At 33.3% G+C, this 72,089-nt stretch overlaps 8 protein-coding genes and 1 long non-coding RNA gene across 11 annotated transcripts; 4 read left to right on the top strand and 5 right to left on the bottom strand.

The window, feature by feature from the left end:
* Positions 1-2,178: 2,178 nt before the first annotated feature.
* Positions 2,179-4,828, bottom strand: LOC105769675 (protein NUCLEAR FUSION DEFECTIVE 4). 2 transcript variants are annotated; one of them, XM_012590457.2, is made up of 3 exons: positions 4,237-4,828; positions 3,010-3,938; positions 2,179-2,933 (listed from the first exon to the last, which is right to left on the bottom strand). In XM_012590457.2, exons 1-3 carry the CDS (start codon positions 4,573-4,575, stop codon positions 2,426-2,428), a joined length of 1,776 nt encoding a protein of 591 aa, XP_012445911.1. In that variant the 5' UTR covers positions 4,576-4,828; the 3' UTR covers positions 2,179-2,425. The 2 variants fall into 2 exon arrangements, with proteins under 2 accessions (XP_012445911.1, XP_012445920.1); XM_012590466.2 differs by having other exon boundaries at positions 3,010-3,945; positions 4,237-4,385.
* A 6,874-nt stretch (positions 4,829-11,702) lies between these two features.
* Positions 11,703-13,538, top strand: LOC105769704 (uncharacterized). 2 transcript variants are annotated; one of them, XR_001126067.2, is made up of 4 exons: positions 11,703-12,341; positions 12,490-12,560; positions 12,643-13,005; positions 13,145-13,538. It is a non-coding gene; the product is annotated as an uncharacterized LOC105769704 (long non-coding RNA). The 2 variants fall into 2 exon arrangements; XR_001126066.2 differs by having other exon boundaries at positions 12,437-12,560.
* A 17,393-nt stretch (positions 13,539-30,931) lies between these two features.
* Positions 30,932-32,095, top strand: LOC105769718 (uncharacterized). The gene is made up of 3 exons (XM_052633452.1): positions 30,932-31,095; positions 31,807-31,930; positions 32,034-32,095. Exons 1-3 carry the CDS (start codon positions 30,955-30,957, stop codon positions 32,093-32,095), a joined length of 327 nt encoding a protein of 108 aa, XP_052489412.1. The 5' UTR covers positions 30,932-30,954.
* A 9,143-nt stretch (positions 32,096-41,238) lies between these two features.
* LOC105769736 (nudix hydrolase 15, mitochondrial) lies at positions 41,239-44,199 on the bottom strand. Its single transcript, XM_012590574.2, has 2 exons — positions 42,306-44,199; positions 41,239-42,224 (listed from the first exon to the last, which is right to left on the bottom strand). Exons 1-2 carry the CDS (start codon positions 42,429-42,431, stop codon positions 42,015-42,017), a joined length of 336 nt encoding a protein of 111 aa, XP_012446028.1. The 5' UTR covers positions 42,432-44,199; the 3' UTR covers positions 41,239-42,014.
* Positions 44,200-44,335: 136 nt separating this feature from the next.
* LOC105769726 (3'-N-debenzoyl-2'-deoxytaxol N-benzoyltransferase) lies at positions 44,336-46,211 on the bottom strand. The gene is made up of 2 exons (XM_012590554.2): positions 45,117-46,211; positions 44,336-45,024 (listed from the first exon to the last, which is right to left on the bottom strand). The coding sequence occupies exons 1-2, from the start codon at positions 45,914-45,916 to the stop codon at positions 44,490-44,492; spliced, it is 1,335 nt and encodes a 444-aa protein (XP_012446008.1). The 5' UTR covers positions 45,917-46,211; the 3' UTR covers positions 44,336-44,489.
* Positions 46,212-58,757: 12,546 nt separating this feature from the next.
* LOC105771852 (uncharacterized) lies at positions 58,758-59,211 on the top strand. The gene has a single exon (XM_012593241.2). It carries the CDS (start codon positions 58,858-58,860, stop codon positions 59,068-59,070), a length of 213 nt encoding a protein of 70 aa, XP_012448695.1. The 5' UTR covers positions 58,758-58,857; the 3' UTR covers positions 59,071-59,211.
* A 1,438-nt stretch (positions 59,212-60,649) lies between these two features.
* On the top strand, positions 60,650-61,334 carry LOC105769744 (hypothetical protein). Its single transcript, XM_012590586.2, has one exon. It carries the CDS (start codon positions 60,868-60,870, stop codon positions 61,078-61,080), a length of 213 nt encoding a protein of 70 aa, XP_012446040.1. The 5' UTR covers positions 60,650-60,867; the 3' UTR covers positions 61,081-61,334.
* A 1,165-nt stretch (positions 61,335-62,499) lies between these two features.
* LOC105769766 (uncharacterized) lies at positions 62,500-63,048 on the bottom strand. The gene has a single exon (XM_012590624.2). The coding sequence runs from the start codon at positions 62,883-62,885 to the stop codon at positions 62,679-62,681; it is 207 nt and encodes a 68-aa protein (XP_012446078.1). The 5' UTR covers positions 62,886-63,048; the 3' UTR covers positions 62,500-62,678.
* Positions 63,049-64,642: 1,594 nt separating this feature from the next.
* On the bottom strand, positions 64,643-65,574 carry LOC105769751 (hypothetical protein). Its single transcript, XM_012590598.2, has one exon. The coding sequence runs from the start codon at positions 65,106-65,108 to the stop codon at positions 64,896-64,898; it is 213 nt and encodes a 70-aa protein (XP_012446052.1). The 5' UTR covers positions 65,109-65,574; the 3' UTR covers positions 64,643-64,895.
* Between the last annotated feature and the right edge of the window lie 6,515 nt (positions 65,575-72,089).

Below are 72,089 nucleotides of genomic sequence, written 5' to 3'. Positions count from 1 at the left end.
CCAGGCTTGTGGTGAAGGGCTACAGTCAGCAATATGGTGTGGACTTCTTGGAGACATTTGCATCAGTAGCAAGACTGGATACAATCAAGCTACTGTTTGCTTTAGCAGCTCAGAAACAGTGGAAAGTTCATCAATTGGATGTGAAGTCAGCATTCCTAAATGGCTTTCTCAAGGAGGAGATCTTCATCGAGCAACCTGAAGGTTTTGAAGTTGCTGGACATGAATACAAAGTGTACAAGTTGAGAAAGGCCCTTTATGGCCTGAAACAGGCACCAAAGGCCTGGTATGACAGAGTTGATGCTTACCTGACCAAGCTTGGATTTGTGAAGAGTCTTAGTGAGCCTACTCTGTATGTTAAAAGGTCAGAATTTGAAACCTTGCTAATTGTCTCCTTGTATGTGGATGATTTGTTAGTGACAGGGAGCAAAGTTGAGCTCATTGATGAGTTCAAGGTTCAAATGCAGCAAGTATTTGAGATGACAGACTTGGGAATCATGACATACTTCCTTGGTATGGAAGTGCACCAATCTGATCAAGGCATCTTCATCAGCCAACACACATTTGCCTTGAAGATCCTTGATAAATTTTGTATGCATAACTGTAAAGCAGTTAGCACACCAGTGGCTCAAGGAGAAAAGTTGACAAGCAGTGGTGATCAGCAAAGGGTGGATGAGAGACACTATCGAAGCCTAGTAGGTTACCTGTTATATTTGACAGCAACCAGGCCAGACATCATGTTTGGTGTTAGTCTGCTATCGAGGTTCATGCACTGCTGTAATGAGACACATTTGAAGGTTGCAAAAAGGGTTCTTAGATACATCAAAGGGACAACTAACCTTGGGGTAATGTTTGAAAGTGGAAAAAAACTGAAATTGGAATGTTATTCTGACAGTGACTGGGCAGGATCCCTTGATGACATGAAGAGTACCTCTGGATACTTCTTCACACTTGGATCGGGTATGTTTTGCTGGAGTTCAAAGAAGCAACAAACTGTTGCTCAGTCCACAGCTGAAGCAGAGTACATTGCTGCAGCAGCAGCAGTCAATTAGGCCATTTGGCTTAGAAAATTACTTCATGATCTCAATGAAATACAAGCTGATGCAACTGAACTTTGGGTGGACAACCAGTCAGCAGTTGCCATAGCCAAGAACCCTGTGTTCCATGGTAAAACTAAACATTTTAAAATAAAGTTGCATTCTGTTCAAGAGGCTGAACAAGCAAAGGAAGTCAGCCTTGTGCATTGTGGCTCGGGGGCACAATTGGCTGACATACTGACCAAGCCCTTAGGAGCTGCTCGATTTGAATTATTGAGAAATGCAATTGGATTGTGTTGCATACAGTCCAAGGAGGAGTGTTGAGAGCTGGAGTGCAATGCAACATGAAGCCGTGATAAGCTACTTGTCGAGACCAAAGACACCCTCTGAGCTCGACTCATTTTGCTTGGTGCGCAAGAATGATTTTTGGACCGAATGAAGCAACCAACATTGCTGTTTTGTTTTGATGTAATTTGGTCTGGTTCAATCTTAGTTTGCTTGTAATGTTAGTAGAAGTTAAGATCTTTTGATGTAATGGCTGATTGGTCAGCTATATTTGATTAATTTTAGCTAGTGACTAGGTTTGTATTAGTTGGGGCAGTTAAATACATTAGGTAACTGTCAATGTACATTGTAACTTCTTATATATTTCAAATTTGAATGAAAAATTAGTAATGTTCAGTTACGATTTTTCCTGAGTATTCAAACTTTGTTCACTGCTTTTGTTTTGCTTTTCTTTTTGCTTCGATTCTTCTTGCTTCTGTTTACAAATCTGTTTGGTGTTTGCTGCCATTGTTCCAACATTTGTTTTATCAGTTAACAGCTTCTAGCTTTTTTGTATTTTAATTTCCTTCCCATCTTTATCTTCTGAGTTTGAAATTATTATTGTTTGCTACTCTCTTGATTGTTATTTTCATGTTTAGAGGATTGCTTGTTGAGATGTAGCTCTATGTTTCATTCAATAATGTGATTGATTCACACTGTACATTCCAATTCTTTAACTCTCACAAAGGACAGTATATATGAAGTTCTCCCAAAGGAAGAGGTTCTTTATTTGGTAGCTTGGTGCTTAACTTATTGTTGTTGTTGTGCATCTTCATATCGAACACTGATGGAGTGGACTCGGACACAAAATATCAGAAAATGAAAAACAAAAGTATCACTTGCATTCCTCACGGTCTCCATAAACAAGACTACAGTGGATAGTGTCAAAAACTTCAGCATCATAGCCAGAGTCAATGTACACCAGATGAACACTCAAACCAGAATCTTTCACAAATGAATAGACTCACTCAACTAGATTATATGGAAATATTAATATCACAAACTCCCGTGCAAAAACACTATCGTAAAACGGATAAAATGTTCATAAAAGACCCTCCTATATCTCATCAAGTACGAGATTTTCCGTAAATGTTGGCATAAACAGTCTTGGTACGATAAACAAGTATTAAACTTAAAACACCTGCAATGATGCAGAATCCTGACATAATCATTGAAGTCAGAAAGAAGCATATAGAACCTTCACATTTAAGCGGTTCATCCACGGCAAACATCCCTGAGAATATTGAACCCGAAATCTGAGGTGGGATATGATGTTGATGAGCTTGCTTCTCTGCTTCACGGTCATAAATACTGCTAGCAATTACACCTGAGAAGATGAGTGACCCTGCAGGATTTGCCAGTGTGAGGAAGTTGTAGAGAGCCCCGAACTTTTTCAAACCAAACAACTCGGAGGCTGCAGCTGGCACAATTGCCCAGTGGGCGCCATAGCCAAGTCCTATCAACAGAGTACCAATATACATTGCTCCAGGCCATCCCATAGCAAAGAAAACATGGCCTACTGCCATAACAAGCTGGGAAACAGCCATAGCTATTGGCCTCGGATAAGCATAATCCCTAAATCACAGTGACAAGGTAAGAAAAATGAATCAAAATCCATTACTAAAGTTAGTCTAATAATATCGGTAAGTACCTCACAATGATCTCTGAGAAGTAACCACCACCAACACGACCGAGGAAGTTCCAAATGCTAATCATGGATACGAAAATATGAGTATTATCATACCCGAGAGACTGGCTCATCTGACCAAGATTATCTATCACGGTCAATCCCGAACCCGAAGCTAATAGCAGAGAGAAAAAGATAAGCCACAAATCTGCTTTGATCAAAGCTTGCATCAACGTAAAGTCCTCCCCTCGATGAGGACCCCTCCTTCTTTTCACCCTTACAGCTCCTTCAGCAGCGGCTTGACATAGTTTTGCTTGCAACTGAGCAATTCGTTTATGCCTTTCCGTTGCTGGAAGCAAGTCTACTTCCTTCGGTTTCTCATCTTCAACCTCACTGAATATTACTTCGTCCTGTTCGGATTTGCCTGCTTCTTGTTGCTCGGGCTTTGGTAAAAGAACCTCTTCAACAGCCAGATCTTTAGGTTCGTCGGAGAAACTCAATTTAACCGGAATAACTACCGGAGCAACAAGAAGCAAGAACAAAATCACTGTAAAAATTATGATTAAAGTGTGGCTTACATCAACAAGATCTTCCAAAAGCATCACCCCCATCAAGTAAGCTGCCAGTAGGAGGCATACACTATAAATAAACGTAAAACTAAAACCATCAGATGGCCTCACTTGTCTATGACCTCCAACAGGTCTAATTATGAACATTAGAGCAACAACAACCATCGCCGGTCCGACCGCAACCATGAATATCAAAGCCGCTTGATCTGGGAAGTTAATCATAGTGTATATCTGAGTCAAAATCGCGCCGCTCAAACCAGCAAAGCCTTTGAGTATTCCGACGACCGGACCTCGGCTTTTTGGAAAGTTTTGCACACAAGAAACCAAAGCAGCCGTATTGAAGTAGGTTTCTCCATTGTTTCCCACAAATATCAAGATGCACATCTGCATACTGAGGTGGGTTAACAGTCTAACTATAGTGAGATGTTACTTTTGCAAACACTTGTGAAGATACAATAACTTTTGGACATAGTTGAAAGGGTTAGCTTGAAATCATTTTAGAAATAAAATAACAAAATCAATCACCTTAATTTTCCACCTCAAATCCACTTACATAATAACTTCTGGTTTTAGCAACAAATTTGGAGATTGAAAAGAGCAAAATTTACCAGTTAACACATTAGTATATAAAAGAATGGCCAAAAAAGAAGAAGAAGAAACAGAGGATCAAATCGATACTTACAGCCCACAAAGGCAAAACAGGAGCTCTTCCAGTAACAATCAACCAAACCCAACCATAACCAATAAGATTCTGCAAAGCACCAACGAGCAAAGCACCCCATAAAGGCAATATCTCAGATAAGCTTCCAGCTAAGAACCCAACACTATCACCAAGATCTTTAGCCACACCCAACTTTGAAAGCTGTCTTTGATTATAATTCAATGATCTCTTTATTACAGGTGATAAGCTACCAAATACATATCCAATACCAGCACAAGATTGTATCCATATTGCAGCCACAAAAACCAGCCATCTATTATTCACAAAAGCTTGAATCCTTTCTTTCAATTTCCCCATCATGTAGCAACAAAGAAGAAGAAGATATTGGGTTCAGCACAATGTCATCAACCCAAAGCTATGAAAAAAATATGGGCTTTTAATAAAAAGACGGATCTTTTTAAAGACGAAAACTTTGTGGGGTAAGTATATGTTTATAACAAAACAACATCAAAGAGAAAAAGTTGAAAGATAATTATGATAAATTTGGTTACATTTTGGGTCATCGGTCATGGGGTTGCAAGAGATAGGTTTTGGCTGGTCTGTCCAGTGCTGGCATTTTTTCTTTACTTTTATGTTGGAATCCCGTTAATTCCGGACTCTTGTTCTATATATTTACAGGAAATGCCACTGCGATCAGCTTAAAGGAATACAAATTGACATTGATGCCTCACTGTTACCAAAATATATAGAGAGACAAACGTCTGAAACTGTTTTCTATATACTTTTCTCTTCTTTTGCTTTGAGGTTCTGGGGGTTTGACACGTGGTATTTTAAAGAAATTTCAAGTTTCAATCAGGCCCTCGCCTATGAATTTAAGATGGGTTTGGATGAACGGTGCGCTTACCTACGATTAGTTTAAAAATAGCGATGGCGATGAAATTAAATACTGTAGCGATACTATATTTCTCTTACACAGTATATCTAAATCCACCCTTAGTTTAACTACATTTCTCTTACACCAATCTTGATCTCAACAATTGGGACTGGATTTTTCTCCCTACATTATAATCAAATTCGAATTCTAGATTTAATCCTTTCGACTCTTTCAAATTATAAAACGGATAAAAACACTTACAATCATGACAAGAAAAATTCATTGACGCACAGAAGTTCATTATAATCTTTTCTTAATTTTACTCATTTGATTTAAAATTTAAAATTCAATTTAACTTATTTTTGTTAAATTTAAATATTCATATCAACCGAACTTTATATTTTAAATTAAATATTTAAATACTAAAATGCCACGTGTTTAAATTAACGAAAATTAATTAATAATGTTATTGATTGGACTAATTTTCATATAATATAAGTAGTAAATCCCGGACTAAATTTAAAAGATGGAAAGAGTATAAGGACAAGGGCATAATTAAACCATCATCCACGATCATAAGAAATTTAATAAACAAATAAAGTAGTGATGGTTGACATATGAATAATTGGTGTCATTAATGAGAAAACAGTTGTTCTTGCAATTAATCACATTTCTAAACCTTATCTTACAAGATAAACACCTTATTAAGAAAACTATATTGTATTTATTGAGTAACTTTTGGATAAACATTGCTTCTTCATAACGACTTTTAATCATTTTCTTTCCTCAATAAACTATTACTGAATTTATGTTTTGGATGTTTAATTTCAAAACGTTATAAAATTATCATTGAATTATTTAAATTTTTTTATTTAAGTTACTGGACTGTTAAAATTATTGTTGTATGGAATTTTTTATTCGAATCATCTGCACTAATCGAAAACTCTCATTTATTTTATCTTTTACAGTTCAATTTTTTTTATAAAACAATCTTGAATGTTATGAATTTGCAAACCAAAATCTAAATAACTTTCTTCTCTGATCTTCGACACTGACCATCGATTGATTTGGATTTAAAGTACTACTAATTGATGGACACTAATCCATTTTATCGATTGTCAAACCGTTGCTTTGAGCTCGCTAATATGACTTTTTCTTTAAAAAAAACAAAGAACTTAACAACCCAATGATTCAAATAATTTTTTTGAATAATTCAATAATCATTTTATAACTTTTTTAAAATTTAGTGATCAAAACATAAATTTACTAATAATTTAATGATGTTAAGCGTAATTTTACCCTACAATTTGAGAAATAAAATTCCAGCTTTGGACGCTTTAATCTAATCAAATTATGTAACCTTCCATTTCCTTTTTTTTCTTATTGATTTGATGGCTTTTCAAGAAATATGCTCATACTCACATAAGGTACAAAGAAAAAGAGGGAAATAATCTTTTCATATTTTTAAGAGATAAATTGTAAAAATATACATGAATTTTAATAAAATATACAAATAAATTTTAATTTTATGTAAATTGTCGAAACCATTTTTATTTTTGGAAAAAACAAAAATTAGTTGTCGATGAAAAATTGGGAGTCGCCACCAATCTTTTATTGAGGTGTGATTGGATCACCTAAAAAAACAGCTTTGGTCTACGAGTTTTAGAAAAATGGATCCGGGAGTCGGTTACGTATGAGGAAGGATTAGCACCCTCATAACGCCCAAAATTGGTACCTAGTTAATTAATTAATGTCTTAATGTCAAAAATTTGAAAAATATAATCCTTAGCAAAAACTTAAAAACGTTACGTATTAAGACCTTTATCATTTCAAAGAAAGAAAATGCCACACCCAATGCGTTAGGGCACAACATTTTATTTTCTCAAGAATGAATTGGGCCAGAATACTCGTGTAATAAAAATTTAAAAGGAATATCCATTTATTCAAGATTTAAGAAATCGCGGCCCAATACGTTAGGGCACAATTCCTCCAAAATCCCAAACTCGGAATATTTTCTTTATTATTTTTTAGAAAAAATCCCCATTTCGAGAAATCAATGCGTCACATCCAATACGTTAGGACACAACGTGTTGAATTCCCAATAATGAGTTCTTATTTTTTGATTAAAGAGAAATGCTCGATTGTAGATTTAACGAAGAAAATCAGAACTCAATATGTTAGGGCTCAATTCCCTTGAAAATCCTAAATACGAGCATTATCTCAATTTAGAAATTTTTTATTTTATAAAAATCGAGTAAAAATGATGTAATGTTATATTGAATGCATGTATAAATATCGCAATAACAAATAACAATAATAAATATGACAATTGTATAGAAATAAGATAAACAAATAAATAAATAAAATTAAAAAAAACCAATGACATGCAAATTATCAAATAAATGAGCAAAATAAAAAAATGAAAACATAAATCAACAAACAAATAAATAAACAAAAAAATATAAAAAGGTGCATAATATATACATTAAAATTATGAACGAAAACTATAAAATTTATATAAAAATATTTATATATATAATACATTTATGAGAATAAAGAAAAATATACATATAGAAATTATAAAAATATGGATAGAAAGTATAATATATATATACGTACATATTTATATAAGGTAATAAATATATAAATCATAAAAATAATAATTACACATATAAACTTAAAAAAGAAAGAAAGAAAATATTTTGAAATTAATTAATTCTAAAAAAGTGACTAATTTTAAACTGTGATAAAAAACTAGGGCAAATTCGTAAATAAATAAAGTCTGGAGGACTAAATTGAACGCGCGAATTACATAGAGGGGCTGGAAGGGCAATTTTCCCTTCTCCTCTAAAACGGCGCCGTTCAAAAGGGTTAAATTGAAATTTAAAATAAATTAAAGGACGAAATTAAAAAAACAAAAGAACCTAATTGAAAATATATTAAAAGGCGGAGGGGCCAAAAGTGCAATTTGCCCCTCCACATAAAAACACGCAGACCCTAAAGCGGATTGGGTCAGATTCGGGTTGGGTACTCAAAACGACGTCGTTTTGGGCGTCTGAGGGTTCCCCAAAACGGTACCGTTTTGGTACCCTGTAAAAGCCCCTAACCTAAAAAAAAAATCATTTCAAAACTGATTTTTAAAAAAAAACTTAAAAAAACTCTCCCTCCCCCAGTCCGTCCGGCCAGGGGTCCGACCATCGACCGGTCGTCGGCCACCGCGTCAGCCACTGATCTCCGGCACTTGCACCGTCGTCTACGGTGGCCGGAAAAGGGAAAATCCCCTTTTTATCATTTTTGCACCCCTCTAGGCCCAAATCTGGGCTAAAAATTTCCAAAATCAGCGAAAAAACTAGAAAACCCCCAGAAACCTTTCGGCATCTAGTCGTCTGTCATTGGAGACGATCCTAGGCCTTCCTTTCAGCATTTCAGAAGCCAAAAAGGTAGTTTCCTTCACTTCTATTATTTTTGTTTATTCGTACGTAAAATAAAAATATAAAAATAAATATAACAACAAAGAAACAAGTATCAACATTTTTTTTGACCGATTTATTCTTTGTATTGCGAAAGTAGAAGTCTTTTTTCTATTTGATTTTTTTTCGATCCCCCCTTACAGTATGTTAAAGGCCTTTTTATAGCCATTAATTAAAAACAAAGAAACAAATCATGCTTGATATCTTCTTGATCTGCAAATCCTTTGATTTAGTTTCCTTTTTTGTGCTTATTTCTTGCAGGTGAAGGTGCGGAGATCCGACTTGTACAAGCTAAGTGGCTGCGGCGTGAGGCTCCCTCTGAAACCCTAGGGTTTCTGAAATTGTTTTGGGCCTGGGTCTAATTTTGGGCCTCTGTTTGTTTCAGTCTGTTTGTAATTTGGGCCTTTTACCCTGGCCAAAATCGGGTGTTACACAAATATATATATTTCAATTTGTTTTAAATTTCACATACTATTAATATTATTTTAAATTTATATTTATTAGATTAGGATACATATCCATAATGTGGATAAAAGAAGATATACTAATTTTATAATAAAAAATATAAAACTAAATTTGGTTTTAGTTGATATGATAAAGTCAAGATAGTATGATGTTTTTTGTTCAAATCTCATAATTCTCATCATGTGTATTTTTTTAGATTTATCAAAAATAAAAGACATAAATACCCTCAAAACAAATTTTTTATTCAGTAAAAGCAATTGGTTTTAGTAATTTTATAACTGAGTTGAGATCGGGTTAATAGGCAACACCAATTCAGTCAAACACATTCTAAAATATAGATTACATACATAAATAATTATATTTACCATATATAAATTAAAATAATTAAAATTATTTATTTTAAATGTATCACTAAAATTTCATTTATACAATGGAATTAAAATCAAAATTTCATATAGAATTATGTCATATCAAAGTTCAATATCGTATTACGTATTAAACCAGAATCCATGTGTGTGTTTTAGAATTAATGTAAAGTTTGTCCATAACCATGATTTCCAATTTTTTAAATCTTAATTCTACTTTAGTCCTTAACCTTTCAATTGTTCCATTTGCATCCTCAAGGGTTTTGTTTTGATCCTTCCCTAATGGCCAAATCAAGACAATTAAGTCTAAAGATATGTTGGTGATAATACAAGGATTTAAGCTACATTTGAAAGATTAAAAAAACACAAAGAAATCATAGGAAAATCTTAACCCATAAAGACATAATTAATTACAAGATCAAAGTCTATATTTGGTAGATATGCCAAATGGAAATCAATTTCAAAGATGGAAGGTTGGATTAGTCAAACATTTTTTATAATAAAATTAGCCCGTAAAATATATTAATTTATTTCTTATCTGTCACTCTCAAATGATGAAAAATATGGAAAACTAAATACCAATCTTTTGTGTACATGTGAAGAAACGAATGACATGATATTTCTTTGTTTTGATTTAAAATAATAATATTAAAATTTACAGAGGAAAAAGGGATAAAGCCACCAACCTCTTACTAATAATTGAAAATAAAAATTGGGCATGTGATTGTCGAGTTTAATTAATTAAATACCATTTTGTAAAGCTTTTGAAAAGTAAGGTGGAAAATGTTATTGAAAAGTCTTTTATTTTAAAATTTTAGGTGGCTATTAGAAAGTGATTTTAAAAAATAAAATATTTATTTTAAATATAATTGTTCTTGAGAGCATTTACTCAAATACTTGATGTGTGTTGTTTTTGTGTGACATTTACTATTGATATTTCTAATGTTTACGAAAATTTTAATTGCTAACACTTCAGTAACAATTTGTAGCGCACAATAAAATTTCTTTTAATTTAATTTTAAAATATTTTCAACCATAAAATCCACATTTAAGTCAACTTTTTTTAAGAATAAGATAGATTAAGAGTTCATTTTCTACACATGATCGATAAGATAATTAGAACTTAAATATTTACTATAAATTAATAATAATAATTCTTCCTTAGTGCATCGATACAAATTACTGATATTTGAGGTATGAAAATTAGCTGTGTAAGTACATTGTTAAACCTTTTCTTACAACATAATAACATATTAAGAAAGGTATTGCATCTTTTTTAATAACTTGTTAGATAATTTATGGAATTTGTTGCGTGGGATTAGCCCTTTTCTTTTATCATAGCCTTTGACAAATTCAATTAACAAATTCCAACTTCAACCTTCCATTTCTTTTTGTTAGGATCATCCCGATTAAGCAACGAATAAGTAAAAAATGGTAGAAGAAATTGAGAAGTTGAACACACAAATTTAACGTGGAAAAACCCTTCCAAAGAGGATAAAAAACCACGGGCAAAGATAATTTTACTGTAATGGCAAAAGAGCGAAGAGTACAAAAGAGGGAGATAAAAAACTAAACTCCGAAAACCCGAAAACAAAGAACCCTCAAAATGTAAACACAAAATTCTCTAAATGTGTTATGAGTTCTAATCTAATGGGTGTATTTTTCTAATATTGTAAAAGAGACTATTTATAGGCTAAATTAGTAAGCCAAATAAACTATGCTAATAAATGCTAAATATATTATACTAATAAATACTAAATCTTCTAGAAAGAAAATATATTTTTGTTTAACTTGACTTGCAAGCAATCTCTTAGAATTTGGGTCACACAACTCTAACACTTTTGTTATTTGATAGCTTTCAAGAAATTTCATAAAGTAATTTTATATTTCGAAATTTTATTTTAAGTTGTGCTCTTCATTGTGATTACATGTTTCTGGGAAGCTATTCAATATTTGAGGTCTAATTGTGGGGCATATTGGATGGTTTAAAAACCCTATTTGATCGTGGTTTGGATAATGTGATGATTCAGATTGATAGTCTTGAAGTGGTGATGGCCATCCAAGAGAGTTTTACAGGAGGGACCAATTCGACTCTGATAAGGAGGATTCTTCAGCTGTTGTCTAAGATTTCTCACTGGAATATTTTTTTTGAAGCAAAGACTGGGGTTTTATTAATAAATAAATTGAAAACAGACAGCCCAAAAAGTGGTCCAAACAAAGAAACCAGAAAACAACAATAAAAACTTCTAAAAAACTATCAGACTTCTGTCTTACAAAAGAAACATAAAATCAATAAAAGAAAATAAAGCAAATTAAAAAACCTAACCCAGTCAAATCAATAAGCAGCTGGCAACCAATAACGTCTGACGATTTGTTATTTCCAAAGCTCCTAACTTTTAATTAATAGCAGTCCCCTAGGCATTCAATCTTCACTCTGCTGTCTATTTCGGTCACATTTCCTCTGAAGCAGTTCCTCAATCTGGATTTCTTGACCGATATCCTACCGAAGCCAAATTCTGACTATCCAGTTCCTCACCCCTCAGGTAAATCGTCTCTCCTTTCTCGAATGCGATCTTTGCTATTCTGTGAGCATCTAAGTTTTCTGACCTGTGAATATACTGGAAAATAAGATCTTGAAAGTCAGATTTCTTCTGTTGAATATCTCTGATGATGGCTCCAATAACTGATTTGTTTGTGGAAGTCTCTTGACATTTCTTTATTACAGTTTTTGAATCCCCCATAAGTTTCATTGAATGGATTCGTAATGAAATCCCTAACTTTACTCCTTCTAAACATGTATGAGCCTCTGCTGCTAAAGGAGAAGAAACATTTCTGTGAATAACTATTTTTAACGCTATTAAGACTCCCCTCGAGTCCCAACCTACAAGGCCAGACGCTGAACTGGAGGTATTACTATCGTACGCTGCATCAAAATGGATCCTGGCTGTCGGTGTAAGCTCTTGTACTCTATAGCTTCTGCATGTGACCTCATTAGTTTTTAAGACTTTTAATCATTTCTGTTCTAACTCATATCTTTGTATGTTAAGTACTAAAGCCCTTCCTGGAATGATATTTCTCTCATGAATAAGTTGATTTCTAGAAAACCATATCCACCATAGCGCATAGCAAAAGGAAAAGCATTGGTCATTGTTTCCCCTCTTGAAAACCCAAGTTAACCACTCCCACATAGTATGGCTCCTATTGTTCATAACCCATGCGAAATTTAACAAATGCCAAACTTCTACTGTTATAGGGCAATCTCGAAAGATGTGGAGGCTGTTTTCGACCTGAGAGCTGCACCGGGGACATCTATCGTTTGAAACCACTCTCCTTATTCTGAGATTAACAAAGTTTGGAATAAAGTCCCAAGAGATCCGCCAGATTGTAAACGCAATTTTAGATGGTAGCTGAAGGCTCCATAGTTTTTTTATAAAAATCCTTTGTTTTGGTTTGTAATAAATAGTCACTAGGATCCATATTTACATTTTGTAATAGTTTATAGGCACTACGAACAGAGAACTCACCAGATAATTCCCCTTTCCAAGCCTGAAAATCATCACACGCAATCTCTGCAAGGGGAATTTGAAGGATTTTCCGAACTATGTCCCCAGGAAAGGTATTCTGAATTAACTCCAAGTTCCATTTTCTGTTTGAATGATCAAGAAGATCCGCAACTAACTTAATTTCCCTCCTGGTTATTCTGTTGTTTACGTCGATTTTGTCAACCCCCTGAATCCAACAATCGTCCCAAACAGAGATGCTATCTCCTCTGCCCACTCTCCAGCACATCCCTTTTTGGAGTAGACCTTTAGCAGCCCAAATGCTCTTCCAGGTAAAAGAAGGTAAATTTCCCAGCTTCGCTGTTAAGAAACTAGAATCCAGATAATACTTTGCTTTTAAAGTTCTGGCTAAAAGCGAATTTGGAAAATTAATGAGACGCCAACCTTGTTTCGCTAATAATGCAATATTGAACTGACCGAAATTGTGAAACCCAATTCCACCATTTTCTTTCAAAAAACAAAGATTCTTCCAAGTGCACCAATGGATTCCTCTTTTTCCCTTCCCTTTCTGCCACCAGAATTTGGCAACAATATGTTCCAGTTCATCACAAAAGTGTTCTAGGAAATAAGAAGCATGCCATCGAATAGGTAGGGGTAGCTTGTAAAATGACTTTAATAAAAACTTCTTTACCTCATTATGAAAGAAATCTAATACTCCAATTATCAATGCATTTTTTAAACCTATCCTTCAGATTTTGGAAAGCTTCCCTCTTTCTTTGACCCACCATATTAGGCAATCCCAAATATCTCTCTGGTTCATTCGACCTTCGAACCCCAGCGAGTTAACAACTTGTCTTCTATCCTCTTCGGAAGTATTTTTGCTAAAGAAAACAGATGATTTTTCAAAATTTACACACTGTCCCGATTGAGATTTATATTCATCCAAAATGCCCTTGAAGATACTTGCACCCCTGCTTGTTGCTTCACCAAACAAAACACAATCATCAGCGAATAAAAGATGGAAAATTTGTGGCCCACTTCTACTAACCTTTACACCATTTAACGTGCCTCTTTTTACTGCCTGCCTCAATAAGCTCGATAAACCTTTGCCACAAAAGAGAAATAAAAATGGACTAAGTGGGTCGCCTTGTCTCAATCCTCTAAGAGGTGAAAATGTGTCCCCTTTATGTCCATTAAAAACAACTGAGTAGGAAACGGTAGAGACACAATTCATAATGGCCTTCACCCATTCCGAATCAAATCCCATCCTTATCATAATTTCTTCAATAAAACTCCACTCCACCCTATCATAAGCCTTAGTCATATCAAGTTTAACGGCCATAAACCCTTTTTCCCCAGCCTCTTTTGTTTTAACTTATTCATTACTTTGTATGCTAGTATCACATTATCAGAGATTAATCGACCAGGAACAAAAGCGCTCTGGGTTTCATCAATACATTTCCCGATCACCTTTCTAAGCCTGCTAGCTATCACCTTAGCAATAATTTTGTAAATAACATTACAGAGACTAATCGACCTGAATTGCGTCATTATTAGAGGATTATTAACTTTGGGTATGAGAACAATGTTTGTGGAATTTATTGAACTAACCTCTATGCCTCCATTCAAAATTCGAGAGCAGTAAGCAATGACTTCTTCTCCCATGATCTGCCAACACTTCTGGTAAAAAACTGCTGGAAGACCATCTTCCCCTGGTGCCTTCGTTGGCCCCATATCGAAAACTGCTTTCGTGATTTCCTCCCTAGTATATGGAGCTATAAGGATCTGGTTGTCCTCCTCTTAAATGCATCTCTCAATACCTGCTAAAATCTGATTATTGTTCCTTCTTCGTTCAGTCGTGAACAGTTTCTGGAAATAAAATCTCGCATTTTCTTTAATTTCCTGTAAAATCTTCAGCTCTCTTCCTTTTTCGTTCATCAATCTGTTAATAGAATTTTTCCTCTTCCTTTGTGTAACTTGACTATGAAAGAATTTTGTGTTTTTGTCTCTAAATGTCAACCAATTAATTCTAGCTTTTTGTTCCCAATGGCATTCATCTTTTTCAATCTCAAAATTCAAGTTTAGTCTAGTGTCAATTAGCTCAGCTAAAGTATTTTCATCCCGTTCGGCTCCAGCAAGTTCCTCAAGTTTTTTGTGAAGCTCCTGTTTAGATTTCTTCCTACTCATTTTCACCTCTCATGCCCACTCTTTTAATCCTGTTTTCAAAATCTCCAATCTCTGCAGCAAGTCACCTGTCGAACTCTCCCATATGCCTTTAACCACCTTAATAAAAGATTCCTCCAATAACCACCAGGCTTCAAATTTAAAATTGTTATTCCATACCTTTACTCATTTTTCTGTAGTATCAATGAGAAGAGGATAGTGATCTGAAAATGAATGGGAAAGATGTTGAACCTTCACCTCTGGAAACATCGTAACCCAACCCATGTTGGCAACTCCTCTATCAAGGCGTTCTCGTATATTTGTCTCAGGCAAATTACCTCTTTCCCAAGTAAACCAACTACCCTCGAAGCCCACATCGTTCAATTGACAATCAACAAGTGTTTTCCGAAAACACTCCATTCTTCTCTCGTCTCTGGGAATCCCTCCTTTCTTTTCGAAACCATACATGATTTCATTAAAGTCTCCACAAACTAACCATGGAATTTCCACTCCTGTGGTCAATCTTTTAAAAGTATCCCATGAAACATTCCTGTCCTGGACATATGGGGAACCATAGAATCCTGTGAATCTCCATTGTGGCCAATCTTTTCAAAGTATCCCATGAAACGTTCCTGTCCTGGACATATGGGGAACCATAAAATCCTGTGAATCTCCATTTCACACCTTGCTCATTATCTTCGATTAACACGTCAATATGCCTTTTAGAAAAACTACGAAGACTAACATCAATATCTGCTCTCCATGCCAAACATAACCCTCCCCTTGTACCTTCAGAATCAACTTTAATGCCATTATGAAACCCACATCTCCTGCGAACTACTTCCATCTGTTTTCTGTTAAGTTTTGTCTCCATGAAGAAGATAATTTGGGGATTTTTTAACTTCAGTACATACCGAAGTCTTCGAACCGTCTGATGTCCCCTCAAGCCTCGGACGTTCCACCATAATATTTTCATTGCGACCGGTCGGCTAACCTCTTGGTAGCCACCGATGATAAAAGTATCTGTCCTTCCATCTCACCCCTATTCCGCTTCTTCCCCTCTTCCCCCATTAAAACTTCATCCTCTAGATCATGATCCATTAATTTGTGAATCTTATATGACCATGGTTTCTCCAAAACTGTTCTTTTCCCTTCTAAACTAAAACCCAGTATTGGATCACTGGTTTTCATCTCACTACCTCTTGGAATCCCATTCCTTGAACCCATCTCCCCTAATCTGTTCTCCATCCAACAACCTTCCCTAACCCCCTTATCCTCTTCACGCAGCCAAATACTATTCGTTGACAAGGCTCTATGTGATGGAGCCCACAGGGATAAATCCCAACTCAACTCTATGGGATCTGATCCAACCATCATTTTTGTCTCACAATAAGAATCATTATGACCCAACCGACCACAGAAAAAATAAAACAGTGATAAACGTTCATACTTGAATTTGACGTACGAACAAACACCATTAGACATAACCTGCTTCTTTCTCCTTAATGGCTTCCTGACATCAATCTGCACCCTGACTCTCATAAAATTACTTTTTTCCTTGCCTAGATTTGATGCATCATACTCTAAAAATACTCCAATAAAATTCCCCAGTAACGTCGCTAAAATTTTAGAGAATAAACCCATTGGAACATCATGGATTTGTACCCAGAATGAAACATATATTAACGGTATTTTTAACGGATCTTCACCTCTGTTCAGATTGCTCAGAATTAATAGATGATTGTTAAACGTCCAAAGAAGGCCCTTTAGAACTCTCTCCATATCCATACTATGGAAGAACTTAAAAATGTACCTTTTTTCTCCCAAATCACGAATCTGTACCTCACAAATGGGGTGCCATAAATTTGCTAGGGTACTTTTCATAGCCGAAAAATTTATGATACTTGCTGTTAAGAAACATCCTACAAGTTGATAATCGCCCACATCTGTATGCGGTTGTAGATCATCCTGAATCTGCAAGATCTCTTATTCTTCTTTATTAATTGATAATTGGGCTAATTCAGTCTCCATGGTTGCAGAAATTGAAGGAACGCTTCCGCCAACCAATTAAAGAGAGATCAATCGCGGAAACCCTAGGGAATAAAATAAAAGAGATCAAGACCCCTCAAAATCCAAAAAAACACAAACACAAAACCTAAAACCTAAGAACCCATGCCAGAGACGGCAGACAGAACCCGTGCCAGAGACGGCAGGCTTTTTTTGAAATATTTATTATATGCCCAGATTAGAGAACCAGGAAGCTGATAGACTTGCCAAGATGGCTAACTCAGGAAGTGAAGGTTTGCGAATGTTTAGAAGACCCCCATTTGGAGAGTTAGGCCAATTGGCATAGTTTATTTCTTGTAATTTTCTATTTTTCACCAAAAAAATAATATATTGTAATTAAAATCTAAGATCAAGACTTTATGAAGACTCCTTAAAGGAAGATTAGACCACTAAACAATTGAAGAAGAGTCCTACTTGTTTTCCAACTATTTTCTCTACAATTCCTCACAATATTTTGAACCTTTGTACTAAAAGTGTGGTAAAAGTATCATGAAAATCATGTATTAGGAGTTAGATTGCATCTTATCCCCTTTATTTAAAAAATTAGATAAATTAATACTTACACATTAGATTAAAGAATAAATTAGTCTTTTCTGTTAAAAATTTTATCTATTTGTACTATAAAAAACTGACGTGACTGATGGAATAATTAAACAGTAACATGTAACTTACCATGTGTACCTCATTGTAGCTTCTGATTCAGTAACCTTCACCTTACTTTTACCCTTTCTTCTCTTGTCATCTTGGTTTAGGGTTGGACTTGAATCCAATACTAGAGGTTGTTTGGTGAAAATAGGTATAAGTATAGGTTTGATTAGTAAATCAAAGGGTTTTCTTTTTCCTAAAAAAAAAATATATATTCTTAGATCATTCAGATGCATACTTTTATTATATTTAATTAACTTTTCATCCTTGCTCACTCTCAAATAATGAAAAATATGAATAGTTAACATCAATCTTCGTGTACATGTGAAGAAAACAAAATAATTTGATTCTCCACCTAACATTTTGTTCTTTTCGTTGTTTTGATTTAATTTTAATTTTTAAATAAAATAATATTTTATTTTTGACACAATACTTAGAACTATTCATAGCCTCTCCTTAATCCATAAATAAGAGGATAATGTGCTTGAACGTACTCAAACTCACGTCCTCCTGTATTGACGACAATATCCATATCAATCGAGCTAAGACTCAATCGGCAGAAATATAATAATTTTTATCTTAAAATTTAATTTTAATTCATCATACATCAAATTACACATGTTGATCAAATTAATTTATAATTTACATATACTACATATTGACATTTCACTATTTATCTTATATGTCACCACGTCAATAAATAATTTAAAAATTATAAAAATATTCAAAATTTTAAGAATTCAAACTAAAAAAAAGTTCATAAAAATTAAAAAATTAGCATGAAGTACATGCAAATTGTCTTGGAAGTTGTCATGTTTAAAAATTTAATGTTTTAATCAATATTTTCATTAAAAATATAATAATTTAATTTTTTATTTTTAAATTTAACTCTTTTAAAAGATTAAGGTCAAATTTAACTTAAAACTATATTTATTATTAGACCTTAATTAATTAAATAAATTTACCCAAGTACATACTCTAGATATTTAGATATTTTATTGCCCCATCAAAATATTGTGTTGCCCTAATTCATAAAGTAAAGCTTTTATATTTTTATTTATTTGTTGATCTTCGATAAAAAATTATTTATTCATTGACTAGAGATAATGATAGGGTTGTCCACAATTTTAAGGGTAAATTACTTTGTTATTTATTCAATTATTAGTATTTTTGTCACTCAATTATTCGATTTTATCTTTTTATTAAAATTGGCATAATAACAACTTTAACCGTCAACATTTATATACATTATGTCAATTTAGTCTTGATTTTAAAAATTAATCCTTAATATTTGCACATCTTGTAATTTGATATATATTTTAGTTTTCATTTTCTTTGTGGCCCTTTCACCTAAAAAGCTAAAAAACAAAAATATCATATAAATTTGATCGTAAGTATACAAAAATAAAAACACCTCAAAATCTAGTGTAATAATTTTCATCTTTTCTCATTCTTTTAAAATCAACCATCATTGCCAAAAAAAAAGCAAGACTCAAAAAAAAATACAGAATGTGTAATTTTTTAGAATCAAGATTAAATGTACAAATGTTATTTATTAAAGTTACCATTATGCCAAATTTAAAAACTATTAAGTTATTTTTCCGTTAGTAATTTAATGGTGATGACCAAAACTACAAATTAATTTACTAAATTTTAAAATTAGTATCACTATATTTAAGCTTAATTGTGTTTTCTTTGGTTTGTAAATAAAAATAAAAATCAATCCAACAACTACCATTTTAAAATTTATTTCATAATATTAGACATTGAAAATTTAAAGGTACATTAAGGATTCCTAATTTTATAGAAAAAAAGAAGAAAAGTTGTGGGATAAAATGAGTAGCATCCCTGAACAAGGTAGATGAAAAGGTGTAATATGGAGTATGCTATTTGCTATTTATTAAAATTTGTCCAAAGACTTTGTATTAGTGGTTTAGATGATGAGAATAATTAAATTGCCTGTTGCCAACTGGGTGGACTATTAATAATCATTGTCCTTCCTCCATTTTAATTCAAAAGTTATTATATTATAGTATATATAGGAAAACACCTTAGGCTTATTAGATCCCAACTTGATGCTTAAAATATATTGTTTTATGTACTTCAATCTCATGAATAATTAAACAACAAAATTTGTCTTTTAATTGTTCATAAGATTCCTCCCCATCCTATAAATCTAAACCCCATTTACTATCAATTAATTAAATGCATAAAGAAAAGGCAATCATCACTTACTTGAATTTTACAACATTAAAAACTATTTCACAAATAAGGAAAAAAATCATAGCAACAAGAATTCTTTATTTTGAATAAATTGAATAAAATGGTAAACCTCACCTATTATATTTATTTTTTAATAATTTCATTACAGGTTTTGATGATATCTGTTCTTTTTGACACAATGTTTAGAACTATTCATAACTCCTCCCCAACATATAAATAAGAGGATAATAAGCTTCAGCATACTCAAATCCACATCCTTCTACATTGACAACAGTGCTCATGCCAATTAAGCTAAGACTCAATCGACAACCTACTATTTTATTTTATATATATTTATATGTATATATATATGGATAATTGAAATTTTTATTTATCTAGAAAGTAGTAAACTACTACAGTCCAACAAAAGAAACATTAGGAAACAATCCTATACAGTAAGCACAATTATACATCTCTATAGTAAGAACAATTATACAAACTACATTCCAGTTGTCACACTTGGATTTGTAAGGTCTTAGGTAGCAAAAGAATTTGGTGTACTAAATTGAAAAGTTGTCTAATCTGGCAGCTTCTTTTTGTAAATAAGAACAAGTAGCGGACTGGTTAAGGAAAAGTTGGGTTTCAACCATAGTCCTGTTAGTATTGAACTAAGTATATTTTAGTGGGAGATATGATGATTAAGGTATTTCCAGGTGGTTGTGAATTGGTTTTGGTGATAGGGGTTGTAAGGACTATATATATAGGAGAAGCATTCTTCTCTGAGGACAATTCTTTAGTTTTTTTGTTCTTCTTCTTTTCTCTCTGGTTTGCATAGAATAGAGAAAGATGGAGGAATGTTCATGCATGAAAGGGAGAGACTGAGGATTTAGTCTTAGAAATTGGAAATCTTGCATGTTGGTAAGTTTTCTAATCTCTCTACATTAGCAGATTTGAAGAAAAAGAAGGTAGTTAAGGATTTTAGTAAATTATTGCTTCTGTTCTATTTTGGGGTAAAATGGTGGATAATCATTCAAAAGGCCTTTGAGTGCAAGAAAATTATGGGGTTTATGATGATGAATGGTCTCAATTGAATTCTAAAATGGTTGTTGTGTTATATTGACTAATGAGGCTAGTGTAACACGGGAAAAAGGCTTTGAAGATGGTTTTGGCGACAATTTCCAGGTGAGTTCTCGGACTCAGATCTTAAATGGATATATTTTGTGTCATTCATATACTAAATATGATGAACTAGTGCTTTACCATTGCTAAATCAACTTGTGGTGAAGTATTGATGTCTTGTGTGTGTGCATGTAGTGTTGACATGCAAATATTGCTGGTTATGAGTTTGATCATTTTGAATAGAGGAAATGTCGGCCTGGTATATGTTACGTAATGAGATGAAATTGTATAACTGTGAGTTATTTATTTTAAGTAAATGGAAGGCTTAGTGTGATGCATTGTTGCGTATTGATTGATATGAATGATTGGTAGTAAATATGATTATGTTGCATAATGGTATGAATGTCGTATTATATGTCATGTGATAGACAGTATCTGTTGGCAAAATGTTAAATATGTTATGCATTATATTTATGTGGCTTTGAGAAGGTTCGGATGGTCATACACGAGATTGTATATGCATTATATTTATGTGGCTTTGAGGGAGGTTCGATTGGACTGAGCCACGAAAGGAGATTAAATGATACAAAGACTTGGTGCACACCCGTATATGAGATTCCCTTTGTGTGGGACGTACAAGAGCCCTTTATGGGATGTTTGAAATCCCCTTGGGGGATGTAGGAGGGCCGTGAGTGGATGATGGTCTATGTATGTGTGACTCGTATGCTTTGATGTAAGTAAAAGCCTGAGTTTGAATTGATAAGAAACCGAAAGTTGGTGAGTTGGGTATACGACTTCTACAATATGTAACATCATTCATAACAGTGGAATTCATAACCTAAGACACGGGTAAATGATATCCTCTAATTGGCATTACATGATAAATGAAAAGTAAATGTGGCCACTGGTCGTTTGTCTTTGTGATGAATGACTTAATTACTATTTGATAGTATTTGACTATTCATGAAGGAAGATGTAATGGTTACCATGAGATAAAATAGGATCATATTGGGAGAGTGAATTCATCCCAAAAAGAGTAAGGATATCCTATAAGGGTAACACACTTATGACAAGATCACTGGACAAACACTGATCGAGTAAATTTCGTAATGACATGTCATTAGGGAGAGCTCAGTCACGATACTATAGTGGAATGACTTCATGACTAAATGAATTTATAATTAATAGGCGTAAAGCTGAAACTTAATTATAAATCATTTGAACCCTAATTATATATTTCCAATCGATCCATCCATTAGCTCGTTGAAACCAGAAATGAATTGCAGGTTGAGTCAAATGAATAGAAATGAATGTGGTTTCTCACTAACATGAAAATGACCTAAGAATTAATTTATAGTTTTTCGAATTATTATTTATTTAATTAAATAATCAAAGTTCAAAAATGGAATTAAATTAATTGATCATTGTGAATCTATTGAAAGTAGAAAATTAAATATATTTTCTCATATATTTTTTTACAGTAAAGTTGTCGTGATTTTAACGGAATAAGAATCAGGTTGAGAAAATTATTTAATTAGGAAATTAACTAATTTGTTTAAATTAATTTATGATGTTTATTTTGGAATATAGAAAACATGTATTGAGTTGGATTGAATTATAAAGTGCTGTGTTAAAATTCCAGAAGACACTTATAATTGAACTCGATCTAGGAGAGACCCAAAAGCCCCTCACATTAAATAACAGGGATGACAAACCTTAGTGTGTTTAACTAGGGTTTCCGCTTTCTCTCTCCTAGTTAAACTAGGAGATTGTTTTTTTTCTATTAAATAGGAATTAAATGCTTCTACTAATTCAACAAAAGTTTCTCTTCTTCTCCTTATAAATAGATAACACTAGTAGGGATAAAAAAAGTCACACACAACTTTTGAGATATTTTTATTCTACCTGAAAATAGTAAGAATTTATTTCTAAGTATAAATTCTATTTTCCGATAATAAAAATTTTATCGATTTCTATAAGAGAGAGAATTTTACTTTTATAAGAAAATAAGAAAATTATTTTCAGTTCTATGTTTGATTTGAAATTGTTCGAGCCCACACTCAAAGCAATTCGTTGTACGAGAATAGTGGAGAAGGTCGTTCGGTTGAAAGTCGGGAACGTTAAGGATCCATCTTACTCAAAGCACATGTATTATTTCGAGAAAAAGTTCATTGCTATAAATATTACAAATTGGCTTGGTTTTCAAAAATTTTATTTTTTTCGCTGTACAAAAAACCGTTTTTGACCGATTTTTTCTAAATGGGCAATCATCAGATTCACTAGGAGAAACACATTCCACCCCGGAATTATGAAAACAAACATCCATTCCAGGTTAACTAAGACCCTATCAAGCTTCCTAGAAAGATACTTATCCTGTTATTGGTTTGACAAGTGTACTTTGGCCCAAAGAAAGCATGGTCCATGATTCTCAAATCATTCACAGCCTGAATGTCTTATATCTGTAGTACTGGCTTGAGAACCATTAAAAGTAAAACTCTCTATGGAAGAAGGGTAACATTGAAATCACCCCCTAAAATCCAAGGGCAATCACTAATTAACCTGTTTCCTCACATATTTTATTATAACAAAATTTATTTAAGTGAATAACCTAAAACAATTATAACCTTAATCTATTAGATAACAACTATCAAAATAAAAATGTAGATAAATCATTTAAGTAAATAACATATTTTCTAATATAATATAATTTATAATAAAAGTTATCTCATCATCAATTCTCCCCCACTCAAAAACTGAACTCATCCCCAAATTATCCTTATCATCCGAATATGTTTTTCTGCAAGAACTCAAGTTTCTCCCATAAAATGACTCTCCTTTAGACTCATTTTATAATGTGGCATGTTTGATAAGTTTGCTCCAAGCATTGTAGAAATTGTTCATTCATAATATCAAAAGTTTACAAACTATTTATAGGCTATAGTCTACCCTTTAAAAAAAACTAAAAATATTAATATATAATAATAGCACCAATAACTCTTGACCTTTCATTCTCCTAAAAGAAAAAAACTACTATTTTAAACCCATTAAAAACAATATAACTCTTGACCTTTCATAACTCTTAACCTTTCATATAACATAACTCTTGACATTTCATTTAAGTTTATTCAACAAAACTCCCCTGTAAACTTAAATGCTTCTGCTATCCTTCATGCCAATTAATTTCTTGTAGTTGTCGAAGAGTACCATCAGTAGCAGTTTTGTGAAGATATCCGCAACTTGGTCTCGACTTGCCACATGCACTAATTTCACATTTCCTTCCTTTACATGATCTCGGATGAAATGAAAACGAATGTCAATGTGTTTGCTTCTCTCATGATTCACTGGGTTCTTTGCCAACTCAATCGCTGATTTATTGTCAACTCATATCTCAGTTGCACCGAGTTGTTGCTGCTCTAACTCACCCAACAAATTTTTGAGCCATATAGCATGACACACACACCAAGATGCTGCCACATATTCAACTTCACATGTCGATAGTGTCACGATTGGTTGCTTCTTTGAAAAACAAGCAAATGTTGTGTTACCCATAAAGAACACATATCCCGATGTACTTTTCCGATCATCTAAGTCTCTGCACCAATCACTGTCGGAATACCCAATCAACTTGTAATCTTCCATATTTGAATAGAATAACCCGAGTGACACTGTTCCTTGAATGTACTGTAGGATTCGTTTTAAAACCTTCCAATGTGAATAAACCGACTCCTCCATGAACCGACTTACAATGCCAACACTTAGCGAAATGTCAGGCCTTGTGCAAGTGAGATAGCGAAGGCTTCCCACCAAACTTCGGTATTTACTCGCGTCGACTCGTTCTCTTCCATCAAATTTCGAGAGTTTTACACCTGGTTCCATTGGTATTGATACCGGGTTGCAATGTGCCATCTTGTACTTCTTCAAAATTTCCTTTGCATATACCTCCTGTGACACAAAAATACCTGTCGTTTCTTGTCTAACCTCCAAACCAAGGAAAAATTTCATTAAACCCAAATCTATCATCTCGAATTCTTGTGTCATTTTGCTCTTAAAATCTAGTATCATCTCACCATTGTTCCCCATAAAAATGAGGTCATCGACATAAAGAGCAACAAATAACATATTACCTCTATTCTTCTTCACGTAGAGGACATGTTCGTAAGGACATTGTTTGAACCCCTTCTCCTTGAAATATGTATCGATACGAGTATTCCATGCCCGCGGTGCTTGTTTCAACCCGTAAAATGCCTTCTTCAATTTCAACACCTTCTTCTCTTCTCTATTTTTCATGTACCCAGGTGGCTGTTCGATGTAGACTTCTTCTTCGAGTACACCATTCAAGAATGCCGACTTGACATTCATTTGAAATATCGGCCATTTAAATTATGCCGCTTGTGCAATGAGAAACTGGATTGTCTCTATTCTTACAACGGGAGCAAATACCTCGTAATAATTAATCCCCTCCTTTTACTTATATCCCTTTCCAACAAGTCCCGCCTTGTATCGTTCTAACTCGCCTTGAGCATTCATCTTTCTTTTGAACACCCACTTCACACAAATGGGTTGACTTCCTTTCGGTAATTCCATTAACTCCTATGTGTTGTTGCAGTCAATTGCTTTAATCTCCTCATCCATGGCAGTTTGCCACTTCTTGTCTCGCACCGCCTCTTCAAAACTTATACTCTCGGAATCTTCCAAAAGACATACAATATGTACCTCATTTTTTGGATCATACAAATCTTGCAAACTTCGCATTTTTGGTTGTTGCGTTTCATCTTCATCATCCGTAGTTTCAGGATTTGTCGGTATGATTGTTGGTGTAGCGATTGATGATCCTCCATTTTTTATGATAACCTCCGTTGAGTTATTCCAATCTCACTCGCTTGCTTCATTAAATCGTACATCACGACTTACCACAACCTTTTTGCTTATCGGGTCGAGTAGCTTGTATCCTTTTGTTTTCTCATCATACCCAATAAAAATAAACTTTTTGCTTTTGTCTTCGAGCTTTGTTCTTCGCTGATCCGGCACATGTACATAGGCCTCACTACCGAATACTTTGAGATGAAAAACTGATGGTTTTTGTCCGCTCTAAGCCTCTTGTGGTGTTTGATCATCCAACTTCGTATGTGGACATCGATTTTGCACATAGATGGCACATTGCACAGCTTCCGCCCAAAATTCCTTCTGCATCTTCCTGCTCTTGAGCATTAAGCGAACCATGTCGAGAACAGTCCGGTTCTTCTTTTCGGCCACACCATTTTGTTGGGGTGAGTACAGTGCGTTTAGGAATCGTCTTATGCCTTGCTCCTCACAATACTCCATGAAAACCGTCGAAGTATACTCGCCACCTCTATCAGAGCGTACAGATTTGATGTCTCTACCAGTTGCTTTTTCCACCATCACTTTGAACTTGAGCACCTCGAATGCCTTGAATTTTTCTTTTAAAAAATAAACCCAAGTTTTTAGTGAGAAATCATCGATAAAATAAATGAAATACCTTTTACCGCTAAAAGATTCGGGGGTGATTGGTCCACATATGTCGGTATGAATCAATTCGAAAAGTTGCTTAGCCCGATATTCTGCTTTCTTTTGAAACGAAATTCTCGCATGCTTGCCAAGTACATATTCTTCACAAAATTTTCCCTCATAGTCCATGTCTGGTAGCCCATGTACCATGTTCTTCTTCGCCAACTCGTTTAGACCACCATAATATAGGTGGCCAAAACAAAGATGCCACAGCGACGCCTTGTCTTCAACATCGACTCTCAAACATTTTCCTCGAACACTTTTCAAATTCAACTTGTACATGCAATTTCTCTCTATTTCAACTAGAGCGACCAAACGTCTTTCCTTATCTTTCAAGTGTAACACCCAATCTTTCATAAATACCGAATAACCTTTTTCCATGGGTTGCCGCATACTCAAAATGTTGCTCTTGAGGTCTAGTACGTAATACACATCTTGGATTGACCCAACTAACCCATCTTATTGTAAATAACAAACGGTACCTTAGCCTTTTACCTCAACCTTCGACGCATCTCCAAATGACATATGTCCCGTTTCAACATTTTGCATCTCTTTGAATAGGTGCTTGAGCCCGCACATATGGTTGCTTGCACTCGTGTCAAGGTATCACACCATGTTGTTGTTGGTGTTGACTTTGTTGTGTGCCATCAATAGAAAACCTTCTTTTGCCTCCTTATTTTCCGTGGTTAGGTTGGTTGTCTCTTCCACCTTTTTTGAGACGCGACATTCTTTCGCAAAATGTCCCGTCTTACCACAATTGTAACACTTATCAGAGTTACAATCCTTTGCATAATGACCATATTTGTCACACTTGTAGCACTCGACATTGGAATAATTCGACCATCCGCCTGTTCCACGACCACGTCTTCTTCTACGTCAATTTTCTTGGTTTCACTACACCAAAACAGGCTTTTAGCGGTGTTTCTAGCGGCGTTTGGATAAAAAACGCCACTAAAGATCGAGCATTAGCAGCGCCTTCTGGAAAACGCCTTCTGCAAAAACATAAGCCCAACGACGCCGTTTTGTGAGTTTTCGGGGATTTAGCAGCGTTTTAAGAAAGCGCCGCTAATGCTCAGGGCTTTAGTGGCATTTTTGAGAAAGCGCCGCAAAGAACATAAGCCAAAACGACGTCGTTTTGTGAGCTTTGGGGGATTTAGCGGCGTTTTTAAGAAAGCATCGCAAAGAACCTAAGCCAAAACGACGTCGTTTTGTGAGCTTTGGGGGATTTAGCGGCGTTTTTAAGAAAGTGCCGCAAAGAACCTAAGCCAAAACGACGTCGTTTTGTGAGCTTTGGGGGATTTAGCGGCGTTTTTGAGAAAGCGCCGCAAAAAATCTAAGCTAAAACGACGCCGATTTATAAGCTTTCAGGGATTTAGCGGCGTTTTTAGGAAAGCGCCGCTAATGCTCAGGGCTTTAGCGACGTTTTTGAGAAAGCGCCGCAAAAAAACTTAAGCCAAAACAACGCCGTTTTGTGAGCTTTCAACGATTTAGCGGCATTTTTATGAAAGTGCCACTAATGCTCAAGGCTTTAGCGGCTATTTTAGGAAAGCGCCGAAAAGAACCTAAGCCAAAACGACGTCGTTTTGTGAGCTTTGGGGGATTTAGCGGCGTTTTCGATGAAGCGCCGTAAAAAACCTAAGGCAAAACGACGCCGTTTTATGAGCTTTCGGGGATTTAGCGATGTTTTTAGGAAAGCGCCGCTAATGCTCAGGGCTTCAGCAGCGTTTTTGAGAAAGCGTCGCAAAAAACCTAAGCCAAAACAACGCCATTTTTGTGAGCTTTCGGGGATTTAGCGGCGTTTTTTAAGAAAGCACCACAAAGAACCTAAGCCAAAACGACGTCGTTTTGTGAGCTTTGGGGGATTTAGTGGCGTTTATGAGGAAGCGCCGCAAAAAATCTATCCAAAATGACGCCGTTTTATGAGCTTTCGGGGATTTAGCGGCGTTTTTAGAAAAGCGCCGCTAATGCTTAGGGATTTAAAATAATTTAAAATGTTTGTTAAAAATGGAAAAATTAAAATACTATTATTTAAAATAATTTTTTGGATACATTATTGATTTTTTTAATTTATATATTAAATAATTTCTTATATAATCGTAAAAGAGATAATATTAATTTTAAAATATTGAATTAAATATCACTATAGTTTAGGGTTTTTGGTTTAGGGTATATGGTTTAGAGTTTAAAGTTTAGGTGTTACCATTTTAAGGTTTATTGATTATGGGTTTAAGGGTTATGGTTTATGGTTTAAAGGTTGGGGTTTAAGGTTTAGAGGTTATGTTCATGTTAAGGGTTTATGGTTTTAGGGTTTAGGTTTATGGTTTAGGGTTTAGATTAACTAGTGTTTTCTAATTTATATATTAATTAATTTCTTATATAATTGTAAAAGAGATAATATTAATTTGGTTCTTCAAAATCATGTGAAGATTTGGTTCTTCAAAATCGATAGAAGCTATATCCAAGGATATCCCTATCTTATCCCATCCCAGTTCAGTATTTTTAGTGCTCGGTTCAATTTTTTTATCCAGTTCAGTTTTTTTCGTGTTTTGCCTTGCCCCCGCCTTGATCAAATAATTATATATAGATTTAGGGATTATGGTTTAAGGGTTGGGATTTAAAGGTTTAGGGGTTAGTAGTTAGGGGTTAGAGGTTAAGAGTTAGGGATTTAGGGGTTAGGATTTAGGAATTTAAGGGTTGGGTTAGGGTTTAGATTAATTACTTTTTAAATTTTTATATTAAATATGTTTTTATATAATTGTAAAGAGATAATAATAATTTTAAGATATTAAAATTATGAGTATAGTTTATATTATTTAAGAGATATATAATAGATAGACTTTATGTATATTGAATGACTAATTTAGGGTTTAAGGTTTATTTAAGATTTGTTAAATGATACAATATTTTCTAAATTTTGAAAGGTTTTATATTTTTCGTGATTTAAAATTTTAAAATAAATTTTAAAAGATTTCAAAATTTTAAAAATTTTAAAAAGAATTTAAACTTTTATTTTTATAATATTTATATATTTTTAAAGAAAAGACCCAACTTTCCCCTGAAACCCCTAACCCTTAACCCTAATTTAAATAATAATGATAATTAATCAATATTGAATTAATACAATATAAATCCTAATATTAATTATATAAAGCTTTTAAAATTTTTAAAGATATTGCAATATGGATAGCTTTTTAAAGCTTTTGTTCCTTCATATTTTAAAATTTTTGTTTTTGTTTTGTTTTCTTACCTCAAAATTATATAAAAATTTTAAAATTTATCTAATTCTTTAAAATATTACTTAAATTTTTAAAATTATTTATTTAAAATTGATATGAATTATATAATAATTAAATATAAAATTACAAAAAAAGTCAATCATTAGCGGCGTTTACGAGAAAAACGCCGCAACTATGAAAATTTTTATTTTTCAAAATGGCGTCGTTTGATACAGAAATTTAATTTTTAGCAAAATTTATACAATTAGTGGCATTTTTTTATAAGCGCCACAAATATTTACAATAAATTTAATTTTTAGCAAAAATTATACAATTAGTGGCGTTTTTTTATAAGCGCCACAAATATTTACAATACCAAAATGGCATCATTTTCTTCCCCAAATCAGATTTGACTTAAAAAAACTTAAAATTGAGCGGTGGGTTTTATTACCAAATGCCGCCAACCCCCCAAGTTCTGAAAACAAAATCCTTCACTTCAAAATTTCGCTTTCCCTCACTTCAAATGCCGCCGACGATCCCTCCCCTCAAGCTCCCTTGCCTATGCTCAAGTCCACCATCACCGGCGCCGCTTCCACCTCTCTTTCTGCTCATAAGAAGACCAAGGGTCGTGGCTTCGTGAGGCGATCTTGACCTCCACTCCCGTCTCGCCTCCATGACTTGAGTCCTCTAAGACTGGCGGCCCGGTCCCCAAAGATGTTAGTCCCTTCACTAAACCCTAATTTTTTCTCTCCCTGTTCACTTATATTGTTTCATTTTGTTTGATTTTCTAGGGTTTTTTTTCTTTTTTTTTTGCGCTACAAAACAAGATGATTATGAAATTGCTTTCATTTTTGCAGTATGGAAGTTGATCTTAATTTCATAACAAAACTGGGTTTGAAATTAGTTGGCAATTTGATAGTTTTTGCTTAATGCTGAAACTTGAGCGGGTTTCTGATTTTTTTTAATTATAACTTAATAATTATAGTAATGCTAAAGGAACTAACATGGACCTTTAATTCCTTATAACTGTTGATTTTTATAGACTTGTCCAAGTCATTGATATTGACTTATATAACTGTTGCTCCTTTAATTCCTTTTTAATTTGTTTATTGTAGACCTTCATCACTAATGCATTTGTTTGCAGGTACCAGCAAGGCCGAACCATATAAAATCGGTGAAAGGACAACTGATATCATGCTTGAAATATTAAATTTGGACAAGAAAGAGGTTGTCTCAATTAATGGAATTTCAAATCAGGAATTTACTGAGGTGCCGATAGATTCCTCGATGCTGTTCTGTAAAACATAAAATGCCATATTTGGGCCTGCATTTATTAACAAGACTTCCATTTAGGGAAGTCTAACGTGCTGATTTTATAACCATTTCGAAGCAAAAGAGAATGAGTTTTGTTGTTGGTTAGATTTTATAAACATTCTTATCATTCACAGCATGTAAAATAGTGAAAATGATCCATGACTTTTTGTTTTGATATTTTTGTGGGAGATTGAATTGCCACAGGTTCAAAACAAGTTTTAAGTTATTGATTTCTGCAGTATTACTTGCATAGTTTCTCACTTGGTTTATTTTCTAGAAGCATTATATTGCATTTCCATTTTGTGCTGCTTTTATCATATAGATAAGATTTGATGGTAACAAACCAATAATTGAGTTTTGGCTTTTGAGTGTTGTCACTTTTTTATTTTATTTTTGAGAACTGAATTGTGTATATGTGACTACATGTTAAATTATGGATATCATGCTTTCATTTTCAGAATCTTAAAAGTAACTACTTTACAGTGCTATGTTAATTGAATTGTGTATATGTTGTTAATTGATATGTTAAAGTGCTACAAATTGAAGTGTTTAAATGCTGTAACTTGAAGTGTTAAAGTGCTACTTTCTATTGTCACCTCCCCCATTTCTTTATGCATCAATAACTATATTAATGAAATCAAGTACTACAATTATATATTATTACAGATGGGGGTTAGAGAATACGATCAAAGGGAAAACATCAGATATGGTGATTCCCAGCCAAGCAGTGGCTTCTTAGGCACCCAACATTTTGCACAACCAAACATGACCAGAACTTCTAAACCTACACGTTGAGTTTGCTACACACAAGTCCCTTCCTTTTTTTAGTTTATGTGCTATGTGATGATTGTGTTTTAAAATTTAACTTGTTTTAGTTCCTTACATTCTTATAGGATTCACACTCAATGAGCAAGAAACATCTCAAGAACTCATTGGGATCGGCGATCAAAATTGAATCAAGTGACACACAAGAGCTAGATTTGGAGCTTAGGCATCTTTGTAATCGATAATTTTTTACTACTTTAAATGCATGCTTATGGAACTACATTTTATGCTTTCCTAGAATTGTAAGTTCAAATAAGGTGTTGATCTACAATTTATACATACAACTTGGGCAAGTTGATATGAACTAGTTTGAATTTTTTTTTAAATTTCAAAGGAATCTTATGTAATCAAAGGCAATTTGACTTGCTGCATGAGATATAGTGAAAAACATTGATCTTCTTATTCATGAATTTCTATTTTAATACGTCTTCAAATCAAATTATACATTTCTTAATTGGTGGAATTTTACTTTTGCTGTTGCTACAATCTCTAACCAAAGAATGGAGTGATGTATGTACTGATAACAGTTCTAAAGGATTTGCTCAAGTAGGTAAAGGACTAGGAATGGATTTGTGCCATTTTTATAATAAATTTTTTTATTTTTCATGACCTTTAGCGGCGTTTTTGGGGAAAGCGTCGCTATCTTGTTCTTTAGCAGCGTTTTTGTAAAAAGCGCTGCTAAAGGTCTTGTTCTTTAGCGACGTTTTTGGGAAAGCGCCGCTAAAGGTCTTGTTCTTTAGCGGCGTTTTTGGGAAAGCGCCGCTAAAGGTCGTTTATTTTTAAAAACGCCGCAAATGTTAGCGACGTTACCAATAGCGGCATTTTTTACGGTGTTTGTGAAAGCGCCGCAAATACTTTTAGCAGCGCTAAAGGCCTAAAAAAACGCTGCTAAAAACCTGTTTTGGTGTAGTGTTTGAATGCTCATTCTCCTCATAATTCCCTTCTTGACCTCGGGCCTTTTGCACCACGACCATTTCCTCGATCTCCACGACCACGACCTCTACCTCGAAAGCTCTGAGAATAGAGAACTTTTTCGTCTTTGATTGATGTTTTGGTTTGAAGTGCTTGCTCGAGTGTCTCCTCTTTTTTCTTCTTCTTACGTTGTTCATGTGCCTCGAGAGAACAGACAAGTTCATCGACTGTGAGCGTTGCTAGATCCTTTAACTCTTCTATGGCACATACGACATTTTCGAAACTGTCAGTTAATGATCTCAAAATCTTCTCCACAACTTGTGCATCGGTTAACGTTTCTTCGTTTCGGTTGATTTGGTTCACCACGATTTGAACACGTGTGATGTAGTCGGAGACACCTTCCGATTCTTTCATCTTCATTCCTTCCAGCTCACCACGAAGAGTTTGAAGGCGAACTTGTTTAACTCGGTCGGCTCCTTTGTACACCTTTGCTAAAATGTCCCACGCTTCTTTTGAAGTTGTCGCACTTTCAATCTTCTCAAAGCCCGACTCATCAACAACTCGAAATAACATGTACAATGCTACCTTATCTTTCGATTACATTTCTTTCAACACCTTGTTTTGAGCCGCCGTATATCCCGCAGTAGTTGTCAGTTCTACAAAACCTTTTTGGACCACCTCCCAACCATCTTGAGACCCGAGAAGAGCTTTCATTTGGTTGCTCCAATTCTCATAGTTCACCTTTGTTAGTCGAGGCAGTGGCACATTACTAGTCACACTCTCCATAGCTCTGATACCAAATTGTAGAAATTGTTCATTCATGGTTTCAAAAGCTTACAAACTATTTATAGGCTACGTCTACCCTTTAAAACAAAAAAAAAACTTAAAATATTAATATATAATAATAGCACCAATGACTCTTGACCTTTCATTCTCCTAAAAGAAAAAACTACTAATTTAAACCCATTAAAAACAACATAACTCTTGACCTTTCATATAACATAACTCTTGACATTTCATTTAATTTTATAAGCAAGTCCTCGTGTATAATATCTTTAAACCTTTAGAATAATATTTGTGCATCTTCAGAGACTGGTTTCTCTATCAGTATCTTCATCTTTTTGACAATTCTTTTTCCAGTTACCTTCTCCTTCCTATCATTGTCAACTACCAAGTTATAAATATTACCATCAATGGTGTATTTGGTTTGGAAATGCTAGTCATACTAGCTCATATCTTTCTTTTTCTGAGACTAGCAACATCTTTCAAAAAACATAAATCTAGCTCAAAATCTTTGCCATCACTCCCACCTTCAAGCCTACATGTCATCTTTTCTCCCTCTTTATAATCTTCTCGCTCTACTATATTGTTACTCTTTTTTTTTAGGCAATCACACTAAATATGCCCAATTTAATTGCAACAGAAGCATTTTTCCTATGGTTGGCTTGGCATATAAATTTTTTGTGTGTGCTTTTGGGTACCTTGCACTAGCTTTTTGTTGTCTTTTTTATCACCGACATGTTTCTCTACTTGTTTTTGTGCATTATAGATGGATGTATTCTTGTATGTCACCATTTATCATATTAATGGAGGTGATTTTTCTTAGTCAATTTTGCCTTCTACTCTTGCACCATCATTATTGCCTTTAACACCATATTTCATGCTCCAACAATGTTTGCCAACATTTGCACAACAATATTGTCTTGGGTTACAAGCCTTAGCCTATTGAGGTATTTGTATACCTATTGGCTATTAGACTCCTTCAGATGTGTTTTTGCAAGCTTCATGAACTCCATAGTGTAGTTGTGCACCAATCTATTTCCTTTGGTACACCATTGATATTGCAAGAATAAATATTGCTCATAATTCATGTATAAAAATGGAGCCTTGAGCAATTGCTTCATTTTGCACCATGGTCGCTCCATATGCTATTAATCTTGCCATTAATATTACAGGAATAGATATTGCTCATAATTCATGGATAAAAATCTAGTATCTTATAAATATTCTCACCAAGCTAAGGCTACTCCCTTTAATCCGTATGCTACTAATCTCACCCTTCTCTCCTAAGAATCTTCATATAGTAAAAAAAAATCCATCTACTTCTATAAGTTAGTCCATAAAACCCTCTATATTCAAATTACCATCAACCTTAGGAAAATCTACCTTTAGGCAAAACACATCATCTCGAGCATACCATTGGGCAAGTTTCCTCACCCTATGTTAACCATGTCGATATCCTTCTTCATCCTTTGAATCTTGCACATTAGCTTGTTCTTGAAATTAAGGGTGAGAGTTCAATCGGATCGAGTAAAAAAAATTTGAGTTAATCGAGTTGACGAGTCCTATTTTATCAAATTCTAACTCAATTTGAAATTTTTCGAATCGAGTCAAGTCGAATTCAGTGAAATTGTTCCGAGTTAAATTAAAAAATTAAACCTGCCAAATAAAAATTTGGTTACAGTATAACAAATTTCATATTAGAGCAAATAAATTTGAAACCATATATATTTAAAAGGTTTTTTTTTCAAAGCAAAAAAGAAGAAGATACTTTAGTATGATAAACATGAATCATTATTTAACTTATTTAGCTCCCAAAATAATTATTTTAGAAAATTTTAACTTTTAACTTTCGTTATATATTATTTAGAATTTTTATAAAAAATTATTATTATATAAGAATAATATAAATGGTATTTTTATATAACAATCTAATATTTATATAAATTCATTATCATAAATAATTTTTCATTATTATTTAATATAAAATGATTTTAATATATTTTAATATTTAAAATAAATATATAAAAACTTTATATTAATTTATTTTTATTATATAAAATATAAAATTTTGAGTTTTATAATAATTTAATAATATATAATGTTTATAATATTAAAAATTATATGAATTAATTATAGATAAGTATCTATAAATAATAAAAATAAATACAAATATAATTAATGAAAACTAATTATTTATTAGTAAAATTATTCTTTAAGATAAATACAAATTTAATATATTTTGTTATTTAACATAAAATATAATAATTTATTTTACATATATTATTAAATTATTTTATACTTTCACCTCACGGCCACAGATGCCTCTGAAATTAAATACATATTTCATCATTGATTTTAATCATATTACTACAATATTCAATCTTATTGCTACAATTATTAATCTCACTGACACTACTGTTATTAACCTCATCAAAAATGAACACAGTCCCATGGAAAGAAAGCCTTAATATAGCTTATTTCCATTGGTTAGCATAATACAAAACTGAACCATAGCCTCACCAGATTTCCTTCATTAAAACTTTGAAGTAAGACAAAAGAAAGCCGATTGGTGAATTAGCAACACATTTCCTATTTTGAAGATTATTGAAGTTTTAGGGTTTCATTGCTAAATGCATGTCATTGTCATTTATAAGCAAGTTGGGTAAAGAAAATGGCTTTTCTTCTTTTAACCGTTCTTTGAATGTTACCTAGAAGTGTTGTTATAATTATAAGCTTATAAATAATACATAATTGATTTGATAACTCCACAAATGATTGAATTTCTTGTATTTGTTTATGAACATAGTGTGTGTTTATATATAACATCATTTTCAGTATAATTCAGTGCATATCTATGTTAAATAATTAGCTTAGACAAGGTGTTCAATTTCAATCAAAGTCCTTGACTTAAACATGCTCATTGTTTAATAGATAAATTATATTTATAGTGATTTTAAAATGGGGTTTTTCATATTTTAATTATCTTTTTTTAAATTTAATTATTTTAATTAAGATAATTGTGTAATTTAGTCTCTCCCGTTAAATATTTTGTTAATTACTAAGCAAGTTAGCAATCCACATGTGAATGTGATCCCAAACCCCACATGTGCACAATTAGCAACTCTTTGTCACGCCAACTTTTCTTCCATTCGAATGAGACAATTTAAACCTACGTGTACGATTCTTGATTCGTTTGAGTTCCACCATGATCTCTCTAGCACCCAACCTATCATCCTTATCAACCACAGAACCAAACACAGAACCAAATTGAATCAAACACAAAATCTGAAATATTTTCTTTACTTTCAATAGGAAAGAGAATCTCTCTTAAATAGAAACCAATAGAATTACATTTCCTAGAAAATAGAATTTATTCTTAAAATAAATTTCCACTATTTTTTACCAGAATAGCAATATTGAAAACTTTAGAGAAACTTCTGTTTTTCACTTTCTGTTAATGTGAAAATGAAAATCTCTTCTCAAATAGAAATTGATAGAATCGTTATTCCGGATAATATATTTAATTCTTAGAGAATAAAAGTCTCTCTATTTTTGGGCAGAATAACAATATCTAAAAGTTGTGTTAATACCCCTAATGTTGCTATCTATTTATAAGGAGAGAAGGTAGAACCCTTATGCAATTGTAGAAGTTTATTTCAACTAGAAAAATAAACTCATAGTCCAACTAGAAATATAGGCGGCAGCAACCCTAACTATTTTTAGTCGTCCACCTCTTTTTACATAAGGGGCTTTTGGACCTCTTCCATATCGAGTCCAATTACAAGTACTTCCCGGGCTTTTAACCTAATACTTTATAATTTGATCCAACCCAATATTTGTATTTCTATTTCCCAAAATAAACTTCAATATTTCCAATTGAATAATTTTTTCAACTCAATTTTAATTCCATTAAAATCATGAAGACTTTAACGTAAAAGAATCTATGAGAAAATATATTTAATATTTTCGTTTTCAACGGTTCACTATGACCAAATGGTTTATTTCTATTTTCGAACTTCATTTAATTCGAAAAACATAAATTCATTTTTCAGGTCATCCTCATTTTTCATTTTCATTATCATTTTCATTTTGGAGAAAACAATAATCATTTCCAAATGATTTCCCATTTCTTTATTTTCACCATTTCTATTCATTTCTGTTCATTTGATTCAACATGCAATTCATTTCTGGTTTCAACGAGCTAGTGGAAGGACCGATTGGACATATGCAATTGAGGCTCAAATGATTTATAAGTTCTAGCTTTTCGCCTATTAATTATAAGCTCATTTAGTCACGAAGTCATTCCACTATAGCATCGGGACTGAGCTCTCCCTATCGGCATACCATTACGAAAGAAACTCGATCAGTGCTCGTCTAATGACCTTGTCATAAGTGTGTTACCCTCATAGGATATCCGTAATATTTTTGGGATAATATCCATTCTCCCAATATGATCTTATTTTATCTCATGGTAAACATTACATCTTCCTTCATGAAAAGTCAATTACTATCAAATAGTAATCAAGTCATTCATCACAAAAGATGAACAACTCGTGGCCACATTTACTTTTCATCAACCATGTAATGCCAATGAGAGGATATCATTTACCCTTGTCTCAAGCTATGAATTCCACTGCTATGAATAATGCTACCTACTACAGAAGTCATACACCCAACACACCAACTTTCAGTTTCTTATTTATTCGAATTCAAGCTTTTACTTACATCAAAGTGTACGAGTCACACATACATAGTTCGTCATCCACTCAGGATTTAGGTATGCCACACTATGAACGTCACAAGTGAATAAATCTATAAATGAATTCAAGATCTATTCTTCCTTGGTCCACTCTGTTCTAATGTCAATCCAGTCAATCATATCTATGTCTCTATCTTCTGAGAGTCGTTCGCTCCAATGCCCAAGATGAGGCATCTCCCCAACTAGACTTGATAGATGATATATTAGTCTTTCAATTGGTTTTCTAATTTTTGATTAGATTAGGGACATGTTTAGGTTCGTGTACTAATACAAGTTGTCTTTCCGTATTACGACCAACTACATAATACCGCTTAGTATCAGTTTAAACATTAGACAACCAATGAGCAATATTTGCTTCTATTTTACTTTGGGTGCAAAAACTATATGAGAACAATAATACAAAGTATATTAATTTTAGTTAATGAATTTGTTTTATTAACCAATCTGTTCGAAAAAATTACAAGTTACAAATGAATATACTACACTTAGGGTACTAGATCCAATAGTATCTTTCTTTCTAAACCCGTTTGGTTCCACATAAGTCGTTAAAAGCATCTCATCTTCCTCACCAAATTCTATATAGTTTGTTTCTATATTCTCATGGCACTCATTAGAAATTTCCAATTTTATGAAATTTGTAGCTTTCCACCGTTGCTTTGTTAAAACTTGCTTGACCTCTCCCTCTCCCTCTCCCTCTCCCTCTTCTTCTTTTATAAGCACTACGACCACGACATTTTCCTGTATCATATGTCAATTTCAAAAACTGCTCCTCTCCATGATGCCTTTGAAATTTATGTTCATGTACTATTAATGAGCTTTGTAATTCATCTATAGTGAGAGCATCAGTGCCTTTTGATTCCTCAATAGAACAAACAACATAGTTAAAACTTTTCAGTTAAAGAGCATAGAATTTTTTCTACCACTTTAACATCCTGCATATTTTCTTCATAAGTTTGCATCTTGTTGTTTACTGTCATGACCTTTGAGAATTACTCTATCACTCAGTCATCATTCCTCATCTCAAACATTTCAAATTCTCTATGGAGAGATTGAAGATAAGATCTCTTGACCTTTGCATTTCCTTCATATTTTTTCTTTATGGTATCCTATATTTCTTTGGTAGTATTCTTGTTGAGAATGGTTTGTCTCATCATTATTCTTTCTTTGTGTATTTAACTAAGGTGCTTTTCTTTCTAGTTCGACATAGTCAAGATTCACCTCCTAATATTCCTTAGAATGTAGAAAATTTTCCTTTAATATGCTCCAATGATCATAGTGACCAGTGAGGAATAGTTGGTTGTATAAAGTTGTCAGAATTCATCTTTTGAGTCATCTTCTATGTTGTTGCTAGAATTTCTCAAGCCCTGAGGGGGTTCTAATACCAAATTGTTGGGAACTTTGATCTAATATGAGGCACAAGAACACAAGTAAACAATAAGATAGACTTTTAATGACTTGAGTTTTACTGATGATGACCTTGGCTTATATAGTCACACAATAAGATCTTAATAGAGAATAAAAACCACACACTCAAATCAAATCAAAGATAAGAGATAATAGTAACATAGAATAATTCAAATACCAATATCCCTGAAGAATATGAACTTATTCTAACAATAAGTTCTGCAAAAGACTCTTTTATAAATTTCACTTTTCTCTACTAGTCAGAACAACTGGTGGTAACCCAAATCTAGACACTCGGGTGTTCCTTGAGGTTTGATCCAAATAAATTCTGATTTCGAGCCTCATTGGCCAAGTAAGCAAGGCTTTTAGACGATTGTGAAAATGGCCGACGAAGGTTCTTTTAGCTTCGTTGTGGAGTTTGATACCAATTTTATCCCTTCACTTGGTGACATCAATGGTAATCATGTTAGCGTTTATGTTAACTCCGCTGTTTCTTTGGCTGCGATTGATGTTTTGTCAAAAGGGTTTTGATCTTCAAAGAGTGAAAATGATATCAACTTTGATTGACTATGGGATTAAGAGAAATTGATTCAAGTATGGCTTAGTTATTTATCAAGTAAGCCTCTAAGTCCTCTTCATGGTGCCCAAATAGGCTTTTTCAAGAAATTTAAGGAATATATGCATAATAGTTGCTCAAACAGTAGACCCTGCACTTATCCTTCGGCACCGATCAAAACATGGTCTAGCTCTCTGTCTTTGCCAACCATGTGTATTGCTTTAGCTGCCCATTGACATTGACCTAAAACCTCATTAAAAATGGTTCGACATTATTGTCTAACGATCTTCTGTGTACCCAAATGACATAGTCGGCAAGTATAGGTCAAAGAAATGGAAGTTGTAAATGTAAGGGATTGTCATTTGTGGGACATCGACGAAAGCTTTCTCAGTGATTTATCCTTAAAGAGAAAAGCCATGGTGATGGATCAAACGAACTCTTCCTTGAAGTTAAAGGTTGTTAGGCGATTAAGTTCATACCCGACAACCACGTATCTGTCAAATAATCGAAGCTTTGCCATACTTTTAACCCATTTGAGGAATACAAAACGAGATTCACAGTCTCTAAAAGAACGAACCTTTTTGCTTTTTCACTGTTGTTGCTTTGCCAAACGGTTGACTCCGACGATTCCTTCACCACCAATTGCCCTGTTCCGGTGATTTCCAGTGAAGATCCGATGATATTTTTTTATGTGTTTTTCACAATTCGCAACCAAAACCCAAGTTTGTGAAAAGAAAGAGGTAAAACCTATATTACGTTGATTGATGACTGTGCTTTTTGTTAGTGATTAACGGAATTTTTAATGGGAGGATTATTTTGCACAATTATCTTAATTAGAGTGATTAAATTAAGAAAAAAATTTAAGTGACTAAAATCGAACAAATCCTATTTTAGAGTGACCATGAGTATAATATTTAATTTTAACAATCAAATGAATTTGGATCATAAGCTTCGTGGGTTGTTTTCAAGTTTTGGTTTAATGGATCGAAAAATCAGCTCAGCCTTTGAGCTAACCCACGACGTTAGCGATGTATTCATTTTCTAATTGTAAGCCTATATTTTTGTTGAATTGACCCTTCTTTAAAGCCCCTGAATTTCAGCTCAGACACCACAGTCATTGTATGAAATCATCAATTATGACCTATGGGTTATGTTCACTGATTGGCGACATTTGGGCCATTCGGCTGTAGATTTTGGTTGGGGAGGTCCCATGACAGTGTTGCCACTTACAACCAATTTCCTTGGGAGTATGGAGCCATGCTTTTTCCTGCCTTATGCTTCATCGAATACAGGGAAGAATAAAGGATTTAAAGTGTTGGTGAGCTTGCGTGAGAGTGCCATAGCTGATTTTAGAGAAGAGATGGAGAAATTTAGTAGGAAAGAACTTAGTAAACTTTGAGCTGTTTCCAGATATCTGAATCCTGCTAGCAGAGCTGTCTTGTTGCTAATTTGGCTAATAATAATAATAATAATAATTTGTTCTTGTTCTAATTGTATGAAGGAAGAGTAAAACAAAGGGAAGATTGACATGAATGAACAGTCTCGTTTATAATTTATGATGGACTATTTACTTTTCGAGTTGCCATTGATGCACAAGTTACGTTGACTAAAATTTTTCTATGGTGCGTAGTTTGATTATTTGTCCACAAGTCCAGGAAACTTGAACTTGGGACTCTGTTCCAGAAAAGCAGGTGGTCGCTGGTAGACAACTGAAGCTGCTCTTATCAAAATACCAGCAGTTAAACCCCATATTAAATACCTCTTATTCTCGATTTCATAGTCGAAGAAGTGAAGAAGATACTTTTCTCCCATCCATTCTCTCTCTTCTGCGCTTCGATTTTCTTCCTGAACCCAGCAATTCATTCATACAACGGATTAAAAAAGAGAGTAAAACAAGTATGTGAGTAGGAGTTGGAAGAGACAAACCTTAATGAACATTTCCAGTGGAGCATCGAATACTGCATCCACTTCAGCAGGATTCGGAGTAGGCTTGAATGCCTTTCTGTCATTAAGTACACCGATAACAGGAACTACTCTTAGGAGATGCTGCATGGAAAACCAATAAGTTTTAAACAAGCTGAAAGCCAATACAGTATTCGGCACGAATTTCAGCTATACTGTGTACCTTGCTATGCACTGTAAGCCAAAAGATTGAGAAAGGTACATTACATTATATTTTATAACCAAAATATCTAAACACAACTCATCATTCTAACATTTCCATCACAAGGTCCATGTCCTGTTGATAGTTGTCAGATCAAACTTCAAGATTATATCAATATTGATTTTCAAACAAAAAGTACCCAATTCTAGTATTCTCCATATAGAACTTGTTCATTAATCCATCTTAACATATATATATATATAAACCATGTCCATATAGTTTTTAATGACATTTTAAATAACAATGGGGACAATTAAACAAGCTGAAACATGTTCAACATTTTATATTGAAACACTCATGTGTAAAAAAAGGAGGATCTTTGGATCAATAGCACGCAGTACTCACCATATTATTCATCTACATAGCAAGTAACTAGCATTATACATAGACATAACAGTCCACATCAACAAACATACATGTACAATTGTCTATTTTAAGGTAAAACAAAGTATATATGCTTAAAGATTATTAGTCCAATCCAAGGACCACAAAAGTCATTTCTCAGTCAACTGGTTCATGTAGAAGCATTCAGATTATTTCATATCATTCACAGAAAGAACCAGCAACAGTCAATCTCACATTTCGATAGCACCTTATAGGATTATACAACTTAGGTTGGAAGAGCAATTTCAATTACTTGATAATGAGAAGAGCTATTAAATAACCATGATAGAAATCATGCTTGGATCAGGTAGGTAGCTCATATAAACTAAATCACACCTTTCGTTATTCCAGTGTACCAGCTTTCACTCTCTTCTAAGGGTTTTCTTTTTGTTTTCTTTCTGTAAAGTTTATAGCATTAGTACCAGTTATCCCCATCTTGTGTCACCCCTTGCAAAACACAGCCATGAGTTTCACATTTTTACAGATAGAGAAGGTCAGAGAATTTTAGAGTAGGCATAGACAAACAGATTATCCATTCATGATGCCAAGTGATAAATTTGCTGTACACCTAACAGTTATCTCACATTACATAGACTCTTCTTTGCTTTTGTGCTAAGTTTTTGATATCAAGTTTAAAACATAGACGCCCACAATACCCTCCAACAAGAAATTAATTCTAAACTTCCAACAATATTACTATAGATATATAGAACAGAAAATGTCACAATCATCCAAATGAGAACTGAACTGATTCAAAACAGACTAATGCAATTTACCATGTATATGAATGGTTAATGAAGATACTAAAAAAGCCTGATGTTATGTTGGGAACATGATTTTGAAAATTCCTATTTGGATTTCATTTGCTAAATAAATGGTAAAATGAAATGCATACATTATGAATAAATTAGTTGGGTTCAATCTAATATATATTCAGAAAATATAAAAAGCATAAATATATTGAATTCCTAAATTCCTCAGGAAATTCCAATTCACTATTAAATGCACATCCAACAAATCCATGGATATGAGAATCATTAGTGCAACATTTCTATATGTTATCACTTAATTTACAGTATTTTTGAAATCCAAGTTCCAAAATGCTACCTAAAAGAAAATTTTTGAAATCGAAGCGCAGAAGAGAGAGAATGGATGGGAGAAAAGTATCTTCTTCACTTCTTCGACTATGAAATCGAGAATAAGAGGTATTTAATATGGGGTTTAACTGCTGGTATTTTGATAAGAGCTGCTTCAGTTGTCTACCAGCGACCACCTGCTTTCCTGGAACAGAGTCCCAAGTTCAAGTTTCCTGGACTTGTGGACAAATAATCAAACTACGCATCATAGAAAAATTTTAGTCAACGTAACTTGTGCATCAATGGCAACTCGAAAAGTAAATAGTCCATCATAAATTATAAACGAGACTGTTCATTCATGTCAATCTTCCCTTTGTTTTACTCTTCCTTCACACAATTAGAACAAGAACAAATTATTATTATTATTATTAGCCAAATTAGCCACAAGACAGCTCTGCTAACAGGATTCAGATATCTGGAAACAGCTCAAAGTTTACTAAATTCTTTCCTACTAAATTTCTCCATCTCTTCTCTAAAATCAGCTATGGCACTCTCACGCAAGCTCACCAACACTTTAAATCCTTTATTCTTCCCTGTATTTGATGAAGCATAAGGCAGGAAAAAGCATGGCTCCATACTCCCAAGGAAATTGGTTGAAAGTGGCAACACTGTCATGGGACCTCCCCAACCAAAATCTACAGCCGAATGGCCCAAATGTCGCCAATCAGTGAACCCACTCACCCCTTTCCCAGCCGTGATGCCGTCTTCATAGTGCAGTTCTTGTAAGTCAATGAAAGAACGCACGTACTCGTCACTGGCATTGCTTTTGCTCTTCTTGATCAACTCTGCCGTTTTCCACAAAGGTTGCTCGATTAGGTCCTTGGCACTGACCTTGGCGTACATTGCAACGCAGCCGTTGCCCCAGTAGCCTGCAGGCAATGCTGGCTTTACCACTTTGCGGATGTTCATCAAATATGAAAACTTCACCGTCTCCTCGCCTGGAATCTTTGAGGCTTTCACCCTGTTTATATCAACAATGAAGACCAGGTCAAAAACACTTCCATTGCTTACACATTATGTGAATTTAATTACACCAAACTTTTTTTAACTTACTTGGCTCGCCAAATATATGCACCTAAGATTTCAAAAGTGGTTAAACCCAGACCACTTTGTTCAAAAAGCAAAGCCTTGAGCTGGTCCAAGCATTCATCTTCCACATAAAAGCACTCCCTTTCAACATGTCCGATATCCTGTTTGTAAGGATTAAAACCTTTCTCCAAGCATAGGAACTCAGGAACTGGGGCTTCAACTTTCGGTGGGTTTCTTGGACCCAACAGAGTGGATCGATCCCAAACCGGCTGATATTTTACTTTGTCCACCCCACGTGCGATATCAGCTGCCATACAGAAAAACTGGGTCGCACCAAGCCCATCGCATAAAGCATTGTGTATAGCCGCCCCAAGAGTAAACCCACCACATTTGAACACCGTTAGCTGTAAAGTACAGGGGTTGACCAACGTGTCTTCCGGGCTTGGGTCGGGAACCAGTTGTTCAGCCGAATTCATATCAGGGTCATCAAGGTGATTTACAGACTCCAATGTGCAGTCCACGCTGGCACTGACGAGCGGTAGGCTTTGATCCAACTCACAGAAAAGCTCATACCTACCGTTGCTGGAACGGCGGAGAGATCCAGCCAGAGGATAATAGTGGTGGAGAGCGGCGGAGATGGCGGAGGAGATGACCTGGAAAGGGTCACGACCTGTGGTGTCGCTGTTGACGTAAGCTCGCAGGTAACGGAAGGTGACGTTGAGGGAGTGGTCATTATCTAGGTGAGAGAGGGGGAGGGTGTGATCGTGGCTGAAAGGTGCGGTGGAGGGGCGGATGAGAGTAGTTTCTAAGACTTGGACCTTCATATTTTTTGGGTTTGTTAGGGGGAATTCCAGGGTTGGTGTTTAAGAGGGTGAGGGTTCGTCAAAAATGGTTGGTGTTGACTAGTGAAATTGAAGGCTTTGCCTCAAGGCTAAACAAACCTTATTTTTTGGGTTTGTTAGGGGGAATTCCAGGGTTGGTGTTTAAAAGGGTGAGGGTTGATCAAAAATGGTTGGTGTTGTCTAGTGAAATTGAAGGCTTTGCCTCAAGGCTAAACAAACCTTTGCCTTTTAACTAATAATGCCTAAAAATCATCCCGGTTCAGTGTCCCTTCTTTGGATATTGACTAGTGGTGAACTGCCGTTATTGTCGTTATAGGAGTCACAAAGAAACAACAAGTGGTGGCTAGGTCTACTGCTGAGGCTGAATATAGGAGTCTTGCTACGGTTACAAGTGAGGTTACATGGTTATTGTCGTTACTTCAAGAATTACAAGTTAAGCCAAATATTTGGTGTGATAGTTATGGTGCTGTTGCGGTTGCTGCTAATCCTGTTCTACATTCAAAGTTCAAGCATGTTGAATTAGATTTGTTTTTTGTTCGTGAGAAGGTTGCTAGTGGTTCTATTGTGGTTGGTGAGGTTCCAGCTTGTGATCAAGTTGTTGATATTCTTACTAAACCTCTGTCTGTATCGATTTTTACTCGTTTTCGACATTTTCTTCGGATTTTGCCTGTTGAGGAGATGGATGCATATTAGTATACCTTAAGATACTGTTAGATGGTTAGGCTGTTGTCAATTTAGTTGCGTGTTTGTTAGTGAGTAGTTGGTCATTGAGGTTGTATATATTGGCTTCTTTGGAAGTTCAGAAAACAGATTGGAAAATATAGAACTATTTCTTTAAGTTTGTTCTTTGTTTTTGTTTCTTTACCTTATTCTTTCATATTGATACTCTTTTTTTTAGGCAATCACTATAAGGATGTCCAATTTAATTGCAACAGAAGCATTTTTCCTATGGTTGGCTTGGCATATAAATTTGTTTGTGTGCTTTTAGGTACCCTGCATTAGCTTTTTGTTGTCTTTTTTATCACCGACATGTTTCTCTACTTGTTTTTGTGCATTATAGATGGATATATTCTTGTATGTCACCATTTGTGCATATTGGAGGTGATTTTTCTTAGTCAAATTTGCCTTCTACTCTTGCACCATCATTATTGCCTTTAACACCATATTTCGTGCTCCAACAATGTTTGCCAACATTTGCACAACAATATTGTCTTGCGTTACAGGCCTTAGCCTATTAAGGTATTTGTATACCTATTGGCTATTGGACTCCTTCAGATGTGTTTTTGCAAGCTTCATGAACTCCATAGTGTAGTTGTGCACCAATCTATTTCCTTTGGTACACCATTGATATTGCAAGAATAAATATTGCTCATAATTCATGTATAAAAATGGAGCCTTGAGCAATTGCTTCATTTTGCACCATGTTCGCTCCATATGCTACTAATCTTGCCATTAATATTACAGGAATAGATATTGCTCATAATTCATGGATAAAAATCTAGTATCTTATAAATATTCTCACCAAGCTAAGGCTACTCCTTTAATCCGTATGCTACTAATCTCACCCTTCTCTCCTAAGAATCTTCATATAGTAAAAAGAATCCATCTACTTCTATAAGTTAGCCCATAAAACCCTCTATATTCAAATTACCATCAACCTTAGGAAAATCTACCTTTAGGCGAAACACATCATCTCGAGCATACCATTGGGCAAGTTTCCTCACCCTATGTTAACCATGTCGATATCCTTCTTCATCCTTTGAATCTTGCACATTAGCTTGTTGTTGAAATTAAGGGTGAGAGTTCAATCGGATCGAGTAAAAAAAATTTGAGTTAATCGAGTTGACGAGTCCTATTTTATCAAATCCTAACCCAATTTGAAATTTTTTCGAATCGAGTCAAGTCGAATTCAGTGAAATTGTTCCGAGTTAAATTAAAAAATTAAACCTGCCAAATTAAAATTTAGTTACAGTATAACTAATTTCATATTAGAGCAAATAAATTTGAAACCATATATATTTAAAAGGTTTTTCTTCAAAGCAAAAAAGAAGAAGATACTTTAGTATGATACACATGAATCATTATTTAACTTATTTAGCTCCCAAAATTATTATTTTAGAAAAAATTAAATTTTTAACTTTCGTTATATATTATTTAGAATTTTTATAAAACTTATTATTATATAAGAATAATATAAATGGTATTTTTATATAAAATCTAATATTTATATAAATTCATTATCATAAATAATTTTTCATTATTATTTAATATAAAATGATTTTAATATATTTTAATATTTAAAATAAATATATAAAAATTTATATTAATTTATTTTTTATTATATAAAATATAAAATTTTGAGTTTTATAATAATTTAATAATATATAATGTTTATAATATTAAAATTATATGAATTAATTATAGATAAGTATCTATAAATAAAATAAATAAATACAAATATAATTAATGAAAATCTAATTATTTATTAGTAAAATTATTCTTTAAGATAAATACAAATTTAATATATTTTATTATTTAACATAAAATATAATTATTTATTTTACATATATTATTAAATTATTTTATACTTTCACATCACGGCTACAGATGCCTTTGAATTTAAACACATATTTCATCATTGATTTTAATCATATTACTACAATATTCAATCTTATTGCTACAATTATTAATCTCACTGACACTGCTGTTATTAACCTCATACACAGTCCCATGGAAAGAAAGCCTTAATATAGCTTATTTCCATTGGTTAGCATAATACAAAACTGAACCTTCATTAGAACTTTGAAGTAAGACAAAAGAAAGCCGATTGGGGAATTAGCAACACATTTCCTATTTTGAATACTATTGAGGTTTTAGGGTTTCATTGCTAAATGCATATCATTGTCATTTATAAGCAAGTTGGGTAAAGAAAATGGCTTTTCTTCTTGTAACCGTTCTTTGAATGTTACCTAAAAGTGTTGGTATAATTATAAGCTTATAAATAATACATAATTGATTTGATAACTCCACAAATGATTGAATTTCTTGTATTTGTTTATGAACATAGTGTGTGTTTATATATAACATCATTTTCAGTATAATTCAGTGTATATCTATGTTAAACAATTAGCTTAGACAAGGTGTTCAATTTCAATCAAAGTCCTTGACTTAAACATGCTCATTGTTTAATAGATAAATTATATTTATGGTGATTTTAAAAATATTTTAATTATCTTTTTTTAAATTTAATTATTTTAATTAAGATAATTGTGTAATTTAGTCTCTCTCATTAAATATTTTGTTAATTACTAAGCAAGTTAGCAATCCACATGTGAATGTGATCCCAAACCCCACATGTGCACAATTAGCAACTCTTTGTCACGCCAACTTTTCTTCCATTCGAATGAGACAATTTAAACCCACGTGTACGATTCTTGATTCGTTTGAGTTCCCCCACGATCTCTCTAGCACCCAACCTATCATCCTTATCAACCACAGAACCAAATCGAATCAAACGCAAAATCTGAAATATTTTCTTCACTTTCAATAGGAAAGAGAATCTCTCTTAAATAGAAACCAATAGAATTACATTTCCTAGAAAGTAGAATTTATTCTTAAAATAAATTTCCACTAATTTTTACCAGAATAGCAATATTGAAAACTTTAGAGAAACTTGTGTTTGAAAATCTTTTCTCAAATAGAAATTGATAGAATCATTATTCCGGATAATATATTTAATTCTTAGAGAATAAAAGTCTCTCTATTTTTGGGCAGAATAACAATATCTAAAAGTTGTGTTAATACCCTTAATGTTGCTATCTATTTATAAGGAGAGAAGGTAGAACCCTTATGCAATTGTAGAAGTTTATTTCAACTAGAAAAATAAACTCATAGTCTAACTAGAAATATAGGCGGCAACAACCCTAACTATTTTTAGTCGTCCACCCCTTTTTACATAAAAGGGCTTTTGGACCTCTTCCATATCGGGTCCAATTACAAGTACTTCCCGGGCTTTTAACCCAAGACTTTATAATTTGATCCAACCCAATGTTTGTATTTCTATTTCCCAAAATAAACTTCAATATTTCCAATTGAATACTTTTTTCAACTCAATTTTAATTCCATTAAAATCATGAAGACTTTAACGTAAAAGAATCTATGATAAAATATATTTAATATTTTTGTATTCAACGGTTCACTATGACCAAATGATTTATTTCTATCTTCGAACTTCATTTAATTCGAAAAACATAAATTCATTTTTCAGGTCATCTTCATTTTTCATTTTCATTTTCATTTTGGAGAAAACCACATTAATTTCCAAATGATTTCATTTCTTCATTTTCATTTTCATTTTCATTTTGGAGAAAACTATAATCATTTTCAAATGATTTCCCATTTCTCCATTTTCACCATTTCTATTCATTTCTGTTCATTTGATTCAACATGCAATTCATTTCTGGTTTCAATAAGCTAGTGGAGGGACCGGTTGGACATATGCAATTGAGGCTCAAATGATTTATAAGTTCCAGCTTTTCGCCTATTAATTATAAGCTCATTTAGTCACGAAGTCATTCCACTATAGTATCGGGACTGAGCTCTTCCTAACGGCATACCATTACGAAAGAAACTCGATCAGTGCTCGTCCAATGACCTTGTCATAAGTGTGTTGCCCTCATAGGATATCCGTAATATTTTTGGGATAATATCCATTCTCCCAATATGATCTTATTTTATCTCATGGTAAACATTACATCTTCCTTCATGAAAAGTCAATTACTATCAAATAGTAATCAAGTCATTCATCACAAAAGACGAACAACTCGTGGCCACATTTACTTTTCATCAACCATGTAATGCCAATGAGAGGATATCATTTACCCATGTCTCAAGCTATGAATTCCACTACTGTGAATAATGCTACCTACTGCAGAAGTCATACACCCAACACACCAACTTTCGGTTCCTTATTTATTCGAATTCAGGCTTTTACTTACATCAAAGTGTACGAGTCACACATACATAGGTTGTCATCCACTCAGGATTTAGGTACGCCACACTATGAACGTCACAAGTGAATAAATCTATAAATGAATTCAGGATCTATTCTTCTTAGGTCCAGTCTGATGTACTGTCAATCCAGTCAATCATATCTATGTCTCTATCTTCTGAGAGTCGTTCGCTCCAATGCCCAAGATGAGGCATCTCCCAACTAGACTTGATAGATGATATATTAGTCTTTCAATCGGTTTTCTAATTTTCGATTAGACTAGGGACATGTTTAGGTTCGTCTACTAATACAAGTTGTCTTTCCGTATTACGACCAACTACATAATACCGCTTAGTATCAGTTTAAACATTAGACAACCAATGAGCAACATTTGCTTCTATTTTACTTTGGGTGCAAAAACTATATGAGAACAATAATACAAAGTATATTAATTTTAGTTAATGAATTTGTTTTATTAACCAATCTGTTCGAAAAAATTACAAGTTACAAATGAATATACTACACTTAGGTACTAGATCCAATAGTATCTTTCTTTCTAAACCCGTTTGGTTCCACATAAGCCGTTAGAAGCATCTCATCTTCCTCACCAAATTCTACATAGTTTGTTTCTATATTCTCATGGCACTCATTTTAGAAATGTCCAATTTTATGAAATTTGTAGCTTTCCACTGTTGCTTTGTTAAAACTTGCTTGACCTCTCCCTCACCCTCTCCATCTTCCTCTTTTATAAGCACTACGACCACGACCTTTTCCTCATCATATGTCAATTTCAAAAACTGCTCCTCTCCATGATGCCTTTGAAATTTATGTTCATGTACTATTAATGAGATTTGTAATTCATCTATAGTGAGAGCATCAGTGCCTTTTGATTCCTCAATAGAACAAACAACATAGTTAAAACTTTTCAGTTAAAGAGCTTAGAATTTTTTTCTACCACTTTAACATCCTGCATATTTTCTTCATAAGTTTGCATCTTGTTGTTCACTGTCATAACCTTTGAGAAGTACTCTATCACTCAGTCATCATTCCTCATCTCAAACGTTTCAAATTCTCTGTGGAGAGATTGAAGATAAGATCTCTTGACCTTTACATTTCCTTCATATTTTTTATTTATGGTATCCTATATTTCTTTGGTAGTATTCTTGTTAAGAATGGTTTGTCTCATCATTCTTCTTTCTTTATGTATTTAACTAAGGTGCTTTTCTTTCTAGTTCAACATAGTCAGGATTCACCTCCCTTTATTCCTTAGAATGTAGAAAATTTTCCATTAATATGCTCCAATGATCATAGTGACCAGTGAGGAATAGTTGGTTGTATAAAGTTGTCAGAATTCATCTTTTGAGTCATCTTCTATGTTGTTGCTAAAATTTCTCAAGCCTTGAGGGGGTTCTAATACTAAATTGTTGGGAACTTTGATCTAATATAAGACACAAGAACACAAGTAAACAACAAGCTAGACTTTTAATGACTTGAGTTTTACTGATGATGACCTTGGCTTATATAGTCATACAATAAGATCTTAATAGAGAATAAAAACCACACACTCAAATCAAATCAAAGATAAGAGATAATAGTAACATAGAATAATTCAAATACCAATATCCCTAAAGAATATGAACTTATTCTAACAATAAGTTCTGCAAAAGACTCTTTTATAAATGTCGTTTTTCTCTACTAGTCAGAACAACCGGTGGTAACCCAAATCTAGACACTCGGGTGTTCCTTGAGGTTTGATCCAAACAAATTCTGATTTCGAGCCTCATTGGCCAAGTAAGCAAGGCTTTTGGAAGATTGTGAAAATGGCTGACGAGGGTTCTTTTAGCTTCGTTGTGGAGTTTGATACCAATTTTATCCCTTTACTTGGTGACATCAATGGTAATCATGTTAGCGTTTATGTTAAATCCGTTGTTTCTTTGGCTGCGATTGATGTTTTGTCAAAAGGGTTTTGATCTTCAAAGAGTGAAAATGATATCAACTTTGATTGAGTATGCGATTAAGAGAAATTGATTCAAGTATGGCTTAGTTATTCATCAAGTAAGCCTCTAAGTACTCTTCATGGTGCCCAAATAGGCTTTTCCAAGAAATTTAAGGAATATATGCATAATAGTTACTCAAACAGTAGACCCTGCACTTATCCTTCGGCACCGATCAAAACATGGTCTAGCTCTTTGTCTTTGCCAACCATGTGTATTGCTTTAGCTGCCCATTGACATTGACCTAAAACCTCATTAAAGATGGTTCTACATTATCGTCTAACGATCTTTCTGTGTACCCAAATGACATAGTCGGCAAGTATAGGTCAAAGAAATGGAAGTTGTAAATGTAAGGGATTGTCATTTGTTGGACATCGACGAAAGCTTTCTCAGTGATTTAGCCTTAAAGAGAAAAGCCCTGGTGATGGATCAAACGAACTCTTCCTTGAAGTTAAAGGTTGTTAGGCGATTAAGTTCATACCCGACAACCACGTATCCGTCAAATAATCGAAGCTTTGCCATACTTTTAACCCATTTGAGGAATACAAAACGAGATTCACAGTCTCTAAAAGAACGAACCTTTTTGCTTTTTCACTGTTGTTGCTTTGCCAAACGGTTGACTCCGACGATTCCTTCACCACCAATTTCCCTGTTCCGGTGATTTCCAGTGAAGATCCGATGATATTTTTTTATGTGTTTTTCACAATTCGCAACCAAAACCCAAGTTTGTGAAAAGGAGGAGGTAAAACCTATATTACGTTGATTGATGATTGTGCTTTTTGTTAGTGATTAACGGAATTTTTAATGGGAGGATTACTTTGTACAATTATCTTAATTAGAGTGATTAAATTAAGAAAAAAAATTAAGTGACTAAAATCGAACAAATCCTATTTTAGAGCGACCATGAGTATAATATTTAATTTTAACAATCAAATGAATTTGGATCATAAGGTTCGTGGGTTGTTTTCAAGTTTTGGTTTAATGGATCGAAAATTCAGCTCAGCCTTTGAGCTAACCCACGACGTTAGCGATGTATTCATTTTCTAATTGTAAGCCTATATTTTTGTTGAATTGACCCTTCTTTAAAGCCCCTGAATTTCAGCTCAGACACCACAGTCACTGTATGAAGTCATCAATTATGACCTATGGGTTATGCTCACTCTTATATTTTGCAAAATTTTTAAAATTAAACTAACGATGGAATTAATCAAATCACCAATACTAATCCAAGCTCAACTATCCAATTCCCCTTTATAAACTGACTTTACCTAAGTAGATAATGAGTTGTTTTCTTCATATTTTGAATTTATTTCTTGAATTCGTGACCTAATAATCTCAATCAATAAGTGGATAAAAGATATATACTCAAGTGGCATGATTTGAATCGGTGAAAGAGACCAAATCAATGTATAAAAATGGAGAATAGCATTGTTGGAGTTTTCGAATGGTATTTTGTTTTGAAGAACAAGAAATAAAAGTAAAAAGAAAATATCTAGAAGAATGAGAAAATGAAACGTTAGAATTAAAAGTAGGTTTTAAGATTAGGGTGTTCAAACTGTTATTAATCTAATTGAATTAGTATTAATTGTATAATCCTTTCATCATTAATCGAACATAATTTTTTTTTAAAAAAAATTAACCGAATCGAAATATTCCGATTAACTCAGTTGGTTAACCAAATTAACCAAAGTATTTAAATACTTAAAAATCCCTAAATTCTCAATGAAACTTGAAAAAAACAACTTAAAATTACAAAAGAAAAACATGTCAAGATTCAGAGATTGAACGAAGATTTCAAAGACGTTGTACGGCAATCTGCAATTTCATCAGGTTTCAACGAGATAATCGATTTTATTTAAATTTTTTTTTATAAAAAAAAGGGGTTCTGAAAAGCAACGATGATGATGAGTGGTAACCTGGTGGATGTCAAACGATGTTGAGTGTTTTGGGCTGTCAAGCTAGGGAGCCACTCGAAGGTGAGTGCCAGACAGTAGTGAGTGAAGTCAAACTTGAAGGTGCGCCACTACGTTGGGTTAGGGCGTGAAAAACGATGGCCGATGAACGTCGAACAATGATGGTGACTGAGTGGATGTCAGATGGTGGTGATTGGTGAGCGTGTTGGGCTGTCGACGGCAAGAATTTTAGGAGATTTTAGATTAAGGATTTTCAATTTTGGGAGATCAGATTAGGGTTAAGGATTTTTGGTGTATTATTTTTAGTTTTTAGGATTGGGTTGGGTTTATAAATGTATATTGGGTAGGAGTGTTGGGGGTTGGGCCGGAGGTTGGGGCCTGGGTAGGTAGTGAGCTAATACATGTAATATATAATATTAATTATTATGTTCAGTTAATTACTCAATTTTAAACCGAATTAATTGATAATCAAAATTCTAAAAAACCATTAATCGACTTCTAATTGAATTAAGTTTGATCACCGATCGATTAACCGAATTAGATAAATTCGATAGATTAATTTAGTTTTAATCGAAGTTTAAACACCCTATTTAGGATCCCAAATAGCTACTAAAAAATTGATATAAGCCCATATCACAAGGATAAAGCTTGGGTCTAAAATAACAGCATTTTGGCAAAAGGTAAACTTAAACCCAAGACCTCACACACACACACCTAGAACACTTAACTACTAAAGCAGAGACACAATTGTGTCAAATATTTACAGAAACAGAAATAAATTAAGTGGGGTGTTACAATGTCCCAAATTAAATACCTATAAAAATAATCAAGTCCATGCCACAGTCCGTTTAACACAACAAAACTCAAAAAGAGATTAATAAACAGTTTGGAAATATGTTTTTGAAGAAAATTCGACGACGATACTCCGAGTGCCAAGTTCAAGCCCTAATCTCACGAGTTATCTGAAAAGTTGAGAAAAACTAAAGAGTAAGCTATAAAGTTCAATGTGATCTTAACATGAAAACAAATAAACAAATTAACAGAAATTACAGCAACGAGCTCATAGAAAACAAATCATACCAGAATAACAGTTTCATAGTAATTTTTAGTAAATATACAATATACATAAATGACAGTGCAATTTTCCTACCCCAACTATTCGCTAAACTCCATAGTAAGAGTTCTCGAGAACTCGTCCCACTTTATACACCAAACAATATTTTACGAATGAATCACCGATAAATATACGGATGAACCGCCAATATATAAGTAAGTTGCGGATAAACCACCAATAAAAATAGTAATTTGGTCGACATTAAATGTTTTCACTTCCTTCTTCAAAACCCAAACCCCATGCAACAATATGACAATTTTGATGATGAAAGAAAATAGTAATAGTATGCAAACGGTAACAGTTCTTTGATCAAGCAGTAACAGTAGGTATGCACCAGTAAAATATACAGATTTAACACTGAATCAATATCAGACACATGTCCAACACCAAGTAAATCTACACTTACGGTTTTCCGGCATCTTACCCACAGATACAACTTTTTCAGATTTGATCATTGTCGTTGCATTTAGATTCATAGATCAGGTCTATTTGATATTCATAAGGAATTAACAGCAACTAACATGCATTTAGTACTTACACAATCGGCCAAAGCCTACACACACGTAAGACACGCACCTTCACCCACTAGTCCCAGCGTCACACCACCAGTTAATAATATAAAATTTATAACATATATATCCTTTTTCTTATGATGCTTATGTTATGTTAGGTTATTTCCTTTTTTCATAAATATAATTAACCAAAAAATAATATAAATTTATAATATATAACCTTTATAAAAAAATTGATAAATTATTTAAAATTTTCATAACACTTCTTATAAACAATATAAATTTTTGTCATAACTTTATAAAATTATTTTTATAAATAAGTTATGATAAAAAATATAATACTTTTAATGAATAAATATATTATTTTATAATATATAACATGGTCACATAAATAAGTTATGCCCATACTTGGTCATAATTTTTATAAATAAATATATTATAACACTTCTATGATATGTAAATTATTTTTATAATAAATTTTTGACCATAATTTTAGAATTCTTTTAGAACTTAAATAATATAATTTTATATCATAACTTTACAAAATACACTTATTTTTTTATAATATAAGAACATTTTACCATAATCATCTCAAATACAGTATGTATTCATGCTTATAATATGATTTTTATAACTTGTACAAAAAAATTATTTTTTAAAATTGGATTTGGGTATAACTAGCTACGTAATTGCTCCAATTCTCAACCTCTTCCTGAAAATTAAAAAAAAAAGTGTAATTTGAGTGCTCCAATTACACACAATTTAGTGGGGCTCACTAATTACAATGATTACTCAAACATGTCATTCTTGTGTAATTACAAGTACACCCAAATCCAACTACTAGGTAGCTTTCCAAACACAACCCTAGTAATTGAATTTGAGTGTAACTGCTTGTAATTAGACAAGACCATTGTAATTGATGTGTCTCACTAAATTAGGTGTAATTGGAGCACTCCAATTACACTTTCCAATTCATAAGGGGGAGGGTGAGAATTTGAGTAATCACACAGGTAATTACACTCAAATCCACTTTTAAAAAATTTATTTTTATATAAGTTATAAAAATTATATTATAAGCATGAACACGTATGAGTGTTTGGATGGTTATGGTAAAAAAAATCTTATATTATAAATTCTAAAAAATATATTATTCAAATCTTAGAAAAATTTAAATTTATGGCGAAATATTTATTATAAAATATAATTTACATGTTATAAAAATATTATAAAATATTTATTTATAAAAATTATGGACAAATATATAAACATAATTTATTTATGTGTTCATGCTATATATTATAAAATAATATATTTATTCTTAAAAATATTATAATTTTTTCATCATAACTTTTTTATAAAAATAATTCTCTAAAGTTACTACAAAAACTATATTTATTTATAAGAAGTGTTATGAAAGTTTTAGACCATTTATAAAACATTTTTTATAAAATTTATATTATTTTTACTTTATTTATGTATTATAAAAGGATATAACCTAGCATAAGTTTTGTCCAAATTAAGTTTATATGAGTTTTTATAAATAAAGTTATAGACTGTTTAAAACCCAAATATTATAAGGTCGATGCTAATTATGCTAATTATGCACCATAAACAACTCGTAAACTTTTTAATTTGAGACATTTAATGTTTTGAAATGTGGTTAAGAAGACATTTGTTGTTCTAAAAAAATATTTTTCATATTAACAACATCACCTTAGTATAGCATAAAAAACAAGGTTGGATCGTACAATCATATTGCAGATTCCATAACTTGAATCATAAATGAATTGAGATTATTCATACTTCGTAGTACATGGAAAAAGAAGATTTTGATAATCTTAATGATGCAGATGATGAACTCGGTCAAGGCTAACATATAATGATAAGGAGCATATGTTAAATATTAAAGAGGAATAACCCAACAAATATGCAATAGAACAATTATATAAAATTGCATATGATGTTTATTTTCTTACTATTTTGATTAGTAATCATGTTACCTTATCAACTACTTTTTAGACTAACATAATACATATGATAATTTGATTTAATTTTATAATACTAATATTTTTTTATAGTAATTAATATTTTAAAAATATAAATTATGTAATTACAATTTGTACTATCAAAATATAGGAGTTCTAATTACAAGAGAGTGAAATTATACAATGTTGTCCAAATAGACTCTAACTAACTTCAATATTACAATTCAGACAAATGTGGTACACACACAAAAAATTTCCTACCCCACTGAATGATGCTGGGAAGTTTCCCTAAAAAAGTACAGTGTTCTAAAATGATCACAACATCCTAATAGCTTCATTCCTTAAATCTTTCTCATTTTGTTTCATTTCAGAAAAGAAAAGAAAAGGTTAGCAAGTGATTTGTGTAATTGAGAAGATGACGGATTGGGGGCCTGTTTTTGTGGCAGTGGTGCTATTCATCTTGCTATCACCAGGGCTGCTATTTCAGATTCCAGGAAAATCCCGTTTTGTTGAGTTTAGCAACTTTCAAACTAGTGGACCATCCATTCTGGTGCATTCAATTCTCTACTTTGCTTTCATTTGCATTTTCTTGTTAGCTATTAGGGTGGAGGTTTACATTGACTCTTAATTTTCTTTTTATCTGTTCAAGATACTCATTATTCGCAATTTCTTATGTTTTGGGAATTGGTGTTGTTTCCTTCATGAAGTTGTATCTTTATTGCTTTATTTCCTTTAAAAATATTAATATTTAAGATTTATGTTCCGCGTATATGTGGAGGCAAAGTACCATAGAGGTATTTGTATTTTATCCTCTATTTAAAAAAGAGCAAATTAATCCATGCACATTAGATTAAAGAGCGAATTGATTCTTTTGTTAAAAATTTCATCCATTCCTATTGTTATAAACTAGTCCTTGTACCTCGGCATGAGGTACACGTGGCACGTCATATGTAATTGTTTGGTTATTCCATAAGTCACACTAGTTTTTAACAGTAGAAATGCATGAAATTTTTAATAGAAAAGACTAGTTTGCTTTTTTTTAATAAAAGAGACAAAATACAATCTGACACCTAATATAGAGGTCTCCATGATACTTTACCCATATTTAAATATAATTATGAAATTATTATCAAGACACATACATATATCCCATACTCGTTCAAGCCAACCTAGAAATTTAAAACATCTTAAAATTAATATTCAGTGCTTTTTAATTTTAACTATTATTCTAAAAAAATGGAACGTGTAGAAGGCTAGTATATTCTTAAACCTCACCTTGGCGTGATAATGGGGATGTATGTACCATAAAAGCTCTCCCCCAGAATACTGATCTTATAAGTAATCAAAAGGCATTCTAGATTATGCAACGAAACTAAAGATTATGGAGATTCTCTTTGCTGTAGATAATTTTTTATTCTAATCACCAATCAACTCAATTAATTCATGAGACAGCCATTTGTTTTGCTTTAAATGGTAAATATATATTTCTCAAAACCAATAAAATTCATGTTTGATTTGTAAATATGAGATAAAGATGTAAGTTGTGAATAAGATGAATTCATATCCGAAAAGAGGTTTGTTGAGGTCTGAATAAAGTTGGAGGCTAAGAATGATGATGCACACGAAAGGTTGATGAGAGATCCTCTTTGATACCTTGAAAAGAAGAAGAAAAAATTTCTTTTTAAGATTAGTGATGATCAAGTATTTATAAGCACTCTTATATTCAAATCTTGACACATATATTAAGTGAGTTTATCCATAAACAACCATCTAAAAAGCATTTAGCCTCTAGATAGGTGACGATGTGATTGGATAAGTTGTAAACAAAGCATCATGTTCTTCTTATGCAAAGAGAGGCATGACACTTGCCTTCACATGTCGTGTTATGTGTCTTCAAATAATTAAATGTTTACAACCCTTCAAGTGGACAAAGTAATAGTAAAAATAGTAAAAATATATATATATATATATATATATATTTGGAAATCAACTATTTGTCCCTTTATTGCTCCCATAATGTCTATAATGAGTAAATGATGTAATGCATCGAATTGAATTGCAAATTAAAGAGAAGGTAAGGAGAAAGTTAAAATTGAAACCACATTAACCAGTCGAATGCACAAATTGTGGTAGCGCAATTGAGTGCTACAGCGAAGTTTCCTTTCCAGCAAAGTGGATGCCATTATTAAAAAAAATGAAAGGGGGAAAAGTGACTCCGAATAGCTTGATTCGCTAATCTTAACTTTCCTACTCATCAAACCATTTGTCTCTTCTTCCTAAAGCAAAACACCATACCATTATAATCATCTTTTTCTTTTTCTTTTTCCCATTTCCACCACAAACTCCATATATTAGCCATAGATCAGATCATACCACCAACTGGTCAACACCAAAGGGTTCTTTTTCCCCGAGAGAAAGACGAAAGATGTCGGATTGGGGACCAGTTTTCGTGGCGGTGGTGCTGTTCATACTGCTAACACCGGGGCTTCTTATTCAGGTACCAGGGAAGTCAAAGGCGATTGAGTTTGGGAATTTTCAAACCAGTGGAGTATCCATACTGGTGCATTCCATTATTTACTTTGCACTCATTTGTATCCTCCTCTTAGCTATTGGTATCCACATGTATGTTGGCTCATAGCTCACTATCCTCATCTGTCTTCACACCTCGTATAAGATGAGTTTCTAACTTTCTGGATTGTTGGTATGTAATCTGTCAATTTAAATCTGTTTTTTTTTAACCAAATGGTTGTTTTTGTTTGTAATATGATTTTGGGCTTCAATTAATCTTGCAAGTTTGACAAATACATGTTTATTTTTTTCTTGGGTTGTGTGTATCATCTCGTTGCATGGTTACCTGATATAAACTTCAAGGTTTCTTTTTGCTTTGCTTCATTCCTTATTTCCTTTTAGTTTTATTTAATTTTGTTACTACTTAATAATAATAAATAGTTGTTGGATTGGCATGGGTATTGTTGTCGATGCAGGAGAATATGATTTGAGTGTGCTGAAACGCATTATCCTTTTATCTTTTTTTATGATAATAATTTTAATCCTCAATTTTTATATTTTTTGTCAATACGACCTTGATTCTATATAGAAATTCTAGAAAAATAAAATCTCGAAAAGGAAGAAAGTTATCATTCAATAAAATCCAACAACAAATTAAAAACAAAACAAAATAATAATAAAAAGTTAGATCATTACATGCTTCCTCAATGTTTTTCAAAACCAAATTAGTAATATCTTCAAATCAAGTTTCATGCCCTAAAGAACATGTAGAACTGATATTAGAGAGGTCTGAAATTGACTCTAATGCTATTTTTTAGCAAAAAAAATACAAAATATGCCACAAAATTTTCTTTTTCAAACTCAATTCAAAATTTAAATTCATTTAAATTATTTTTCTAAACTCAAATTCACAAATTATATTATGAAAGAAATAGAGAACCAATAATTTTACTTAATGGTTTTATTTTTTCTGTGTTGTTTAAAGAATGTGTATTAAATATTTCTATAAAAAGAAAATTTGGAAGGTTTAAAACAATTTCCCTCATTTTCTCTTACTCTAATCTATTTTTAAAATGATTATCTACTTTTAATTTAATTTTAGAATTTTCTAAATTTTTACAAAGAATTTTAATTTTATCATCTTATATATAATTAAGATCAAATTGACAAAAAAATAAAAATTGAGAACTTAAATTATTATTATACCAATTAAAATTGAGAAACAACAATTTCGAAAAGTGACCAAAAAGAAAAGTTACTTATAATTTTAATGACTAATTGTGCAATTTACCCATCTTTTTATTTCAATTTATGTATTAATCAGTTTGATTTGACATAAAGAGAAGATTGGAAAGGGTAGGTTAGTGTTGGTTTTCTTTGCATTATTGTGCTCAAAACAGGACATTTCCCTGTCAAACTTACCAATGAGAAGGATGTAATTATAGTGGCTTTTCCATATCCGGTTTCCCTTTTTTTTTATCAAATTTTTAATTTTTCGATTCAACTACTCAACCGATAAAAGCATGAACATGCAATTTACAGATAGAGATTATTAAGTATTGAAGGCTACTGTTTATTTCATAACAAGTTCAAAATCAAAGAATATTGTCAACAGAAAATCTGCCAACCAAAAAAGAAAAATACTGATTAGGACTTACAAATATAACTCACAAGTGAAGAGAGTGAGTAGCACAAACTTTCCTGAGAAAAACCCCGTTTGTTGTTGATTTAGATATAGAGATGAACATGAAGAACAACAAGGAACAATATCATGAACAAAGCAAATAGAATTGCATGCACAAAAATGGCAGCCGCACTCGTCTTCATGTTCATAAAATCAATAGGATGATGCTTCCCTGGGATTTGCAGCAGTAAACCTGGTTGAAGAAATGCAAACAGTGCTGCTGCTATGAGTGGAGCACCCCAATCATTCATTTTCTTCTATATCGGTTTCACTCAATACTTTGTGTATATGAAGCACTTTTGAAGAATCAAACAAAGCATAAAAAAAAGGGCTTTGGATGCTTTGTTTATGGATTGGTGACTTTAACACATTTAGAGAAGGAATGAGAATCACATAAAGCTAGAAAAGGAACATAAGAACCCTCAATTATTCCATTTTTAATACTTTTTTGATGTTTTAATTCTCTTGCTTTTGTTGATGTCTATCAAGAGGCCCTCTGCAATTAATGTGGGTACATTGTATCGATTCTCTCTTTCTTCTTGATACTCTCCGTCACTGTTTTTACGCATTTAAGCACAAGCTTTTATAAGAAAAAGAAAAGTGGAGCTGGGATTAGCCAATCGATCAAAGAAATGGGCTGAGAGAAGCTAAGATGCATAATGCCTTCAAAATCTACTTTTCCATTGCTTCTTTTTTATCTTATTCCTTTCCATTCATTCTATTATTAAAATTTTGAGATAAAACAATGGGTTTTCACAAGAAATCTTCTGAAAATTAGCCATTCTCTTAACATTATTGCAAATTCATGCTTATTTATGATGGCTCCGCATTTACCAATTTTTATTGGACTACATGACTTTGTAATTTGGAAAATGTTAGTAAATATCAAAGGGCATATAATTAAATACAAGAAAGCCCTTAACTTTAATGCTAATCAGTGTCAAAAAAAAAAAACTTTAATGCTAATCCTAATCCCATTTTCATTGATAAAAAAAGGTTGACAAACTTAATCTAATGGCTAGAATTTAGCTTCACATGGACTAAGCAGTCAGCACCGACCCCAGACAAAGCCACGCCCCCATACCCAAGTCTTTCTTGTGCTTACAAATGGCTCCATTTGCCGACTATCACTTTCAGTCTTGAAAGTTCTTTTGGGGACCCTAACTCATCTTCCTCCACCGTTTCACCTCAACTCTTACAACTGCTTTCTGAAGCGCTCCAGCCCTGGTTGAGTTTAGTTTTTAAGTGAAGGAACACTCTTTGAAATGGCAGATTGGGCTCCTGTACTTGTTGGGGTGGTGCTATTTGTGTTGCTATCACCAGGACTTCTGTTTTCATTTCCAGGGAACGGCAAGCAGCTGGAGTTTGGGAGCATGAAGACTAATGGCAAGGCCATTGCTATCCACACTCTTCTTTTCTTTGCCATCTATGCTGTTTTGATCATGGCTGTTCACCTCCATATCTACACTGGCTAACCACTTCCCTGCCGGTGAGAGTCTTTGTTATTGGTCTCTCTATTGGAGATCTGTCTTGGGTTTTACTTGGTTTATCAATCTTTGTATTAGCTTGTTTCAATTTTGGACCAACGAAATTTGTGGCACAGACCTTTGTTTCCCAAAGTTTACTTTTTTACAATTAGAAAAAAAAAGAAAAAAAAAACCCCTTTTTCCCCCTTTCAAAAGAAGGGCTTTAGTAATGGAATTTGGTTTGCTTTCTCCAATCTCTTAACCTTGAGCATCTAAATGAATTAGTTTTGTGAAGGCTATTTTCTTCATTTGGGTTTTATGCTGAAAATTAGTGCTTTGTTTTGTTTGCTCGATAATATGATAGTTCATAAATAACTCATGGAAATAGACATATATACTGAAAGTTCTTTGGGGATTTAGAGAGCCGAGATGAATAGCTTGTTCATATGACCATTATCCATCTATATCTATGTTATCACAGTGATATAAGACTGAGATTAGCTGTTAAAAGAGGGGTCTGGCAATACTAGACAAAGTCGATATTATCAAAGATCTTTAGCCTGAATAAATTTCGTACAAATTGGACCACCTTGTCATGATATAGCTTTCATTATTACACTGTCAAGATTTCTCTTGCAAACAACAATGAACAAAATAGTGAAAAAACAAAAGGGGAAGTAGGTTTATAACATGGAAGAAACTAGAACATAAGCTTCTTGTAAGTAAAAAACAAATGAGAGCCAATGAAAAAAAAAAAAAAGAAACAAAGAGGTACCCTTTTCTTGAGAGTTTGGATCAGTTAATATGTATGTGAATACCAATAGCCACCATCAAGATAGTGATTATGCAGAAATATATGACAGCATGAACTAGGATGGCTATCCCACTTGTGCACATATTACCAAACTCTATCACTCGAGTCCTTGCTGGTAGCTGGAACAACAACCCTGGTGACAACAATATGAATAAAACTACTGAAACAATGACTGGTCCCCAATCTGCACTCATTTCTTCTCTTTCTTTCTTGTTTTTAAGGGAAAGTTTTGAATGTTTGGGAACTTGTCTTCCAATACAAATGGGAAAATGAACAAGTGTACATTCTATTATGTAGGATGGGGTGGCAATGGAACTAATGTTTTTCTTGGTGGCGAAGGAGAAGGGGATGATGCTAAACTTGGTGTGAAAGAAGGGATGAGTTTAAAGGGGAGGTAAGGTATGGAAATGTTAGTGGATTTGCTTTATGGAGAAGCCCAGTTTCTTCCATTGGCTTCTGATAAATTGTTTTTATTTTCAAGGCTTCTTTTAGCTTTGCTTTATTGCTTTTATTAAAGATATATATAAATAAAAAGAAGTGAATTGTAAAGCAACTAGGTCTGCATGTGTTAAGTTGACCCTTTTGCCTGGAAACCTTGTTTGCTTGTGGCTTAATGTAATTTGTGTAGGTCCTATGAACCAGGATTCATATGTGTTAAGAAATTTCAAAAGCTAAAAGAATATACAGGGAGACAATTTGATAAAAGGAGAGCTTTTAAGGCTATTCATGAAGTCAGAAATTACTGTCATGGATATGTTTTTGTTCATGTTGCATTTACTGTGTTTGCAGAAGTGCATGCAACTGATATTAACTGATTGAGGGTGTTCCATAGATGATACACTGAGTAGGAATGAATCAGCAATACAGCATTCATTGGTATTTAAGTGTAACTCCATAATATATATATATATATATATATATATATATATAACTTATGGTGTAATGGTAAAGTAGTTTTATACTTGCTTGTCAATCTCCTCCGAAAAATTCATGATCTCTTTCTTAGCTTCTAACGTCTATCTAGTCCTGCAGAAAATAATTTTAATGATAACTTGTGGTGTAATCATAAAGTGATTTTTATTTTAAAGATTGGTATATAAGAGTATAAATTAAATAAAAAATTTGTGGTGTAATGATAAAGTAATTTTAATAACTATTAGGTATTGGGTTGGGTTTAAATCTCTTTATTTCTAAATTATTATTATTTGTAGTCAAAATAGGATGGAATCAATTACAAACTAACAGAAACGCCATTAAAATTAGATCGTAAGAACTAACTATATGATCGAATCTGATCAGCAACTTTAGCAAGAGCTACAAAAAGATCCAAGCATTTCATTAAAGCTCCTAGAACATGGCCAAACAAACTCAACTTGAACTCATTTGAAGCAAATCTTAATGACACATAGAACATGGCCAAACAAACTCAACTTGAACTCATGTGAAGCAAATCTTAATGACACAGGTCGCGGATCTAAGCTCGTGATGAATGCACAAATAACGTCCTATAAAGGTTAATTGATTAAATGTGGTTCATTTGACCTACTTGAACTAACCTAATTTGTGGAGTACATTGAGAAACCTATCTATTTGTAGTAAAATTAGAGTTACCATGGTTAATGTAAATCCTAAAGGATAAGATTATATAGAGTTTAAATCCTTTAGGACTCTCATCTTGTAGATAGATACTAATCTCAGTTGTTGATATAATTCAATATATACTATTGGATCTGGGGAACTCAATTATAAATAGAGGTTTTCCCCTTCATTTGTAATCACTCAATTATAATTCTTCAAAATAATATAATACTTTTGAAAGCATTTACTCAAACATTTGGTGTGCTATTATTCTCTATTGACATTTTTGTTCGATATAAGTTCTTTTGTCTTTTCGAGTTTGCTTCCGCTTTGTTTTCGGTGCTTTAGAGAATTTCTGTGAGAATTTTCATTTCTTGATAATAAGGCCGACTTAAGTGGATTTGAACCCAAGAGATCGCTTAAGGTTGCATGATTTGCCAAACTAAAATTCTAGCCTTATGACAGTTGGTATTTGAGCCAATGTTTGAAGGCATCAGCTGAGATGACGAAAGGAGTAAAAGAACAAAATGTTTCGATGGAGATGCATGGGAAGACTAGGAAAAATAGTAGATCGAGGGATATGCTGTCGACTTTAGAAGGTCGGGTGACCAGTCTTAAGGAATCCATGGGTGGTGTGAAGGAAACATTCAAGGTAGTTGAGGGATGCACCAATGAGTTAGACTCGATGAGAGAACAGCTCAGGGATTATGTGATAGAAGCTTTCAGTTCCATTCGAAATGTGATGAGGTCTATGCTGTCATGGATGATCAGACCAAGAAGTTGACTAAGAAGAATTTCTCTTAAAGCTATGGTCGTGGCTTTGAAGGATGAAACTGAAGCCATAATTTCAAAAATTGAGGAGCTCGAGGGATAGCTCATTGTGCAGAGTTGTGGGAAAATGGATGCTAGCTTCAATTCTTAAGTAGCGTAAAGTGGAAGTTCTCAAATCGAAAGAGTTTAAAGCGACTAGATCCGCAAGGGATATGAGTAATTTTCTCTAAGGATGGAACAATACTTTCGTGCGTTGGGCGTCGAAAAGCCAAAAGAGTCAGAGAGAATGAAAAAAAGCCAGTGAAGTAATTATTATGTTGTGGTCCACATAGGATACGAGACCGTAACACCTTATACTTGACCTGACTTACCAAACCCTAATGTAGGATGCCATAATACTTAAATCCTTAACAAAAATTTTACAACTAGCGAAACAATACTAAATATATTTCTTATTTATTTATTCTTTTTAAGTCAAAATGTTTTAAAGGGATGTTTACTAAATACAACAAATTCTCGACAGTAGTTTAATACATTACAACTTAAATCTTTGTTAAAACAGACTTGAGCATGGTGAAGAGTACTATTCGCCATATTCAATTGAGTGCCCCTCTGTATGCATAATATCGCTATTCGAATTGCCACATTGGCTCATTCTTAGCTTGGTCCCTTCTAGCGCACTGGTTCAATTTCAAGAACCTGTATTACAGATAGACGCTTGTAAGTTCCAACGAAACTTAGTGAGTCTCGACCAATATTACCTTTAACATCGTTGTTGGATTCCTTTATTTAAAGATTCTGGGCTTCCTTTTAAACTTTGACAAATGCTTTCCTGATTCTTGTCGAATAACTATACGCCCATTACTGCACTTAACCACCTTATACACATTCGCTCGATGAGCGGATCAAAAACTTCACACCATAATGTGAATATTATTTCACAATCCTTTTTGAAGATAGAAGTTGGATACATTTCTCAGAATGATATTAATGCGGATACTATTCTTGGTTTATTCTTATACTAACTCTAGCGGCTGACAAAATTTCAGTCACACTATATCTTTAAATTGATCCAGACAACGAGCTTAATTTGATGAATGCGATGTTTTAGATCATTCAATAGAACTCCAGATGACTTCGATACTTAACGTGAGAACTTCCAATTTTGGAAGGCACTTACCCCACTTATAATTACAAATATGCCAAGCTCTTTGTCCTAACGGGTTGTTATGGTGAATTCATCAGTCGGATACACTGTCGAGAACTCTTTCAAAAAATGTCTTAAAGACATACTCAGATCTTGTCACAAAGACAGACTGACAACTCACCACTTAGACGTTAAAAAATTCGCCATACAGGCTTTCCAAATGATTTGCCACAAAAACATTCTAGTGAATACGCTAGATAGACTTTTCAGATAACTTGCCACAAAGGCTTTCCAGATTATAACTCACATAGGCTTTTTACATAACTTGTCACAATAACTTTCCAGATAATACGCCATAATGGTTTTTCAGATAATACTCCACATAGGTTTTTCAAATAACTTGACACAAAGGCTTTCTAGACAATACGCCACATAGGCTTTGTTTGGTTTACCACCAAGGGACCACATAAATTGTCATGTTTGGCGACATAGATTTGCTTAAACTTAGCATTGCTTAAGGTTTGCCCATTATCGCCCCTAGGACACACAAAAACCCTAGTAAATGAATACGGCTTATTCGTTATTCTCAGAATATGCCATGGCCATGGTCTTTTCATATATCTACCACACTGGCATTTTATTTTCATGTTTATTGTCCCAATGGACGCCATCAAAGCACCACTACGGGGTTCATTGTCATATTACATATTTTCTCAGCACTCCACCCGAACCCTTATCGCCAGCCATACTTTGTCATGCATTAGTCAATTAGCATAATTGACACATTTACATAGATTTCACTCATATCCATTACAATCATACTTTCCAACACATAATTTCTTATACATGCTTATCACAAATCGTCATATTCATGCAGCACATTTTATACTTCACTTACATGCACGCACACGCACACGGACACGCACACGTATACATACATCTCCTCAAGCACAACTACAAGAACATCAACCATACAAAGAATCCTTATAAAATATCACACAAGAGTCGGGTCTAAAGACTTACCAGAGACCCACCTTTACCTCAGCCTTGAGCTTCTTTCGAACGTCCTTCTCGATCCAGAAGTGGCAACATAATGTTGAATCATCTATTGATTAAACGAAATCTTAGCTCTATCTTAACGAATAAGAAGAAAACATTTGGTTAGAAAGAAGGACCAAAATGTTGAGTAGAAAGAAAAACCATCTAGAATGTTCTTTCTCTTCACTTTATATACTCTTAGTCTCACTTGATTTCCCTACCAAATCCAAGGGTAGGTAAAAGAAAATCCGAGAAAGATCTATGTTACTGTTTGACCGGTAATGGGGAGGGTCAACAATTGACTCCTAACTAGTCCTATTACAGGAACCAACTTGAATAAGGCCTTGGGTCATTATTTTTTACACATGTGAATTCAAGAGAAAATTCTTTGAAGAAATTGTTTCAGAAAAATTTTAGAGATTTTTTTCTTATTTATAACTTGGCCCAAAAGTGTAGGGAAATTACGAAATTATCTGGGGACAATACTAACCCGTTTAGAGGTTCGTAATCTTCGAACAAACGACACTTTAAAGATTTTTCAAAAAGAGTTGACCCCAATTTGACCGATTTTGTAGGGCTTGGCTATCTTTTTAAAACTCTAAATTTGACTTTATATATTGTATAATATTTTAAAAAATCGGTTAAATCAGTTAACTGATCTAAATGATAGAAATTAAGTTGGTTCAGTGAGGTTGGCTATGAAAATCTAAGTTCATCTATCCGATTATTATAAATTATTTTCACTTAAGTTGGTTAAATACAAATAATCGACCAACCTAGGGATGTTAGTGGAGTGAGGTGCGAGCAGATGTTGCTAAATCTACCACCATTCTATAGTTAGCCCGCTCTACTCCACCACCTACCCTTCTTTACTATGCATGTATAATCTTGAAAATCACTACTACCTCCATGGATGTTGGATGCATCCATCCCCACCCTGCTATGCTCCAATTTAACTTCTGCTATTTATCTTTAATATTCTCAATCTTTTAAAGACAAGTAAATATTTAAACATATTTTTAAAAAAATATATAAAATATATGAATTTTTATAATATGTTATTACATTTTTTCCTTTTAATTGTTATATATATACAAAGATAAAATGGTAATTTCATAAAGTGGAGTGGAGCAGATTGGGGCAAGCAATTATCATAACGTTCTATACTCATTGTCTGAAAGAAAAAAAAATCCACCCCCTCCATCTTGAATTCACTTTTCAAAAATAAAATTTCAAAATCCATCAGACAGTTTAGATTTTACCGTTTCTAGATTAATTGACTAAAATAATCGAAAGCTCCTTCTTAATTGATTGTAAGTGAAAAGCCACTCTCCTTCTCTACGCTTTAAAATAATATTTAAAGTTACATAAAAATTGTATTTTAAAAAATATTACAAAATGATATTAATAAATATTTTTTATATAATGTAATGTTTATAAACTATAACATTAATAATTTTTATTTTATGAAAAAATATCATTTCATTTAAAGAAAACAAATAACGAAATGCTAGGCAATCAAGACTATTCATACATAAAAATTATAATCGTCTATTTCCAAATATTTACATGGGATTATTAATGAAAAAACAAATTTAAGCTTAAAAAGAGAACGGAAATAAACAAAGAGAAAAGCCATAATACTAAATGAAAGAGATTTTTGGAGAATCCACTTTATTATTCCAGACATGCGGATGGGAAAAAGTTAGAATAAGTTAATGTATCCATCTTAAGTTATCCCTTTGATGGTAACGAGACATCATCAATAGCTGAAAAAGCTTTCTTCCTCTCAATTTTCATCTAACGGCTTAAATATAAAAATTTATCAAAAAAGTTGTGTTGAGTATTTTGTTGTGTGTCCTTTTGGTGAGGAGAATCGGATATTTATATGACAGGGTTACTGTTCATAGAATTGACGTATTAGGTAGACTCTATGCATATTGACACATATGCTATCCTAGACTTAACATGTGTTTGCTGGTCTAAGTATTCGTCAGTTCACTTGTTTGGCTTCACACCCTCTACTTGCGAACACTCAAGGACATGTGAACTGGGCTCGCGAGCCCTCCCCGCAAGCCCTTAACGTATTTACCTAGTGGGGTCCAAACTTGGGTTGCGAGTCAGTAGCATGGGTTATATCCATGTTTCGGGTTTTGGCAATCGAAAATACCATAACAAGTTGGCATAATAGTCGACACCCCATTAAAGTTCCAAAATTATGTCCTTAGCAGCTAATTCTTCATATATAGTTAAAGACAGCGAATCTTATTTTCCTGGTGTTGCAGTGGAACAGATTAAAGCTACAAATTGTGGTGGATCTTATCTTTCTGAAGTTGCAGTGGAGCAGATTGAAGCCACCAGCCTTATCTCCCTAAAGTTGCAGCAGAGCAGACTGAAGACAGCGAATCTTATTTCTCTGGTGTTGCAGTGAAACAGATTGAAGCTATAAAGTGCAGATCTTATCTCTCTGAAGTTGCAGTAGAGCAGATCACATTAAACCTTATCTCCCTGAAGTTGCAGTGGAGTAGTGGAATAGATCGAGGTGACCAACTCCTATACTCCTGAAAATGTAGTGGGATGGAATGAGGTTACTTGAAGAAAAGAAGTACCAAGAAGTCAAGATTCGCCAAGACTGGGCAGG

The sequence above is a fragment of the Gossypium raimondii genome, chromosome 7, assembly GCF_025698545.1.
Source record: "Gossypium raimondii isolate GPD5lz chromosome 7, ASM2569854v1, whole genome shotgun sequence".
In the NCBI taxonomy this organism is placed as follows: Eukaryota; Viridiplantae; Streptophyta; class Magnoliopsida; order Malvales; family Malvaceae; genus Gossypium; species Gossypium raimondii.
This window is presented reverse-complemented; position numbering and strand designations above follow the sequence as displayed.

Coding starts and splice junctions, on each gene's coding strand:
- LOC105769736 (XM_012590574.2), bottom strand. CDS start 42,431: ATGCAGCATCTCCTAAGAGTAGTTCCTGTTATCGGTGTACTTAATGAC. Junction 42,225..42,305: donor CACTGGAAATGTTCATTAAG/GTTTGTCTCTTC, acceptor TGCTGGGTTCAG/GAAGAAAATCGAAGCGCAGA.
- LOC105769726 (XM_012590554.2), bottom strand. CDS start 45,916: ATGAAGGTCCAAGTCTTAGAAACTACTCTCATCCGCCCCTCCACCGCA. Junction 45,025..45,116: donor GCATATATTTGGCGAGCCAA/GTAAGTTAAAAA, acceptor TGATATAAACAG/GGTGAAAGCCTCAAAGATTC.
- LOC105771852 (XM_012593241.2), top strand. CDS start 58,858: ATGACGGATTGGGGGCCTGTTTTTGTGGCAGTGGTGCTATTCATCTTG.
- LOC105769744 (XM_012590586.2), top strand. CDS start 60,868: ATGTCGGATTGGGGACCAGTTTTCGTGGCGGTGGTGCTGTTCATACTG.
- LOC105769675 (XM_012590457.2), bottom strand. CDS start 4,575: ATGATGGGGAAATTGAAAGAAAGGATTCAAGCTTTTGTGAATAATAGA. Junction 3,939..4,236: donor CTGTTTTGCCTTTGTGGGCT/GTAAGTATCGAT, acceptor CTCAGTATGCAG/ATGTGCATCTTGATATTTGT. Junction 2,934..3,009: donor TTCTCAGAGATCATTGTGAG/GTACTTACCGAT, acceptor ACTGTGATTTAG/GGATTATGCTTATCCGAGGC.
- LOC105769766 (XM_012590624.2), bottom strand. CDS start 62,885: ATGAATGATTGGGGTGCTCCACTCATAGCAGCAGCACTGTTTGCATTT.
- LOC105769718 (XM_052633452.1), top strand. CDS start 30,955: ATGCATTTGTTTGCAGGTACCAGCAAGGCCGAACCATATAAAATCGGT. Junction 31,096..31,806: donor CAAATCAGGAATTTACTGAG/GTGCCGATAGAT, acceptor ATATTATTACAG/ATGGGGGTTAGAGAATACGA. Junction 31,931..32,033: donor CAGAACTTCTAAACCTACAC/GTTGAGTTTGCT, acceptor ACATTCTTATAG/GATTCACACTCAATGAGCAA.
- LOC105769751 (XM_012590598.2), bottom strand. CDS start 65,108: ATGAGTGCAGATTGGGGACCAGTCATTGTTTCAGTAGTTTTATTCATA.